Raw genomic sequence first — 65,409 nt, forward strand, 5'->3', positions numbered from 1 at the left:
GAACACAAAGATAAGATAATTTTAAGAATGAAAAAATTTATCTCGATATGTTATCTTGTGCACAGAGATATTGATACGCCATGTGGGCGCATCTTGGTCTAGTGATTCTGACTCGCCTTTCAAATTGAGGGTCATGGGTTTGAATCCTAGGCGTGGCATGCTTTCCTTCAGCAAGAAATTTATCCACACTGCTGCACTCAACCCAGGTGAGGTAAATGGGTACCGGCAGGAAATAATTCCTCAAAAAGCTGTGTGCACCTGAATCAGTAGCCTAGCTTAGCCGGGTAATAATAATAGCAGGGCCCGCTGGGAGAACAGTTTTCAGAACTGAAGTGGCTACCCTGGGTAAATATACCGTTATTATTATTTATCATACGTGATCAGTGAAAGTTACAAGAAAATTTATAGGAAAAGATATAAGAATTTTTAGAATACAGATTTTGTAGTATTACTCTTATGATACAAGAATATTTATCTTAAGGCAATTTTCAGAATACAGCCACAGAAGAGTCATCTCCACCAGTAACTGACTGAGAAACTAATAGATAGAGACCTGATATAATGCCAACATCCCGGTGGTATATATAGCATCTCACCAGATGATAGGATACATTCCTGGTAGGAAGCTTGACGGAACAACGGGAATGCATCCTCATCAACATTCTCAACATCCACCTGAACATAAACAAAGAGAACGAAAAGTTATGAGAAGGCGATATACAATCATTGTGAATTTCAAGTTTTAATGTTATTTATGAAAAGCATTATAGTAAATATCCACTCGAAAGAACTGTATTTCATATGCCCTAATACTCTACATTGCTAAAATGTTAAGGCTGAAAAACTGTGAGTAATCTCATGTACATTTTTGTATTAAGCAAGTAACAGTATAATCTTTTTTTAACAATTCCAAACATTTACTGCATACACTAATTCTTAGGTGCATCATGTGTTATCAAACATAAAAATCAACACAATAATCGCAAAACTCTATTAAATAGGACCGAGATTTATTTCTAAACAATATACACCACTTCAATTTGGTGGGAATATTATTATTGACCTCAAAATTGATAAATACCTGGTTTCACTGAATTAAAATTAATAATAATATCCCACCTGGCTAGTGTTTGATAACAATCCTTCATGTGGGTAGAGGAGACGTGTAGAATCCTTGCAGTATAATCGGACATACTTCTTACCAACCACCTGGCATCATGAAGCAAAAAAAAAATAACAGGCATTTTTACATTGAAATCAACAAGACAAGATTGATATAGTTCCATCTAATATTACACCACCTAGTTTCAATGGTTAAATGAACTATTTATGAACAAAGTACCCATTTGACAAAGAGTATTTAGAAAATACAAAAGAGAAAAGTAGATATAGAGACCAAGACTGAGAATGATATTAAGCTGGAACAGGATGGTGCAAAATCCTTATGTAGAAATTGGGCTATATCAGGGATGGAGACACTGCCTGCAACTGCGGGAGGATCAGCCCCCCACCATGCAATGCAATAGATATATGAAGTTTTTTAACCCCAAAGCCAGATCTTGTACCCTCCACTGAATGAACAGGACTTGTGCAGTGACCCGAGAAGAAGCATAGACTACTAGAAAATGGCAATTAGACAATATTGATTGATCAAAAGGGTTTAACTTTTTTGGTATAAGACTATATAAGAAGTAGACCAGCTGATTGTTGATCAAAGAGAATATAAACCCACGACACTACATCATGTAGTCATTTCCTCACCTGACATAGAAGGTTATGCTTGGGATCAAAATGAAGAGGTGAGACCGTTCCAGCTGGTCCAAACCAAGCATTGATATCAATATCCTCTTCATTCTCCTCTTCTTCTTCCTCCTCTTCCTTTGCCTCTCCCTTCTTCTCCTTTGTCTCTTCATCCTTCCCCTCTTCGTTCTCCTCCTTTGCATCTTCCTTCACTTTTGTCTCCTTTTCTTCCTTCTCAAGATCTTCCTTCATGTGATATTTTCCTTGTCCTGATACTGTCCTCTGAATGTCTTGTTCCTTCCCTCTATCATCTCCTTCCTTTCCTCCATTCTCTCCTTCATTCCTAGAGGAGGCTGGTAGATGCAAGCAGCAGTAATCTGGAATGCAGATGTCAGCTTTCAACTCTGGAATCTGTCCAAAAAAGGAGAGATCATCGTCAGCCATCAAATAGTATCAAGCAATAGATACATAAACTTAGATTTTCAATGCAAGAGTCAATTTCTCTCTTTCAAAATAATGTTTTATTAAAAACGATGAAAATTTACATTTTTGTTTACATATTGGGAGCAAATTACCCAACGCCACTAAACATATTTGTTTTCATTTTCCTATTACATGTGGGTGCGTCATGGTCTAGTGGTTCTGACTCTTGCCTTTGAAACAGAGGGTCGTGGGTTCGATTCCTAGCCAAGGGGTGTTTTCCTTCAGCAAGAAATTTATCCACACTGTGCTGCACTCGACTCAGGTGAGGTGAATGGGTACCCGGCAAGGTAATTCCTTGAATGCACTGAGCGCCGGTGATGGTAGCTTGAGCTAAAGCAGGAGTAATAATAGCAGCGCTTTGTATCCTCAGGCAAAGAGCGCTTTATAAATCAAGCTGTTATTATTACATAAGGAATGAAGTAAATTTCATGTAGCACGTTATAATTAACTCTGCCCCATGCAAAATCAAAATTTCATCTTGAAATTTGTAACTTTTTGCTTTATATAATCTAGAGGGTGCTTCACAAAGAATTAAGTCTGAATAAATTCATTCAAAAAGTGTCAATGTGCATATCAAAACACACACACTCCCATTTATCTCCTGAGCATGATTTGATTGATGCATTTATATACCACAAAAAACTGAGAATAATAATATGCAACATTTATATATATAGCGCTAAATACAAATGTCTATAAGTGCTGCATACTATTACCCGCCTTTCCTGATCGGGTGCATCAAGTATTCAAGGAATTCCTTCCTACCGGGTACCCATTTACTACACCTGGGTGAAGAGTGGCAAATGTAGATAAATGCCTTGCCAAAGGACACGACACTGAGCCAGAACACCTCCATTCATCTTTAGTTATTAGTTAGACTTACGTACCTCCCCCCCCCCCGTCCTGAAAAAATGTTTGACTCACAAAAAATGATTTACAGAAGGACAATTGTGCAGAAAGTACATGTAAGCTTAGATTTTTCACACTTCTAGCCTTCTTATTTCACTTTTGAGAGTCAGAAGAAAGGCTGTACCTGATCAAAGAGTTGATGCTGAGCTAGGTACCCCACCCTCGGGCTGAAATCAGAATCCTACGTCAAAAAAGGAGAAATGAAGAAACACTAAACAGATATTAGTTGGATATAACATTCATTTCCCGCTGGGTTATATTTTTCTCAGGGATTTATATTTGACCGAAGCACACATCGCTCGCTGAGGTACAATATTACCTCAGAGGGGAGATGAAATGTTATTCATTAAACAGACAGACCAGACGATATCTGTTATATTAATTGCATAGCCTATTGGCCTATGTACATTTGCTACTCAGAGTCTGCATTGGTTATGCTCATATGGTTTCCTGCTGCTCTGAGTTATACCTTGTGGCTCGGTCGTATTCTGAACTCAGGTTTAATCAAACTCTGGTTTAAAGTTGTGGTTTAACTATGGAAAGCCAGTTATTACATAAATCTCTAACAGTAGAGGTTCAATGTATCAGCTCATTTTACTCCCAAAACATTAACTGCCTGGGAAGTATAAGTATGACAGTTGTGTTCATCATTAAATAATTAGTGAAGAGCTCAGTAAACATGAGAAGCATTCGCTGTAAACAAAATTTTGAAACTTTTGGCTTCCCATAATTTTAGCGCAGAATTAGACCATGGTTTTAGTCAAACCCGACTTCAGAATACGGGCCTCAGAGTCTGAATTGATTATGCTCACATTATTTACTGCAGCTGCGCCTCATTTGTCTATTGTTAAATGCTATATAAAAGTGGCATAATGTTATAATTATTCTATTGAGATAGTATAATGCAATGAGATATATTCAAACATACCTTCTCAATGATGATATGGTGATTGATGAAGTCATTGAGCGTCATCAATGACTGTGACCAACTATCATCTGTATACTTGGATCCAAGCTCAATTGGTACTGTACGCTTTCCAGCAATCTGACACAGGTACGACAGGCTGTAATTTGTAATTAAAAACAATCCATGTTTCCATAATATACATTACATACAAGGGTTATTAGGTTAATATGCATTGTACATTTAAAGGTCAAGTCCACCCCAGAAAAATGTTGATTTGAATAAATAGAGAAAAATCAAACTAGCAAAACGCTGAAAATTTCATCAAAATCGGATGGAAAATAAGAAAGTTATGATAATTAATAAAATTTTGCTTATTTTTCACAAAACAGTGATATGCACAAATCAAATGAAAAACTGGATGATGTTCCTCACTCACTATTTCTTTTGTTTTTTATTGTTTGAATTATGCAATATTTCATTTTTTATAGATTTGACAATAAGGACCAACTTGACTGGACCATATAGTATTAAACAATGCTCATTCCACATGTTCAGGGAGGAATTAATCGTTGTTTCACTTGTCAATGATGAGAAAGATAGAATATTCCCTATTTAGTAATAAAATACAAAAGAAATAGTGAGTGGATGACGTCATCAGTCTCCTCATTTGCATACCCTCCACGATGTGCATATAACTGTTTGGCCAAATTAAGCACAACTTTTAAATATCATAATTCTTATTTTACATCTGAATTTGATGAAATTTTCAGTGTTGTGCTTGTTGGATTTTTCTCTTTTTATTCAAATCAACTTTTTGTTGGGGTGGGCTTGTCCTTTAAATAGGTCAATGTGGCTTTACCATTAATTCACAAATTAGCTGAGTTCAATTTCTATACCTCAAAGATAAGGGTATTGATTGATAAAAACCTGATTGATCTAAACTCATTTTGTCTACTTTCCATTTAGTCTCATCCCTAATGGGGCTAATCCTACTTCACATACAACCAGTTCACAGGCCCCCAATGTAAAAATGTAATACATTTAATTGTGAAAGGTCATGTCCTTTAACCTACAACCCCTGGTCAGGGATTTCAATTAGAAAAAAAGGTCATCATTCAAAACCCCCAAAACTGTTCTTCTTTTCCATTTTTCTTGCTTTTGAAAATTTTAGGGGGTTGAATCGAACAACCCGAAGCCCCCTGGCTTGACCTACCTCCATTGTCTATGACTCATAGCAGGCCAATGGGTCATAGCGCCCTCTATGACGACTGGTGATTCTTTCTCCATGTTATCAATCAAGAATGAATGTAGAGAAGGGGTCATCACTCTAGGTATCTCATGGTCTTCATGGATGATGGGTTCATGGTGATGAGAAACTTTCATTCGTTTCTGGTCCTGTGTGAACAAAGAATAGACCTGTTATGGTTGTTCTTTGGTGACACGACAAATGCTCCTGTGACATTTGCTCCGGTCTTAATATCTCAGAGGGTATAGGGTTAGAGTTAGTACTGCAATAGAGTTTTTAATGCTGAATAATGTAAAGATAAGGATTATCGTTCATTTTGTTTTGGAGGTTAGGTTTTTTGTCGTCGGAGCAAATGTCATGAAACCGTTTCTTTCCTGGGGACCAAGTGATCTGGGAACCTGTTTCATAAAGGACTTCAACTGTTGTAACTTTGCCTCTATGGTAACTACCATGGTAACAGCCCAGGGCCCAGTAGCCAATCACAATCAAGGATTCCATGGAAGCTGCCAGAATGGCAAAGTCACAAGAGATTGAACTTTTTATGAAACGGGCCACTGCTCAAAAGTATCTCATCAATTTATCTTAATAAACACACTGCAATGTTTGGAATACAGTTTGAATAAATTGTTATATTCAATTCAATGGTTTGATGAATGACACCTGTGTCATAGCAAAATGCTGAATAAAACATATTCACAATGGTTACTGCTACTACTATCTAACTAGTCAATCACTGTATGAAGGTACAATATCAATACTTAATACATTTTTAAGCATATCTATTAAACGAAATAATAAATGAGGATTCATAACTCAACACTTGCAAGTTCATATTTAGTATAGAACTGCCACACATTGCCACCATGAATACCAATCAAAATTAATTTTCTTCTGAACAGACCTGATGGGCGACACTGCTTCTATCATTATCATCTTCTTCTATGCATCCTCTATTCTCCCTGGAGTCTGTATCCATGGCAACCCCTCCACTGGCATGGAGACATGATGCAAGTTGTGTTAGGATTCCATTCATAATGGGAGCTCCCATCAGCAATCCTCTATCACAGGCAGACAGAGCCTCCTAATCAGAGACAAAGAATTTTGAAAAATTAAGTTTCTAAGTGACGCATTAAATTCTGAAATAGTCAAAAGACAAAGATTTCTAGTTGTGTGGCTTCTTGACTTATTCTACCATGATTTCAAAAGACAAATTTTACCTTTTATCATCTCCATCAACATCCCCATCAACATCATCATCATCGTCATCACATCATCAACATCATTACCATCACCATCATCATCATCACCATTACCATCATCATCATTACCTTCATTATCATCATCATCACCATCAATGACTTCATTATCATCATCATCATTATTATCATTTCCATCATCATCCTCACCACCATCATCATCATCATCATTATCATCAATATCTTCATTATCATCATCATGATCTCCATCACCATCATCATCATCGTCACCACCATCACCATCATCGTCATCATCATCATCATCATTACCACCATCATCATCTTCACCATCACCATCATCACCATAATCGCCATCATCATCACCATCACATCATCATTACCACCATCATCATCATCACCATCACCATCATCACCATCATTGCCATCATCATCATCACCATCATCATTACCACCATCAACATCATTGTCACCAACATTATCACCACCATTACCACCGTCATCATCACCATCATCATCATCACCTGTAAAGCAGAAATCATACAAGGTTATTCATCATTTCAGTTCAAAGAGGTGTATCATACCTGTATGACCTCTGGTGTTTGAGGTTTCTTGTTGATGAAACATAACACCTTGATTAGAGAGGCATATGAGAATATATGTCTCCATCCAATTTTTACATCTTTCCAATGACCTAGAAAATATAATATAAGAAACAAAAGTAAGAAAACTCAGGTAATAACTAAGCTATGTATATAAAGACGCTCATTATGGTTTGTTCTGTCAAAAATATCCTGAACACAAAAATATCCTTATGTGAGCTTGACAATCAAAACACATGCATTTTCATTCAAACCTTCCTCACACTTTGCTCAATATTTCAATCTTGATATCACTCAAATTCATCTAAAAGGTACAAAAGTCTGTGATCAAATTTGCATTGTTTATCAGTGTTCTAATTGCATATTGCATTACAATAACAAAGGCACTTATTGGGCATTCACATATCCATATCTTATGCCTCCATGGACCAGCACACATTGATATTTGGTAGATTTTCATTACCACAATATGGTAATAAAAAGGCTGAATTAAAAAAAAAAGAAATGGTGATAACTCTATACCTGTGTTCAGCTTCTCCCAAGTCACATCAAGCAGCTCTTCAGATTGCTGCTCGGCAAGATGCCTGTTACCATGGAAACAATGCCAAACGCAGTCTTCCAGGAGACATTTGATGGCACTGGATCCAGTAAGAGAGCTCCAGTCAATCCCGGTCTCCAGCTCCAAACATTCTGGTGATGTTGGGAGAATATCTTCCATGGAGCAAAGATGTATCTCCTATTATAACAAGGAATGGTAAAGAATGAAAATGAAAGAAAACAGTTCCAAAATATTAAAATGAATGCATGATAGATCAAGGTCTGAATAAATATTGATTAAATTTAATTCAATTTCAATGTAATTTCAATTAAATTGACATTCAATTTCAGACAAGGAAAACAAATGTAATATTTTTGGTGACAAGTTGCTTACAGGAAAAGTTCACCCTGACAATAAATTTGTTTTAATGCAAATGAAGGTGAAGTTTGATGAAAATCCATCAAACAATAGTGGAGTTATGAATTTTAAGTTTTGATTTTGTGTCGTCACCCGACGAGCAGCTCCTCCATATTGGCAAAATGCGATATTATCTCAAAAATTGAAAGTGATTTCATTTGTATGAGAAATATATCATCACACCAGGCTACATTACACACATTTTATTCTCCCTTTTAATAGGAAGATATATTTAATCATCATGTTCCATTAAGAAATAGAAATTAACAAAATTTTGATTACACAATATAAGGAAAGCTGCTCACATATGATTATGACGTCGCTAATCATTACTTTTTAAAATTCTTTTGATGGATTTTCATCAAACCTTCACCAAAATAAAGAACAGCAAGGGCAGATGACTTGTCTTTCCATTGATGTATCAAGGGTTGCAGCATCCACTACTGTACCTCAGCTGGTAGCCCGTTCCAGTCCTTCACAGTGCAAGGCAAGATTGAATGTTATTTGATGAGCTCACCTGACACATCGTACATTGGAAATGAAGAGAATAAAACTATGCAGGATATAAATAAAGTTGTAAATCGTATCAAAAATAAGATCGAAAATCGGATCGGCAGTTAAGCTTCTAAAATCGAAATCGAATCGAAAATCGAATCGGCGATGTTTAAAAACAAAGCAATACATCAAAATTTTGTTCGCGGTCGCGCGCATCTTCCTGACAAAGTCACAAAGAAGAATGCATTGGAATGGAAGTCGCCAACATGTGCGATCGTTTGGAACATTGTTTTAAAGGGGTTTTGAGGTGTTATTGCTTTAAAATAAACAGTGATTTTTATTAGAAAGATAAACGAAAGACGCATCTTTCGAGCAAAGGTGCAAAGAAAAATGAAATGAAAATATTTCTCAAAGATCACAGGTTAATGAACGATCGGCGGGATATCTTTTATAAGTATTTTTAGGTGATAGCGATTTAGAATTATTGGAATGATCTCTTGATCTCGTACGACGCATCATCTTAAAGTCGCAAGTGCAATCAAAATGTAGTAGAAGACGCAAGCACGCACGATGATTTGAAATATATTATTAAAATGTTTTGGGTAGCTAGCGTTTTCAAATCAATTTATTAATATTACTATCTTGAGAAATGAACTTTTGATATCTAAGAAGAAATATAAAAGAAGCATCTCCCGACGAAGTTGCAAAGACAAATATATCATTGAGGTTGAGAAGATGTATATCGTCATAAACGATGTAAGAGTAACGCAATGAGCTCCGTCGATAGTACGACTTTTAGAAGTTCACGGCGGGGTCCGCTATCACCACGAGGTTGAAGAGAAGATTTATATCATCCTAAACGATGTAAGAGAGTAACGCAATGAGCTCCGTCGATAGTACGACTTTTAAAAGTTCACGGCGGGGTCCGCTATCACCATGAGGTTGAAGAGAAGATTTATATGATCATAAACGATGTAAGAGAGAAGCGCAATGAGCTCCGTCATTATCACGATCTTTAAAAGTTCACGGCGGGGTCCGCTATCACCACGAGGTTGAAGAGAAGATGTCTAGCATCATAAAGAGGGTAAGAGAGTAGCGCAATGAGCTCCGTCGATAGTACGACTTTTAAAAGTTCACGGCGGGGTCCGCTATCACCACGAGGTTGAAGAGAAGATTTATATGATCATAAACGATGTAAGAGAGTAGCGCAATGAGCTCCGTCATTATCACGATCTTTAAAAGTTCACGGCGGGGTCCGCTATCACCACGAGGTTGAAGAGAAGATGTCTAGCATCATAAAGAGGGTAAGAGAGTAGCGCAGTGAGCTCCGTCGGTAATACGACCTTTCAAAGTTCACGGCGGCGTCCGCTATCACCACGAGGTTGAAAATAGACTGTATATCATCCTAAACGATGTAAGAGAGTAACGCAATGAGCTCCGTCGATAGTACGACTTTTAAAAGTTCACGGCGGGATCCGCTATCACCACGAGGTTGAAGAGAAGATATCTATCCTCTTAAACATCGTCAGAGATAATACCGCGTCTTTCTCCCTGAATAATGCGACCTCTAAATAGCTAGCACCTCAAAAACAATCTTGAAATATGTTCTGAACAATCACGCACTGTATTAACTAGATCTACGCCGATTTTTTATTTTCGATTTTTTCCTTCAAGGGGCATGATCGAAGATCGGCAAGTGATCGCCGATTGTGGTGAAATCGAATGGAATCGGTTGCCGATTGCAAAATTGGTTACAAGCTTAGATATAAATAAATGAATGAATGAACGAACAAATGAATAAATAAATGAATAAAAGAAACTAAAAGAAAGGTAAACACAATAATTTCTGGCCTTTACTCTATAGACAGGATGATCTTTGGTCACACACGACACATCACTCACGAGAGCAATAACACAAAGCCATAGCTTAGACCTACATCAATATACATATGCGGGACTGGAGTCCAGTTAGAAGCCTGAATGGTTCAGTTTGACTTTTGTCTAAAACTTCATCATTTCATCTACAATTTACGTGTTTTTTCAAACATGATAGTCTACTAAATCCTGGTATCTCGATACTTACACAATTATTATTGAGCACTACGTAGATGACAATTGATTTATCGTCAAGAATGAATCTCACTTGTGACTTTCTCAAAAATATCGGAGTGATGAAGCAGCTAGCAGAAGGCTCACATTTCGTAGTCTCCTGCAGGTGCAGCAGCAGACCGTATGCTTTTCAAGTATGCAGGATTGTACTTTTGCCCGAACGTGTAACAAACAGCTTGGAAATGCCTTTTGTGGGAGAAGTTTGACAAACAAGAAAGTTGTGATTTTTTTTTTAAATTAAGTTATGGATGTAGATTATAGCCCGCATGATCGTAAACGTAAAGGTAGAGTCCACCCCAGAAAAAAAATGTTCATTAATAAAGAAAAATCGAGCTTGAGTCTGAAAAATTCATTAAAAAATCTAATGTAAAGTAAGAAAGTTTTGCTAATTTTTCACAAAACTGTTATATGCATAACTTAGTGACATGCAAATATGAAAGTCGATGATATTATTTATTGTTCGAATTTTCAATTTTTAATGTTGTCACATTAAGGACCAATTAACTTGACTGAAACATTAAATGTAAAAACAATGGTAAAACCACACACGATAATGAGGAGAAAATTTGAATAATTCACATTTCATATGGCGAAAAAATAAGAGAAATATAGTGGATTGCGTCATCATACCTCTCAATTGCATACCGACCAGGATGTGCACACAACTGTTTTTTAATCAAGCGAAACTTAAAAAATGTTGCGGGCCATGGCCTATAACTTTTTCATTTTTACACCCGATTTTTATGAAATTTTCAGTGTTATGCTTGTTGGATATTTCTCTTTTTATTCAAATCAACGTTTTGTTGGGATGGACATGTCCTTAATGACATTGTGATGTCGGTTATAAGATATAATATTTTAAGTCAAAGTTTTGAGAAAAAAAGATATGGTCTTGAACATTTTGTTATTGAAACTGAAATATTCTACTTTTGTTGCATGCATGAGGTGAAAGCTATACGAGATAAGATACATATTAATTATTCCATGAATGATATTAGTCAGAATGTGCAATCTGCTTACTAATGTTATATTTTACTTTCTTATCCATTGTCCTGTTTTCTACAAACCTTACAATTCTTTCCTTTTGGGGTCTTATTTAATTTCTTTTATATAAATAATTTCATTTATTTTATACCAAGGTTCACTGGCGGATCCAGGGGAGGGCAAAGCCGGCCGTGCCCCCCCCCCCTTGAGAGGCAATTTGTAATGTAAAAATAACGTTCAAATAAAATTGTGCCCCTCACCCCCTTGGAAAATCATGGATCCGCCCTAGCTGCTAAGGTTTGTATTAATTCCTAGTATAAAATAGAATAATTTTTATCTCGATTGAAAGACAAGATCACACGTTGGGTTCTTACCGAAGGAGTCAACTCCTATAAAGTGGATATCACTCGGGATGTGAGGAAATACGATACAGACTCATTAAAAACTCGACACCATTATTTAGTGTTTTTTGGGGCGCTGGTATAATTACAATCGCTGAACATGCTAAATAAACTCTGAAAGGATGCATGCCATGCTTCTATCTGCTGTCGCCTCTGTACTGTTACGAAGGATACTGACCCCCCCCCCCCCCCGGCCCTGTGTCCAATAAACGGGGAAAAGTCACAAAGGGTTCCTCCAGAAGTTACATTTAGGGCTCACTCTTTCCTGAATGTACTCTACATATTTGCCACTATGCAATAATTGTAATGCAGCTGAGCCCTGATATTTGTGTGCGAGCATGCGCAGCTCTACTGGCGTATGCGTGCTTGGGGAGTAGCCCCCACCCCCCCCCCCCCAAAAAAAAAAAAGAAGTTCCTCGAATAAGAAATAGATGAAAGAGAAAGAAATGAAATGTAAAATAAATGATTTTCTAACTATGTTAAAGTATATCTCATTAGATTTTCATTGAAAAAACAAATGTTCAAATGTGCTTTATTTAAAAAAGAAGCCATACTAGTTTTTTGTTTGATAATGCTCCTTTTCCAGCATTGTTCAGGGAAGTGTTTTGTTGATACTCTTCTAAACAGTTGTCAGATATGACAACTTTTTCCTTGGTTGATCGTTTGATGAGAAACACCGTTGTCTGACTGTTACTATGTTAATGAGCAAAAATGTATATCTTGAGGGAGCCAGGCATGATATAAGACCTATGGGGGATGACTTGTAAAGACAAAACAGACGCGAGCGAGCAAAGTATAGGACGCAAAACTTTTGACCTTTTAACACTTAAATTTGCAATGTGGGATAGATTTTGACATAACATCTTGTCAAAGATATTTCACCATTTTCCTTTCCTTTTTTCCCCTCCTGTCTCCTGTTTTATTTCAGGCGGTCTAGAAACAAACATTCATTGGGGCCAAAGACCCCCCCCCCCCCTGTATGCCAGCTAGTGATTAAGCCTATAATAAATGTCAGGGGAGCGCTTCATGAAAGCAATGTCGACCGTTTGTAAGACAAATGTGGGCAGGCTGCATTATAGTTACCATGGTAACTTTGCCATGATGCAATGGTAACTTTTATGGAGTCCTTGATTCTGATTGGCTGTTGATCAGCGTAGTTACCATCGGATGGCAAAGCTACCATAATAGTACATTTTATGCAACGGGGCCATGGTCCAAAATTATTTAATCTGACAATTGCAATGGTAAATTAAAGTGCTTATCATTCACTAAAACTCAAGGAAAGCTGTCAGATCTGACTTCTTGAGACAAATGTTGATAAAAATATTCCCCTGATAAAACAGTATTTTGTCAGATAAAAACATCCAACAAGTCCTTTCTCAATAATGCTCCCCATGAAAACTGCCGGGCCCCCAGAACTGTCTCGGATTACCGCCCCTATGTCGTGTTTATCAGAATAATTTCATTATTATAACGAAATATCTCACTCACATTGATTTGTTTGTCTTGGTCATTAATTGACCAAGGAGTGGAACATGTAAAAGATAAAAGAATTTCTTTTCGATGAATCAACAGGAACGGAATTCGGGGGGAGGCGGGGTAGCCGGGTATGTAGGGAGTCAAAGTAATACTCCCAATTTATGAGAACTTTTAAAAAATCTATCCGAGTCCATGGGGACTGTTCCTTTTTATAGCTGGTAAATGCAGTTTTGTATAAATAGGGACAATGTCTACTAAGGAAAATGCTTAAGACAAGTTGCCCTTTTATTTGAATTCGTATAATTCTAAACTAAAAAAAAAAAGAATTTTATTGTCTAATTAAAGTAAAATTTTCTATTATATTTCCTCTATTCTATTCTATTTCCTCACAGATGTAATCATTATGTTCATTGAAGTAAATATCTCATCACAAGGAAGTGCTACTGGGGGCAGGGGCACCCCCCCCCCTCCCCTGTGGTATTTCATTTAGAGACAGAAGTGAACGAGAGAGAAGAGGGAAGAAAGAAGGAAAGGACATAAAACGAGACCTGGATACCTTTACCTTTATTAGGTCGTCTCGCTATCCCAATCAAAACACTCTGCCACCGCCCAATGTCTCATACAATAAAAATGGCTGATGTGACCGTGATTCTTCTATGCATGGATAGTTCAGTAATCATGGTAAAATTGTAATATGGCACTAAAATCAAAATAGTTTTACATTTTGTAAACAACTTTTTTGTCGCATAGCAGTACAGATTTGACAGATACTAAGAGATACACCTTTTTGTGCTTGTGATGTAAGGGGAATATCAAATTCGAATCATAAAGAACAAGAACCAAGAGAGCTCTTCTTGTAAATTTACTTTTTCATAATTTGTTAATGATTCTATTTTTATTCATTTTACTGAATTATTATTGTAATCTACATTTAATGCGCTTTGATATAAACCCAAATATATAATGGAAATGGTTGTATAAACCAAGATATTAACGTAGTTCTCATTAATTTCAAAATCACATTCAGGAGCAGATCTATTTGTGGTTGTCATACAAACCTTGGACCTGCTCCCTTTTTTTTTTGGGGGGGGGAGGGGGTGGCTGGGCCCTCTTCCCTTTGTAAATTCTGCATCCACCCCTGGTCATCATGAATGGTTTTCTCATAACCAAAGTTTAGTTAAACCTGGGTTAACATATACAACACTTTTATGAAGTGCCAGTTGTCAACTTATTCACCAATTAAATTTTTTTCTTATCCTGCTGCAAAAAGATTTTTTAAAATTGAGTCGTGATATTGGAAGAATGTGATAAGACCAAAATATAATGAAAATTAATCTAATTTGTAAATAATTTCCACGATACATGGAAGAAGTATTATAAGGCCAGCATTCCACAGAAACGTGGATTAAATCAAAATTCTAGTTTGGACTAGAGTTAAACCTAGGTTTTACTATCAGAATACCATCCCAGGGCCATCTTACACAAAGTTACAATTGATCCAATTAATCAAAACTATGGACGGCCAGCAACGTCAACATCTCTTATGCATGTTTGTTCAAAATATTTTCTAACTATGATATATATTCATGCATTCATTGTTTACTTGAAAATTCACTGTGCTTCTCTTTGTTTACATAAAAACATTTTGCAAATTTCCAGTACAAAAAAACATGACACTGATGGATTTCCATAGAGTTATTATTGATTGGATCAATCGTAAGTCTTTGTAAGATGGGGTCCAGAAGTTCAACTTCATAATATTTCACATAATAAAATAGCACAAAATTAATACACTTCATATGAAAATAACACAAAGACACGCAAATGTTTGATATATTTCACTCTGTACTTTTATTATCTCTGTTGCATTGTACGATTACATTGCACAGACAATACAAATCACATGACAAATCACATGATTGTTGACATGAAAGTGAACAGAAAATGAAACACAGAGAAGGAAACAATCCTACACCAGAATACTTTCATAATACTATACCACTGCATTCTCATCTTACATCAATGGACTTCTAATGCTAAATAAGGCAACTGGTTTTAAGTGTGTACAAGCAAAAATCAATACAGATTGGATTTGATATCGCATATATATGCATGGCAATTACTTGTAGTTTGATAATTAATGGCCAAAGCTTTCATCTTATTTACTCCTGAAATAGAACATATCAGGACCATAAACAGATACAATTGATGTTCACAATTGATTGTAATTTGCTTTATATGGGGTAACAGTTTTATATTTATTCTTAATTGTACAATGGTTTGTGTTTATGAAACTGGGACCATATTTGATTCAAATAAATCTAGATAGACCATGTCTACCTTAATTTGTTTGAATTACTGCAGCTATGTAAATTGACTAAAACTAACCTTTATAATACAAACTTCATTTGTATCATGATCAATATTGAAGGAGAGACTCCATTATTTACAATGGAATTTGAGCACATTTCTTTTTTTTTTTTTGGGGGGGGGGTCCATCCTCATGTTGGGCTGGTTGGATAAAAGCAATTTGGAAATGTCACTTTCTTTATATCTTAAATGTTTTTTTTAATGAAACGTTCTTTTTCCAAAGAGAATATGCACCGGGAAAGCTATTGTAAGATGATACAATATGACAGTAACCAGTTTGACAGGAAATAACAAATGAAAGTATGATATGTTCTTGATTAATAATAAACAGTATTAATTATTATAATTCTTCAAAGCTGAAAGGAAAGGATTCTCTATTTTCATAAATCAATCTGCCTTGTCAGAAACATTCTTGAAGCTTGCCTGAACTATATCTCCATTCATTTATCAACCATATGGATCACTGACATATCAAGGATGCTGGTAGTATATGTTATATCACATGGCAGACATTACCATGACCAGTCAATATAACAAAATATACCATGGGTGTTCTATTACAGGATAGAGATGAGCATATATCCAAATGACACAATATATTCTTCCTGAATCCCACATCTTTATAGAAAAACATTTGTAAGGACTGGAATTTGTAAACAACTGAATATTGAAGGTCAGCGTTAGACTGTTTTTGTCAGAGGTCGACTATGAATAATCAATATTATAATAATAAACAAATACCATGCATTGTGTATTAAAGTTAAATATTTGGTATCTCCACTAAATTAATACACTGATTTCTGTTTATCTATATGTAATCTTAAATAGTTTCCCCCAAGCAGTACAATGCATAAAGTATATCATCCACCTGAAATTATTTTAACAATGTAAAATTGTAGTCATAAATTTCATAGACAAAAAATCAGTATGTATAAATTTCTTGACTTCAAATGCCTAATTGTCCATAAGTTTACTTAACATTTTAGAAGCAGAATACTGGATAATTAGAGGGTTTTCATTTCTATTTTCCTTTAACCATTTATGCTATACATATGTTGTAATACAAAGATCAAACACTCTTAACAATTGTTATCTCTGATTCAATTAAATAATGACTTCTTAAATAGGACTATATGTATAATACAAATATTTTTCTTCTTACATTTTCCTCAAAATTTCACTTCTTAATAAAATGTCTTTTTTTATAATATGTCATGAATACACACCATAAATTATCTAATTCCAATTCTAATAGAGAATAAAATGGAAACCTTAATCACTTTATAATGTTGACATTCACATCTTTGTGCATGCACATTATATTAGCTAGAATAATCTATACTACATCAAAATACAACCCTAAGATGATTATTTTAATCAAGGACCCAAAACACATACAGCCTAACAAAGGTCAAAGGTCACATATCCTCATGACTGAATGCATTGACTATAATGTACAATCAAACATGAAAACAAAAAAATATTATCCATCATTTATCTGTGTGTACCAGAATCCTAGACTTCCAATATATGTAGCAATATCATGTGTCTCTTGTTTTCAAATATCTTAATCACTTTGTATATTGAAATAATGAAATGAAATGGCTTTGGACAAAATACAAATCAGTCGCTCATATACCCCTTCCCCATTAAAATTGAAATACGCAACATTATCGGCTGTTTGCAGAAAAGCCCAATATAAATGATATTTGAAAATTTCAATGCATTATTTCTTCCTCCATTGCACCAATAACATAACAGTCAGTCATCATAAGAACTCTGTAGAATTGAACTGTGAAATTGAACTTGATTTTAAGGAATCATCCTTTTCACCCCAAAACGGAGTAAACATATTATGAGATATTTAAAAAAAAAAGAACTTTTTCTTGAAGCATCTAAACAAGGCACGTGCATAGGGTACATTTACAAATGCATGACACCAAACAGAGTTGTACTCATATCGCTCAGTAGAAATATAAAAAATAATTTTTTTTTTGTCTCCATCACACAAATGAACTAAGTCTAATCTACAGCCCTACGCTATCATATCTATGTACTGAATATGTTCAGTTACATACCCAAGTCCAGAGCTACATGTACATAATACCAAGTGCTAAAGTACAGTGATAAATTTATATTACTCAATCTATATGACACTCTTTGTACTAAATATACGTACATGTATCTGGAGACAGCATGTTTTACATATTTGATGTTTGTAATATACAGTACGTGGATTAATAGATTAATTAGCTCTCCTGCTGAGGAATACCCATTATAAATATCATCAAAATTTTAATGAATTAAATATTTAGTTTCCAAGAATTAACCCTAGTCAATGAAGACGAATGTCCATGCCCGCATAATTTCCCTACAATGACACGGGTTTGGGGCAATTTTTTTCTCCTCAAGACATTTCCTCACCCCCCAATGGCTTTATCAAGGTTTGTTTTTACTTAGTGTACTGCAGTATTATTTTTCAATGGTTCAGATTCACATTCGAATTTTGATGACAAATTATACAAAATTCTATTTCTTCTGCAAAATAAGTGATAAATTCTAATATATTCAGTATTTTACATGTACCACAAATAAAATCCCCTTTCATCCATCTTGACTTCCGAGGATGAGACATGATTTCATTCAAAAGAGGAATTGGAGTTACGGGAGATTTCAATCATTTTATTTCAAAATTTAATGTATCCAGAGTTGGTTATAAGAGTTTCATATGTGTATATAAATATAACAAAACATCTTCTCCCACTGCTAATTCTATATCAACATCAGAAAACTATTACAGCATGCGTAGGCCATTTTTCATAGTGTGTGAATGGTTCAACATTTAAAAATGGTAAATTCCTTCAAGAGCAAACAGCTGCATAAACTATCAACTAAAATATTCAAATAAACTTCTAATACATATTGTATGCAAGGTTATTACACTCCAATAAAAAAAAAATTTGTGCCTATTCAGAAAGCTATATTGAAGAATATGATGAACTCCGTTACATGTATGCATTTGATTCATGCATAGTAGGCCTATTCTATTTATAAAAAATAAAACTTGAATAATTTGTACATTTCATATATATTTTCCATTGCGCTGCCCTTAATTGTGACATCACTCTTATGAGATTGACACAAGAGTGTATTTAACACCATGTTTCAATCACAGTATTACTCTTTTTCAATCTAAATACTAATTTTCCTGGAATAAAACTGTGATTATTTTGTACTGATTAATTCTTATTCTTCCCTGCCCTCTGGATTCATTGTTCAGTTCAACATATTTCTCAATTTCTCTATTACTATCGGCAGCATGTGCTATCTTGTGATAGGAAAAATTGATCGACCAACAAGCCTCCCATGATAATGAATGTTAGTGGCGCATGTATACACATGTATTCCACATTACCCATTCAAAAGAGCTATCTAAAATAGACAGAGGAATTTTTAGAACCTCATTATATTTTATTCCATGACAAATGTGATTTTTCCCCCTCAAATTGTCACAATAATAATAATAAATTCAAAGTGATTCAAGTGACTTTTAAACAATAAAAGGGTTAATGGAATGAAAAATAATAGCTGAAATTGGGGAATAAATACCCTGTCAAGCAACATTGGAAATAAAAAGAAACAATCAAAAGTGAGTGGATAGCTAAAACAAGTAGCAAAGTAGAGCTCACATATGAATCAATGTCCACATGTACTATACCAATACATTTCATTTATTTTTTATTTTTTGCACAAATCATACATCTTCAAGATTTAATCATTTTTGTGGCTCAATCAGAAATGTGATTTTTTTGTAAATTTTCAAATAAAGTTGCAAATACATGTACACACAAAACAAACATGTACATTTCTGACTTATGTTTGAACAAGTAGAACTACAATGTACGTGTATGCAATACATGTACATAATTAAAGTAAACATTATCAGTTTCCATCATAAGTTGACATAAATAATCATTCAGACTACACACTTGAGTTTGTTATAAATAATGATTTGGATCAAACTTTATACACCGCATTTATCAATATTTACATTACATCTAGAATATGAATGACATGCATTCTCATGTGCAGTGCAGCAGACATTATGCACAATGTACATGTAATACATACAGTACAAGATAGATAATATATCTTGTCTATTGAACAAGAGATCAAGATATACATGTACTTAAACTACACATGATTTTATGGAAGAGCTGTCTCATACGCCTTTTCATGTATGTTTTATACAAAGTACATAGTGTACATAATTATGGTGCACAGTACATTACGTACATGAAAGGGATCATATTTCTTCAAGGGTTTTGGAACTATTGATCAATAAATAACATCAATTTTCTTCAAGATTACAAAGCCATTCAAAGGAGGTTCCTTTTCAACATAAAGCTTCATAGATGGCAGTTAAAATAACAATTCTAGTTTAAATAATCATTCTAACATATATCATCTCTGCCTCTGATCGTTGTGATTGCTTTGTTCTATTTTATGTCTATAGAGGGAGCACTAGTGGCATAAGAGGTCAATTGAAAGTTTACTCTATTCTCCAAATATTTACAAAACAAACACCTTGCACAGTGATTACGATGATGAAGTGAATAAATTACAAATTAAAAAAGAGATGTTTTCAAAATATATGATTATACACAGTAGGACATGTAGACTACACTCCAAAGCCATATGTACAGACATGAAAGCATTGATTTCATTCATTTTGCACCATAAAGCACTTAAGTGTCAACATATTGTATACACGTATGTTCATGCTAAAGAGTAAAGTTGAGATAATTCTTAAATACACATGCATGTACATATTTGACACACACTGTCCCAAACACAACTCTTAATGTGTACTGTAATTATGTTGGAATTTGAATAATTAGATATATGTGCTTGCATTACAGAGGAAAATTTCATGTGAAAGCACTCCTTCATGTAATGTACATCATGTAGTATTAAAAGAGAGCTTATCAGACTAGAATGTATTTGATCAAGTTCATGACAGGTATGAAAACTAAATACAAGACAGGAGTACTGGAGCATCATACTTGTACCAAAATAAGTTCGATGTGCTAAAAGGAAAGGGATTCATTTTAAAAGATATTCCTTGGAAGAAAAAAGAAAACAGGGGAATAAATTAATCATAAATGTACATGTTTGTAGCCCATAAACAATTTAGTTTAAAAATATCAAACAATTGAGAATTTAAGGTAAAAGCGGTTTAATATTACAGTTTAACTGTAATGTTAATAACTGTAACAACTTATTATGCCCAGCCATCACTACATCTGCCATTGCTATTGTTATCAATTACATCTGAAAATTCATCTGCCGAAAAACCCAAGCCAAAAGTCAGCACAGTATACACCTCTGACAAATCGACCACAAGCAACTGATGGCAGAATCAAGTGTTGGCTTTAATAATATACAGTACCACTGCTCTATAGAACGGTACCTTCCCTTTTCTCTGTTTTTTCTTGGTATCCTATTAGTATGATTCTAGCCAATTTGAAGATTACTGGGCATATTAGGCGACATTCATGGAGCCAGGAAAAGTAGATAATTTGACATAAGAATGTACAGTATACTACAGACCCTTTTGGCTTTTGAGGAGTATAGCCCTTCAGTGTTCTACAGTACAGTACAGTTGAATGCACTATTTCTGCTGATAAAATCAACATAAGATTTCTACAAATACAGTCAAACCTGTGTAGTGGCCACCTGTCTATAGTGGTCACCTGCCTATAGTGACCACTAAAACTGATTCCCATGGAGGCAGATTGTGTGTATAAGAACCTGTCTATAGCAGCCACCTGCCTATAGTGACCACTAAAACTGATTCCCATGGAGGCAGATTGTGTGTATAAGAACCTGTCTATAGCAGCCACCTGTCTATAAAGGCCACATTTTGTGTTCCCATTGGGTGGTCACTATAGACAGGTTTCACTGTACATGTATTAGTAGGAATTACTACTGTATTCTACATGTATAATTCTATACCATGTCTGCATTATTAAAATGCAACAACTCATTATTCAGAAAATCATGTACATATTTTTGCACATTCATAACAGCATCATATGTGGAAACAGACTACCATCGAACAAGGTGGAGACAGACAATTAAAGAATAATTATCATCCTCTTGGGCTTGTGCTTCTAATATTACAAGGTAATGAGTCCTTGACTGTCACCGTGACTACAATATTGTTCTTCAATTTGCTGATTGATATTGAGGAAAAATAAATTTGATATATTGACTCATTTCTGACTACAAAACACTTTCAATTTGTTAATTGAAATATATGTACATGCAGAAGGGATTTTTTTTAAGGATACTATTGTACGTGATTCTATGATTCCCATATACTTTGTACAGGGAGTCAGGGACCATCCGATTCCAATACATAGTGACGATAGAGATACAGTTGTACATACGCAACACATTTGCATTCTTTATGTACACCATTCATTACATACCACGTATTCTGGAATAGATTTTATAGAGACGAGTACTGATTTAAAACAATATGGTAAAATGTGAAATGCCATATTAAAGTTAATAACTGAACATATGATAGCGTCATGACCTTAGAGAATTTTAGGCTTCAACTATCATCACTCATTATTGACTTTCGGCAATCTTGTGTAAATTACAATGCAGGTTGCATTCCAATCGTTGTATTACAAGTACTTGTCTCTGTCATTTGAAAAAGATATCCATAAATTATCCGATTTTGTAATATCAAATTTCAGATTCTTTTACAAAGAATAGCAAGATTGTATTAAATCATGCAGTTAAGAGTATTTTGATAAGAATAAATAAACTCCTATCAATTTATTCATGATTCAAGGTTTTTGCACAGCAAGCTAACCTAGCCTAGATAACATAATAAATCTACTCTGCATGCCAACTCCCTTGCATCACAACTTTTTTTTGCGTTCCAACATCAAACATATATATTAGCCTGTGAAAAATATCAAAGTGTACTGAAAGAACTATTTTTTCATTTTCCATTTTCTTACAAAAGAATTCACCATCATTAATCCGTACCAATCTTGCTTATCTTCTGCCATACTTTATGCCTGAACGCAAACAACGTTGCAACATCAGCGATGACCAGGATAGAAATATAAAACATAGCCTCTAAGAATGAAGGATCAGTGAGGGTCGAGTACTCATCCCGTCGATGAAGGAAGTCTAAATGAGCAGCTTTCATTTGATAGTACATGACAAAGGCCATAGCAACGTGAAATATTTGATGACTATGTCCCAGGATGTCGTACTTACCGGGGTGAAACTTCTGAGGGTACGGCATGGCAAAGAAGAAGACACTCGGGTAGATGAAGCTTACCTGGATGAAATGAAAGAAGAGGGCGCTGTCTAGGGGTTGATTTGAGAAGAAGCAGCCAAGAAGGCGGTGGTAGATGGGCGCTATGATGAGCACGTAACCCGCCCCAACGGAGCCCAACTGCCACAGCTTGCGTGCAAAGGGGTAAGGACGCTTGTAGCGGTACTTCGCATAGCTGCAACAGAAGCAGACACCGTAGCTCAGGACAACCATCATGGGCATGAAGAACCAGCTGACGGAGCGGACGAAAGAGGGAAGCGCCGAGAAGTAGAAGTGGGCGAGGGAGCCCCCGAAGCCGTAAATGCTCATTCCGAGGTAGTCGATGAACCAACAGGTGTAGTGCGTCAGCTCGCTGTGCGAATGGAAGAGATGAGCGAGGGCGCTCATCAGGGGAAGCACGCAGCAACATCCACAGAAGATGACAAAGATCAGGGCGTAGGGATCACCATAGATATCCAGGGGAGCACAGAACTTGAAGGATTGGTAGAATAGGATTGAGAAGGCAGCAGCATGTGTCCATACGTTGAGACTCTCATTGTGAAGCTCAAGGAAACTCTTAGCGTAGTAGGTTAGACTATGATGGGGCTCTCTGTATCCATACTGTAATCATCAAAACACAAGGCATCATCATCATTTTAATAAGTATCACAATAAAGTCAACTGTCCATAGCAAAATAATTATTCAAATCTGATTCTTATCAATAATTCTCTGTTACTCTTAATATTGAAACTGATTTTCCATGTTGTTATTTTAAATAAATAAGCATCCATAATCTATTTTTCTTCTCTTCTTTTTAAGCATATGAAATCGATTTCATTTCATTTTTGTTCATACTGTATGTACATTGTAGATCCATGGATACATGTACATGCAATCAACCCCCCCTTGTTGTTTCAAATGACTAAAGGTATACAAAATTGATAATGAATTATAAAATTTTGATTTTAAACATAGAGAATACATGTACTTCTTTGAGCACAATTGGTTCTAAAATGGCTAAACGTATACATCAGACTTGTGTGTGTGTGGGGGGGGGGTATCATACAAAAAGACATTAATGTTCAGAACCAATGACATTTCAGTTAAAGGTGATTGAATACACGTGTTTGCAATGCAGGAAGCTGCCAGCAGAAATGATGAAAGTGTTGCTGAAAATGATCATTTACAATTTCTTTTTCAATACGGCTCAACGTTTCAGCCTGTATAGGCAGACGCACATATGACAAGCCGTTTTATCATCTTACCATATTTTGTCAATAATGGATTAGTTGACAAAAAGAAATAATTTCTTGATATCAAGAAATATGTAGGATTAAATGGTGGCTTGCCATACACGAGTTGCCTTACGGTGGCTATAACAAGGGGCTGATCCAGGATTTTCTAAAGGTGGGGGGGCACAATTTCCCTAAGGAAAATTTGACCCCCCCAAAAAAAGAGCCTCATTTGCGTATGAATGACATATTGACTATGACTCTCATGGGGGTGGGGGCAAGGGACAGAAATGCCCCCACCCCCTCCCCCTATATCCGCCACTTGCTATGACATCCCGGTGTGAGTTCCTTTTAAACCTGAAACCAAGTACCAGTACAGAGATATAGCATTTCATCACTTGGAAGCCTCAGTACATGTAATACAAGTTTGACCTTGATATACTTACTGTACTCCATAGCTAATGGAAGACAAATCCTTTATCTATGAAAAAACCTTTTTTCAATGTTCAAGAGAGTGGAAAACATTACTGCCAAAATACTGATTCAAATTATAACGATTTTGCTAAAGAAAAGTCACCAGATAAGACTTCATAAAAATTTGACTTGCGGAGATCAGATTTCAATTTCGACTAAAAGCTGACAGGAATCAAAGTGATTTAAAACCTGATTAGTGGTTTAATACCCAGTCATGCGTGAAGTCATTTATAGACTTTTGAACTGCGTTAAGACACACCAACAATGGTTCCATAACACAAAGACATGATTTCCACGATTAATTGTACATTAAATATGGCATTGTCCTACAATTGGTTGCAAAGCTTTAAGCGTGTTTCTACAGAAATTATTGAACAGTATTAGCCACGTAAGTATCCAGAATTCTGTAGAAACAGACGCAATGCAGTTTATCAATAAACCGCATTACGCTAAATATTAACGGTTTCTCATATCCACCTCCGGGGAGGTAGTTATTGCCGTGCTAATCTGTTTATTTGCGACGCAGAATGTGCGTTAATCGAATTATTTGCTATGTAAAAACAGGTTGGTTATACGGGCAATACGTTTTTTCGATTCTGGAAAAGATGAACCGTTTTTTAATGATTCTCTGTAGAAACATGCCATTTGCGCTATGGGCCCTAGGACCATGTTGCATCGCAATTTATATAAAATCATTGGTTTTTATTGGCTGCCAAGTATTGTTTCCATGGTAGTTAACATTGAATAGCAAAGTTTAAAATTAATCTAACAGGTCCTGGATCCCGTAACACAAAAGTTGACTAATCATACACTTGATTTTCATGATTGATTCTACATTGTAGTCTATGCAATCAATCATGATCATACGATCATTGCAAAGCTTTGTGTTACGCGCCCTTTGTGTGTACTTACTTTGACAAATGGTTCCTGGAATATTACAGGTACTTCATCAACGTCTCTCGTGTTGAAATTCGCTGAGCCTTGGTAGCCATTTTTAGATGCTCCTCCAAGGAGACGACGGAAGTTCACGTTTTCCCACATGATAGAGGGCGCCTTCTCAAATCACCTGTTAAAACCTGAAAAAGTAAAAAAAAGGATGTTATCATCCAATAGTATGCCATGAAGTTCACAAAGTCCAATATTATTACTAAAAATCAATAGATTCTGGAAGGGTAACTTTAGCACATTGAAAAGCAAGAACAGGAAAAAGTTATGCAAATAGACAACAAAAAGATGGCTTTTTAGCAAAAAAAGAGAAATATATAGCACAGAAATACTGATTGGCAAAAGAAAATGAAAGAATCAGACAAGCCAAAAACAAAAAACTAAAGAAAACTGAATTTAAGGAAACATATTTCTTTTGCATACAGTTTCAAAGGATGTAACGCGTATTGTACAACAGAAAACTGATCTGGTATAACTCGGTTGAACTTGAAAAAGAATAAAAAATTAAACAAAAAACATAGGGTTTTCTTTTATATTTGCATACCTACATGTAACACCCTGACACTGGCATCTAAAGTTAATATATAACGAATGAAACTGAACTTGCACATGTACCAGTGTTAATAGCTGATCACTAATTACTAATACTAACACACATATCAACAAATATATGAAGCTGATCTATTTGACTTTGAGGACTTGAAGGACAGGTGGAAAACAAATGGAACCCCTATGGTTTTGTCAAAATGATGTTCTCACCATGTACATGAACCTCTACAAGAGTCTGTCTTTTTTTTAAGTACAATTGAGATAATATAAAATTTCATAATGATGTTTCAATTTTGAATTTGTGTACCTTTTCACAAACATGTCAAAACCAACTGCAATACCAATCCTGATATTCTGATATTATAACATCACCTACATGTATTATGGTTGGGTGATAATGCTGTAGGATGAGTGTGGATTGAGGAAACAATTTTATGAAAATTAATAGAGAACAGGAAATGTTTGTTGTAAGAACCTATTTCTGTGTTGTTATACTTGATACTTAGAGAAGAATTAACAATGCCTCCCTATTACATGTACATGATAAGGACAAAAATGAAATCAATGAAAGAAACAGAACAAGGTTTCTTTGATGTACATGTACACGTAGGGTGAACTTTACATGTAATTTTAATATGACTCTCATTTTCACCGATTCAAAACATGTTTAATTTCTTCATCATTTCCATTTAAATGCTGATTATAAACACTTTATGAATTCTTAACATACTGTAATATTTCCAATTTGAATGAAGTTGCAATAAAACAACAAAATATTTTGTATAGAAATAAATGCACCCTACTTGACCTCCCCACCAGGTCAGTGAGTATCGGTAGTCTGCGAGCACAGACCCTTGCTATTCACATAGTATATAATGCAGAGTCTGAATTAGTGAGACTAGATTCACGATGTACTGTGGCTGGTTTTACATGTACCTAGTCTGCTCTGCAAACCCTTCACTCGAGTTTAGGGTCTGAATGTGCAGCCTACTCATGCCTTGTGTATTGAAGTCCCTGTCGCTCAGGCAATCTTTTGTATGTTCTAGTCTTTGCGTGGAGACACACTTGTTGATCAAAGTTTCAATCAGGGTCTGTGCCTGCAGACTAGGTTCTACCAGACAGAATCTTTAGAGTCTAGTCTTCACTCCAAACCCATTATAGGGGATAAAGTGTCAAATATATTACAGTCTGTGCCTGCAGACTAGTCAATGGGTGCAGTGTACATGTAGCTTTGCAATAAAGTACATAACAAGTGCCTCAGCATAAAAATACAGTTCCCAGTGGAAGTGCAACGGTGTAACATGAGCATTTCAGAATACTTATTCTACCTTTAAAAAGGAAATGAAAATGCACCCTTCTCTGGGTAGTCCAAGTCCAAGGTTTTCTTTATTCTTTGTAAACAGATAGGAATCTGAGAGAACTAATAAAACGCTAAAACCATAAAGTCATGAATGAATGCCCAACCTAAACCCACAAAGTCCAAAGTCCCCCATTGACGTCAATGATATCATCCACAGTTACCAGACTTTATTCAGGAAACTATCTCTAAAATGTTTGCCAAAGAATAAAATTCTTTGCTTTCATTCTTTACTCATTCATGTATGAAAAAAAAAATCACTCAAGAAGAATATGAAGTGTATATGTCTACTCACATGAAAGGATTATGACAAGTTTAAAAAAAAAATCTAAATACACAGTAATACAAGTGGGACTAGGTGGGCAAGTACATGTAGTGTGTATAATTATTAACCACAATCTACGTGCACATTTCTTGTAGCAATACATGTATGCCCACCCCTAGACACAAGTACACTGTACATGTGACAATGTGGTGCAAGCTGATCTTGAGACAACTATTCATACACACTCAAAGCCATAAAGCTTTGAATAAGGGTCAATTAATGTGAATTATACTCAACTAACATTCCAATATTTAAAAAATAGAGACGCCATAATCAATGTTTTCAAGTAGTTGAATTCTTTGCAAAAATGTAATTTTTTTTTAAATCTAGCATCCTCTAGTGTAGTACGTTTCACGGTACACCATGTATCTTTCTTGGGCAAATGTTGGTCCTGAAAAGGACCACCCAATCTCGACGTTTCGACAAGTGTGTTCTTGTCGTCCTCAGGAGAATTTCTAGCATCCTCTCTTCTCCATTTTAAAAAGATGTTTGGAGCACTTATCTTACAAAAAAAGTCTCACTAGAAGTAAAGCTGCAAAAATCACATTATAACATTATCAACCCATTCTATGATTGAAAAGTTTATATATCAGAACTAAGGAAAAAATATGCAGTAAATTCTTAATTTACAGATACCTGATCAAAATAATTTTTCATCATCATTTTGCTAAATTCATCCTCTTTAACACACTTTCATTTGATTTCCTTCAGATCATTTAGGCCTACAAAGGATATTGGAATGATGTGTGCCATTTGTGAGATTTTTCCAAAGTCCAAAACCATTGATGCTCAAGAAGTCAAGAACAATAAAAAAAAACACTAATCTGAAAATATATTGTGTCTCTGACATGAACTAATCAAAGCAAATGGAGGGATAGAAATTACATGTAGACAAAATCTATTCTGGAAATCTCCTCATCTACATGTACATGTAAATCCTGATGCCATTTTCAGGTTTGGGCTTCATTGCTAAGCACAGTGAGTGAAGTACAAATCAACAAAAGTCACTATTATCTATTAGCAAATCAATAATACAAGTGACCCATGAAGGCATCTCAAAAGACAGTGTCTAACATCTGAAAAGATTCAGTCAATATATTGAAGCAAACCTCCAAAACACACCTTGGCAACTCCACAAAACCCCAGGAACACACCCTATTGTGTTGGACATGCTTCACTGACGTCAGTTCACCAAGTGTTTGATACACTGTCTGTTTACAGGCAGAGGCTCAGAAAGCATGAATGGATTGGATGAAAGGGTCTTTGCAAGCAAGGACTGTGTGTGTATTTGAGTTTTTATCAGATCTGTATCAATCAGATATGATTTACATCTCGGACCAAACTTTAATGTCACCATCCGAAAGATGTGACCAGGGCTCGAACCTCTGCATCAATTTGTAACTTCCCCACATAGCTTGGATTAAAGGCGCACGCCACAACGCCCAGTTTTATCTTTCTTTCATTGATTTATTATGATACATGTATTTTTAACAAATCATTTTAGAATTGCAGGCCTCATTTTTTAATCCATTAAAGTGCACATAAACATTGTCGGGGGACATACAATATGCGTACATAAAAATTGATCTAAAAATGAGCTTTGTCATGTTTCTTAGATCGAGTTGTCCATGTAGAATCTCATGAATACATAATATCATTACATGTAGTTCAGCATACATTATAAGATTCAACCAATGAACCATGGAACTACAACAGTAACAACTATTACATGTACATGGAATTTATTACAATTATGCCTTGACTGACTGTTATAAATGTAAGCACAATATTTTGCTTGAAACTTGCTGACAAAACATGATTTTATAAAACATCTGACTGGGAACTCCTTTCTTTATATTTCTGCATTTGAAAATTTCCAGCAGGTCTTGAAAATTCCTGAAAGTTGCCAAAATTTATAAAAATTCCCACAAAACTGCTGTTTATTCCCACGTACGATTTGTGCGAGGTGTGGGAGGTGGGGCCGTACAAAACCCAATGATGTTGTAGGGTTTGTCTCCAATAGAACCCTACTTGTTATTGGTAAGGGCTGGGTTTCACACGCCAATAGAATCTAGTTAGATCTACTTCATGTATGGTGGGGTGACCATATTTTGCGCACATTTTAGAAATTATCATGAAGTTGATTTTCAATCAAAAATTTTTCACAGTTCACACAAAATTAATTAAAATGATACCAGATGGAAGGCAAGATCCCAAAGTCAAATTCACTTGACGGAATTATGAAGTACATGTAGGTCAAGCAGAGCTACCAAGTCTCGCGCATTATGCGTGAGACTCAAGCATTTTTTACTCTTGTTCATCCCCTCAAATCTCTGTCTCACGCAACTATCACAGCCTATCCCCATATATATTTTACACAATGTCTGTGATCTCACTCAGATTCACAGAAAATCTCACGCATAGCTGGTCTTTGAACTTGGCGTCTCTGGTCAAGGGTTTCGCTGGTAGCGCGATCTCAAATTCCACAGCAATCGACTAATGCGCGCTCGGCTAAAAAAGTGTCCTAAAAAAGTGTGACCTTAATTTGCGCATGATCGTTTTGCAAAGCTTCAGAAAAGAAATCAATCAGACAAAGTTAAGATAATTATATCAGGAGGTTGAAATGCCATGATTCATTGTGGATTCATTTGAATAAATCATTGAATTGATTGACATCATCATCAAAATCGATCATGACCGACGGCGACAATCGAGCGGCGCGATTAGCATGATTTTTCAATCCCAGACCCAGTGAAAGATTTTTTAAAATTATGGCTCAGTTGAAAATCTGTACAGCACTACAGCCAGGCTGTACCCGTACAGATTTTCAACTGAGCCATAAAAAATCAAACTGTCTTTACTTTGGCCACCAAAGAAAAAAATATAGACAGGCAGACGGCTACGCATCATCGCCATAATCCATATAAACTCTGATCTAATACCGCATTACCGGTACCATACTCGAGCTCGAGCAGTTGGTGTGAAGTCCAGTCCCCGTGAGCTGTGCAGGACCAATTTCACACTGGCGCGCACACGTTACTGCGAGTGTTTCTATTCAATTGCAATGATCGCTAATTGATCAAAACGAAAAGGAATTTTTAATATCAAACCATTTATTCTAATGAATTCGGTCATGGTATTCATGAAATTGAAATAATAATAACGACAATCCTCTGTACAACTCCACTTACAGATACTACGTTTCTTCACAAATCAGCTCGGAAAAGTCGTCGACATCTGGAATTTCGGCCCGTAACTAGGTAAACTGGGAGCGGCTCACGTACGTCCGATGATGTAGCACAGTGCAGTATACCGGCATAGCTAGCAATGCAATGCTGTGCTGTATAGTGTGTACGGTATAACGCTAGACGTTCATCAGTACGCATTTCTGTTCCTGTTCAAATTAGTTGCAGAAAATGCGTTTATTTATTTCAAAAAAATATCCGTTTATGTTGTGAATAATTATAAATGATAATAAAAACAACAAAAGTACAATTTCGATTGAAAATTTACAAATTAAGATCAACTTTTATCTTTGATAAATTTCCAATAAATTACAACGGCTGGTAATTATATACATCAAATTCCATTGATCACTCCTTCTCGAGTGTTTAATAAAAAACAAAAATAAAATGTATAATCCAAATGATTCGAGCAGTATTACAAGGATAATCGATATTAGTCGACAGCCTAGCTGTAATAAGGTACAGGCAGTTTAGACAGCTATGGTGGGGCACAGGTGGGATCCCTGGGGCCCGCAAAACTGGCCCGCTATCAAGAAACCGGCCGGCAACAAAATTAAGAGAAGAAAAAAAATAAAGAAATAGAGGAAAGGGTGAAATGTGAATGTAGCATTTTCATTGTTGATTTTATTTCAGTATCACCCGTGCAATAACAAAACCTTAGTTTCTGCAAAAGTCATCCGGTCCTCCACAAAAACAAGAATGCAAATATATAGCAAGTTAACTTCTGATGACACCCAAAACAGGACCGAATCATAAATGCAATTCCCAAAAGTAGGCACATATCATGGGAAAGCACACCACACAAAATAATTCATTCTCGCCCAGCTAATTTATACAATATCATCTAAACATGAATGAAAATGCAAAATTTTAATGATTACAATATCAAAATTGGAACGTCCTTAATGGATAACCTATAGGCCTATAATCTGCGTCTATACCCTTGTAAAAAAGTACATACAGTATATACTGAAGGGCTTTCTCCTTAATCTGAAAAAGAAAAATAATAATTCAAGCATTGCCACCCCATCCCCCCCCCCCCCCCGAAAAAATAGCCTAAATAAAATAGATATATTTGTCGTTGTTTGGTTCATATTTCCCCAAAATTTGAATCGTGTATGACTGGTACTATAATAGTGGGATTTTATTATTTCAAACTACAAATTAATTATTGATGGGATTCATTGATTTTTTTTTTTTTGGGGGGGGGGTCTCTGCTTTCGCTCTCGCAATTTTGCCCGCAATTACAATTACAATGTCCAATTTTACGGCTCTACATGCTCTATTTACCTTCTGCCATACCTATGGCACTTAGGCGCCTTATGAACTCTGTAGAACTAAAGCTTTAAAATATAGCTGCTCGTATATGACGTCACAAAACAAAAATTATGATAATTTTCTAAATCTATTATTTATTTTCCTCAATCCTTCACCATGATATTCATTTTTTTTTTCTGCCATCGGAAATTTAAGCTTGAGTTTTATTTTCAACATGAAAATGTTTCTCACACACTGACAGATGGCGCTAGACATTTTATAATTTTGTAATGGATCAATATTAACTTTCGGTTATCTCGTAAAGATAATGGAATATTAGACCCGGTATGAGTTTTATGAAGGAAATTAAATTCATTTTTTTGCAGTTTTATGACGAAGTCATTGATACATCCCTCCATAGACATACCATAACTTCATAACTTGGATCTAGATTTGATTTCTCGCTTCAGATCTCTTTGTACTAGGTTTACGGAGAATAACCTAATTACTGCGATGTTAATCAAAGCTCTAAAAATGATTTTAAATTATGCTAAGCCACCAACAAAATGTCATAGGTCATCACCATAAAGAAGATATCGTCGGCCTTATGCCAAAAGGGCCTTAACCCGATTTTAGGGGTTCTGAATATTTTATAATAAATTTAACACATTTCATGTAAAACTTAATAACTTAACACGTTTATCGAAATTGGCTTCAAAAGCAAAAAAACGACCACAAACTTTTGATTATTAGAGAGGCCAAAACCTTTATAAACGCCATTATCTCGGAATGGCCAAAAGCAGTTAAGGCCCTTTTGGCATAAGGCCGACGATATTCTCCTCGCCAGAGGGGAGAGGCAATTAATTAAATGACCTTTAACTTTTTTTACTGGGGGCTTAGCAGAATTTAATGAGCCCCCATGGTCAATCTTTTATTTGAATTATTGTTTCACATTCCACAGAAACACTTTCTTTAGCAAAGGAGAATATGACAATTAAATTCCCTCTTTTTTACAAAGTAATATCGCGTGGAATATTAGGAACCTATCTTTGATCTGACACCTGCACTACGTGCCTGTGTCAATTTAGCCTAAAACTAATTTTTACTAATGAAACGATCAGAAATCAATATTTCAGATCTAAGTTACATAGTTAAAAGGAGACTGGATGGGAAGACAACCTTAGAGGGGGTATTTAGGGGAAGGGACTGGGACGCGGCATATGGGAAATAGGGCGACTGGCGATTTCGCCCTTATGAAAGCACAAATGGCCCGAAAATTCCACAAAAATGCATGTTTTGGGGCGACCATTCTTTCGTCATTCGCCCAAGATCTGCCACAAACAGTATTCAAGGTTTAAAATAAATATCTCATTAGGCATATGGCAAATTAATTTTTAAAAATACAATTGCTTTTACTGCATAATTGTTTGTTATCCCTAAAAAGAAGCCCCCCAAATTTCTGCACACGCCTCAATATTAATGTTGGAAAAAAGATAGACCCTAAATGATAACAATTATTTCCTACCATATATTACGGACCATACCCCTACAACCCCTAAACATCGAGCCCTAGCCCCAATCCCAACCCCAACCTCTCTTTTAAAGTGCATTTTTTATGTGATGAATGTGATTTTTTTCCCCATATGACGATAAAAAACGGAATATTCTAAGATTTTTTAAATTATGAACATGATGCGTATCTATAACGTAAACAATGAATGCAAGCGCTATAAGCGCTAGCTCAAAATTATTGTTTTTCAGACCCGAAAAAAGGACCCTTTTTATGAAATAATAATTGATATAATTGAGACCTGCAATCAGGACAAGTAATTTCACCATGCGTACCTAACTTAGCAATTAATCCAAATCGGATGGGTAAGCTGAAATATTTGATATTTTTACCTAAAAAGGGAAAATTTTTAGAAATATTTGTAGGAATTCATTAAAATGATACGTATCTCTTTGGCGTAATGATAGCGCGAAATATGTCTTCATCTAAAGTGGGTCATAAAGAGGATTTGTATCTCCTTATCAAATCAGCGCGTGATGAAAAGCTGTAACAATTAAATCCAGAAAAAAAAAACATTCGAAAATTAAAGGGGAATGAAACCTTTGGAACAAATAGGCTTGTGTTGAAACAGAAAAATCAAAGAATAAGAATAAAGAAAGTTTGAGAAAAATCGGACAAATAATGAGAAAGTTATGAGCATTTGAATATTGCGATCACTATTGCTATGGAGATAGCAAATTGGCAATGTGACAAAGATGTGTGATGTCACTGATGAACAACTCTCCCCATTACTTTAGTATATATTTCACTTGAATTGCCTCTTTTATCACATCTATATCTATCCATAGATCATGTATTCTTTCTACATGAGGGCATGTAATACATATTTTTTAAGAATACATAATGGATAAAGAGTTTGTATCATCGTAAGAAAAAGCAAAAAGAGACATTTTGAGGGTATTTTATAGTCCACCAAAGGGAAAGTTGTTCATCAGTGACATCACACATCCTTGTCGCATTGCCAATGGGAGGATCTCCATAGCATTAGTGATTGCAATATTCAAATGCTCATAACTTTCTCATTATTTGTCCGATTTTTCTCAAACTTTTGTTGATCTGTTTCTTTGATTTTTTTGTTTTCACACAAGCTATCTTGTTCCAAAGGTTTCATTCTCCTTTAAATCTTCTATAACACATATAAGGAGTTTTGTTGGAATTCTTGAAGAGGATAAGTTTTTTTTACTAAGAAATAGTTCGCACGAATATTACCAAGATTCATTTTCTAAATGTGTTGGGAACTGCATTACCATGTTAATAACATGGGACTTGGGTATAGTGGTATTCCATTTCTACGCCGTTATTCCTTTGCCTTTCCTCTTCGCTTTTCAGTGTTTTACTTTTCTTTATATGCTCCCCCTCTCTCCTCTTTTGCACCCCTTAGAAGGTGGCGCTCTGGGCACGTGCCCCCTTGCTCCCCGCCCGCTAGATACTTCACTGCCCTAACCCTCCTTTAATGTATGAAATGACTACTAATAAAACTATTATTGTATACTACTATGCTTATTTTTTTATCTTTGGAGTTTTTATTCGACACATAAACAATCAAAGTATACAAAACGTATCGTTGCACTTAAATTAAACAGAACATTGATACAAACTGTGCAAGTACTTAAAAATGTCCTAAATAAATTGCTCTGTACTCAGAATAATTTAACTTGTACCCTAGTCCTGCCGACACGACGATCCATTAACCGAAAAAAGGGGGTACGGTATTACCCGTCGGTCCACAGTCGTCCTGGCAGCATCGCTGGGGTATAGCGTATAACCCCCAAAATATGACATTTCCATGTATTTACTTGACCGAACGTGTAACGGAAAAACCCACCACTACAACATGAACAGAAGACAAAATAAACTCACAATGAAAGACGATTAAAAAATACTAATGCAGTGGTTACAAGCAATAGAAAAATATTCATTTTTTACTACAATACTTATACTACTCCTACTTCTAACTATACTACTACTACTACTACTACTACTACTACTACTACTACTACTACTACTACTACTACTACTACTACTACTACTACTACTACTACTACTACTACTACTACTTCTACTACTACTACAACTACTACTACTACTACTACTACTACTACTACTACTACTACTACTACTACTACTACTACTACTACTACAACTACTACTACTACTACTACTACTACTACTACTACTACTACTACTACTACTACTACTACTACTACTACTACTACTACTACTACTACTACTACTACTACTACTACTACTTCACACAAAATAAAGACTCGTCGCAAGCACCACAAACGCATTTAGTTTCCAGACAGACGTTGATCGATTAAATCGAACTCAATTCATTTAAAGTAATAGAAGGGGTGGTTGTTGAGCTCAAGCACCTCCTACAATATTGTTATGGACTAAAAAAATGTGTTTTTCATTATCATGATTATATGAAGATGAAGGGAATATTCCTCTGGTATTTCAACACTTTTGTGATAAACAAAATAGAAAAAGAAAGAGAGACAGGGGGAGAATGGGGATCAGAGAGATTTTCTGATTACAACAACTTAAAAAATGTAAATTCAAGCATACTCAGGAAGAGAAGATTTCTTTCATAACTTCCAGGCATATAAATTTTTACTGATTGAATCACTGTTTTGTAGCCTGGAAATAAAATGAAATACGTTTTTATCAAGCTGTTGTTGCAATCACTCGTTGAAACTGTGACATTTATCAAGAAACTATGAAAAAATGATGCTCATTTCACCAGGTAACAATATGTGGGATGTGAATGTATCATCTGTTCAATTATTAAGGGCGCCATCTCTTATTGTTTCATCACAGGGCCGAGATTTGTTTTCAGTCGTGGCGTATATTTATTTATTCCTTCATTCATTTATTTATTCATCTATCTATCTGTCTATTCATCCATCCATCCATCGATTCATTCATTCATTCATTCATTTATTTATTTATCTATTTATTTATTTTATTTATTTATTTATTTATTTATTCATATTCCACAAATCATCAAAGTACATTTCGTAATAAATCATGTTTACAATGAAAAGATGCATAATACATGCAGGATTGAAACGTACCAATGAAGTGGAAAAAAGTGGAGGGGCCTACTAAAAAAGCAAAGCTTGTAAAATGTAGACAGCTAATCAAAAATTCATACAAGCATAATATGATATAAGTAGAGTAAGATAATATTTGGGATATTGGCCCACCTGGGAAACTTTTTTTGTAATTAGAAAGTGGGAAGGGCGGGGAGGAGGGGGGGTCTCCCAGGACTCTGTCCTCCTCTGTCCCCTGCCTTCCCAGTTACCCTTTGTGATCATATTGTTGCACCCCGTCCCCGGGTTTCCCCCCTTCTGTTGGTAGCTTCACTGAATGGAATGGAATGAAAAATTCAATATTTTTCTGTTTATTTTCGGCAGTGTTTGAGTGAATACTTAGTATGAATATGCACATAAGAGAAGATAGAAGTTTTGGGGAGTTGATCCTGGAACAGTGTGAACTTTCACCCCGAGTACTCCCATTTTTTAACAAAGCAAAAAAACTTCTTATACGATTGCCATGATTATTATTCGATCATAATTAATCTCCTTTCTTTTCTACAAATATTTTCCCTTTTTTGCAATCAATCCGTGCTTCCCAAGTCACAGAGGAGCATTTACTGCAGCGGTGTATCAAGAAGATCATCTGAACCTTGAATTCTTAGGGAGCGTTGACATTCGGGGAGGGGTGGTTCATTCCTGTCAACCCTGAAAACAATGAGAGCGGGACAAATGGGAAGACAGGGGCTGAAAACACATTAGTAAAACAATGGGGTAATGAGACAAAATAATTGAAGAGGCAAGACATGGTTTATGGGATGAAATAACTTAGAACTTTCAACAGTTCAAGCGAGCGGAGCAAGCGAGGAAAAAAGGATAATTTGATACTGTGATTGAGTTTGACATACCAATTTTCCGAAAGTAATATTATATTTCACCCCCTTTTTTTCTTGGTCTTGAAACTTTTGGGCTCCCAATTGTCCATGGTGGCACCAGGTTTTTTAAACTATGGGGGGGGGGGGGGGGGTTAAGGAGCAAAGCCGGCCGGACACAATTTTTTGCCTGTTTCATAAAATCGTGTGCGAAGTGCGATCTAAAATTTTTAATGCAGGCCATTCTGACTTGAAAAGGGGACATGTTAAGGATTGTTTGCAGTGGGTCATGAAGATGATATCCCACCAAATAAATAATGTGAGCGCGAAGTGCGAGCTATTTTTTTCAATATCCTGAGATGATAACTGGATGTCATAAACACTTTTTATTTTAAATCATGAACAAGAAAGGTATCTAACTAAATTAAAGAAATTGATGCGAGCGTGAGTTGGAAATTTTTGATGTATTTCAATTAGGCAGGATGTGTATGTCGCTAAAACGAATAATGCAAAGTCTTATTCCGAGAAGCATATTGACCTGAACACTGGGTTTTTAAGGCCCATTTTATCCTATTGAACAGGGTTAAAAAAAACTCAGTCATCAGCCAATGCGAGAAAAATTTTGAATTTTATATAACGACCTGAAGGATTTATGCTAGTGACTACTGACTTATATTGTTGGGAGCGAACAGTGAATGGATGAGAAAAGTTCAAAATTTGAAGAGTGAAAATTTTGTCATGGAGCCCATTTACCGCTATAGGTAGGATGCTTATGCTTTACATTTGTGTTCTTCAGTTTTTAAAATTTCGGGGGGGGGGGCGAATGCCCTCGTTCCCCTTTCACTTTCACCAAATATTTGGAATATCTCTTGGAACAGTCGATATGGTTGTCGGGTTTCTGCATGAGAGAGGGAAAAATATTTTTTGAAAATATAAATTATCGTCAGAGGACGAGGACTGACTGATCACCGTCAAAGGTCTCCACATCACTTCACACCACCACCACGTCCACCACCATCACAATCACCCCACTACTACCACCACCACCATCATCATCACCACCACCACCACTACCACCATCATCACCACCACCACCATCACCACCACCACCATCATCACGACCACCACCATGACCCACAACCACCACTACCATCCACCGACCATCTCAACCACACCACCACCACTACCACCAACCCCACCACCACCCCACCCACCGCCAAACACCACCGCCAACACCACCACCATCCCAACCACACCACCACCACAAAGTCCACCACCGCCAACACCACCACCATCCCAACCACACCACCACCACAAAGTCCACCACCGCCAACACCACCACCATCCCAACCACACCACCACCACAAAGTCCACCACCGCCACCATCACCACCACCACCACCACCAACCCCATCACCACCCCACCCATCGCCAACACCACCGCCAACGCCACCACCATCCCAACCACACCACCACCACTACCAACCTCTGCCACTAGTACACCCCCACCACCCCACCCATCGCCAACACCACCGCCAACGCCACCACCATCCCAACCACACCACCACCACCACTACCACCCCCACCACCACCCATCACTATCCAATAACGACTCTACCACCCTTCCTCCAGTCTCATGATTAGGCACTCACCCACTTATATACACCATGCACAGGTGCATCACCACCATGTCTCCCTTTCAAATTCCCCTATAGATCCCGCCTGGGTGCATAAAGACATTTGCAAACTTTAGAAAACTTTTATCGCGCGCTCAGCTCAGTTGACTTCTGTCGGTGATGCTTGACGGTTGTGCATAAGCCAGGTTCAGCTTGCGAGCTCGGGCTTGTGCGAAGTCAAAGAGCCGCATCTTGGATTTTTCCTCTTGAATTTCACCGATATTTGGTCTCCCTATAGAGCTCTAGGAACAGGAATTCTTTCTCGGGTTCTACTGTAACTGCCACGAAATCGGATCATCATGGAATTTAAGCATCTACCCTCGTTTGTGCTTTTGGCTCTCGTGGCTGTTTGCTTACCCATGCTTGTGTCGGCGACCTGCCCAAGCCGCTGCCTGTGTTTTCGGACCACCGTTCGGTGTATGCATCTGGATATGCGCCGAATTCCGACAACAGTCCCGACTAACACTCAGATCTTGTAAGTTCTAACAAAATAATTTCTGCAATAAGTTTGCATTGACAATCTATGTTTGGTAGAAGTGAGGAATCTCATCTGTTATAATGTTGAAGGAATTTTAGTTTGAAAGACTTTAAATGAATGTCATTATAAGTTTACATATTGTAACACTTTCTGTGACCTTTTTTTTTACTCCAAAATAGTTTTTTCTCAAGATTTTATGTCATTAATTCTTAAACTACTCATACTCTAACAGATAATCAATTCAATCTGTGCACAATTAGGCCCTACATACAAAGGTAGAAAATATTTTGCAATTTATTTACATTAAAAGAAAAACTCTAAAATTTGAAAAGCAGCTAACAAAAAGTGAATAACATGTATGATGTAGTCTACAGATGTGGACCTTTGAAATGCATGGAAGAGAAAAGAAAAAGTTGTATTGGGGGTAATTCACACTGTAAATGAAGGAATGGACTACCTTCTGGTTTTATGGTTTTAATGGACAATGTTACCTTTTAGGGCCCCGTCGTACAAAGAGTTACGATTGATGCGATCAATCGTGCTTTACTTAGTGGGGCCTTTAATAATAGGTCCTACATGTATTTACTATAGATCTGCCATTGACATGACAAAGAAACCCGACAAGTGTAAAGTTAAGAATCTGCTCATGCAAGTAACCTACACGTTTCACAATATGAAGTCATTGTGTACATTGGAAGCATCAGAAATAATTTCAATTCAATTCAATTGTTTTTTTTTAATTTTCCACTTTCAGTTTTTTATATTTACAATTATTATAATTGACATACATGTAGTATTAAACATATAATCACATTTGAATATACAAAAATGAATACATAATGTTACAATAGACAATTATATTGAAATGTAAATAGTTGAAAGGGAGGGAGGGCCAACTTAAAAGCAGAGCTTGTATAATAAATTCAATGTATAAGAAATTCAACAATGCGGGGGTGATGCAGAACGATTGTGATAGCTCAGATTTGAATGGCTGGCCTTTTTTCAATAGACACAGGAAGTCTAATAGAATGAGTTCAGACAATGTAACCATAATGGGAGAGTTGTGATTTTTGTGGATCAGTGGATAAGTCTGTGCGCTGTGAACCATGAGGCTTGAGGTTCAAAACCCAATCCAGCAAGTCCTTTGGCAAGATATTCACTTTTGATCGACAGTGTAAGTTTAGTGTAAACTATAGTTTAGTTTAGTGTAAACTATAGTTTAGTTTTGTTCAACTGCACCAAATATCATGTGTTTTTGTGATTGCGATCTCAGTCAAGTACATGTACGACTATACTCAGTAAACTGTAAAGAGGACTGTACTTAACAAGAAGAAGAAGTTTACCATTTTCCCTCAAAATAGCTGAACTATTGAGTAATTTACATGTAGTCTTGGTATTTTCAGACTATTGACTAGTCTACAGTTTCTTAATCCTTGACTGTCCTTAATACCCATACTAGGGGAAAATAGATTGGGGCTAAGGGCGACCCCCCAAAAAGATACTCAAAGAGCCATGACAAAAATTTTTTTTTGAAAATTTCCATTCACTGAAATGATACGAACATCCTTCTTATTCTTTCAATTCCAGGCTTCACATCACACACACTACTCTGGTAAGATTAAAATGTAGACCACTTTATAGGCAGTGCTGCACCATCCCGAGTTTGCTCAATCTTGAGATTCAAGAAACCCCATCTCCACCATTGCAAAAAGAGCGATCCCTGCTCGAGCGAGGCATCGATGCATTTAATATGGTCTGACGCCGTGAATAAATAATCCCAAGTGTGTCTGCACCAATGTATTAGCGTGATAATTCGTAAAATAGCGCAATATTTTGCAAGTAATCCCAAGTTGACTTGGGATTGCAATCTCGAGATCAATCCTACTAACTAGCGCGATAATTGTCTCTCCATTGCAAATAATCTCGAGATTGTTCAGATTGGGATAATTTGCCGGATCAGAAATAGTGCGCTAATTTGAAAACTTGGGATGGTGCAGACGGCCCTTATGAGAGCTTGCCTTGAGCCTGGGCATAGTTAGTGGGTTTTGCGCTGTTGTTTGTTCTATTTGTTTATTATTTATAGCCCTTCTGTTGTAGATACATGTATTTTAGCTACATGTACATGTGCAGGCCCTACATGTATTCCAAGGCTCCACACTAACTTTTTTCTTGTTGGCCCAAATGGTCCACCAAAATTATCAATTTCACATTCTTGGTGGCCCGAAAAAATAGAAATAATTTCTGTTCACATTGGGGAAAAATAGCGATAAACGCTCGCCTTGCTCGTGAGCTGGGGCTATTAAGGTGAGAATGCGGTATTCCTTTCCTTCTACCGAAATAGGTCAACATGTTCAACATGTAAAAAACATATTCTTCCACATTAGCTTTTATTGTGATTTTTCCAAATCCTTGAGTTGGTCAATAAAAAAAACAATCACCCTTGGAGAGGTGTGAAGCATGAATTTGAGAATTGTAAAAATAACAGATTAATGTCAATCCACTGATAGTATCTCATGACAAGTGGGAATAAATTGTGTTTGTTTGACCAAAATACATTGAAAGGAGACAGATCATATCAATGTCTAGACTTAACTCCAGACTGACCACCCCTTTATATGCATTAGTGAAAGCTGTGTTCATACAATTTTGTTCCGCCACAAAACACAAAATTTACGGTAGATCTACTCATATTTTTTTTGTATAAGTTTGTTCTTGTGTTCCACCACTTCCCAGTATAAAAAAAACTTTGCTTGAACATATTTGCATATAAGTTTCTAATTCTTCCTAATGGTGGTTCTTGGGATGGGGGGGGGGGTTCAGGGAAAAAATACATGGGGGCTCAGGGGGGTATTCCCCTAATGCTCAAAAGAGTCATGGGAAATAACAAAAGGGCCCCCGAAATGCCCCTTTGTCGCATTGTTAAAGGTTATACATGTACAATGTTAAAGATTTAGACAATACATGTAAGTTGTGAAAAGTAGTCCAAGGAAAGTTATTTTTTGTTTGAGGATTTGCTTGAATGTACACAATTCACAGTCTCTGATTGAAAGAGGGATTAAAATAATAGCAAGTTTGACCATGGACTCGTAGGATCTATGGTTGACCAAAAGGTCTTGGCCTATCCATCCGTGAGGTGACAGATAATCAGTAAGATAGTTTCGATATACCAGCTGTCTGACGATGCGTTTATGCTTCTACTATGAACGTTTTGAAACAATTATTTTAATCACACTTCAATCAAGTACTGTTTATGCTTTTTGTTGGAGATTGATTCAGCATTATGGGCTTAAGTCTATAGTAAAGTAATTCAGTCTCCGACACGATAGGTGGTTTCAGACCGCCTCGAAGTTCGCCAGTTCCAGGTATTCTCTGATCGGGAAATTTACCCCGATCAGAAAATACCAGGTATTTTGGTAATGTGAAAGCAAACTACGCGTAATTTCCCCGAAAGAAAATACCCGCTAAATAGTAGGTACTTGGCGAAATTACGAGAACTTTCGTGGGGATTTTTCCAAGGTCGCAGGTATTTTGGCAATGTGAAAGCAAATTACAGGAACTTTTATCCCAGCGTGTCGTTGGGCGCGGCGGCGTGGGTGGCTGCTGGGCTAGTGATTTTGAATCTCCCGCCTTGCCTGCTTATCAGACCACACTGCGCATGCTCGTAACTTTGGGAACTTATCCCGTAGGATGTGTTTCGGGGCTGTGTGAATGCAGGAATAATTAACGGGTATTTTTTAGCCTTAAAAAAATTCTCGTAATTTAACGGGGATTCTTGTGATTGAGGCGGTTTGAAACCGCCTATTAAAGGCAAAATGAGGCCAGCTGGTCTCTTTTTCTGTTCACATGGGAAGAAAGATCAAGAATGGAAGCCCCCTTTTCAAAAAGAGTAAATTGCGTATTTGTTGTTAGCTTGACAAAACCAGAAATGTGTGCTGTCATTTTATGCCATTTTCTTTTTTCTTTTAAAACCAACTTATTATAAAAATGCAAAGGAGCGTTTCATTTTATGAAAGGACTGTCAGATGTCTTATCCGACAAGTCTTGTTTTATCTGACAGTTATCATAGTAACCTTGCCTCTCAGCCAGTAGTCCAAATGGAGGAAAGTTGTCAGATCTGACATCTTGTCCGAGGGAAATTTTGATGAATTATACCTGTTTGATATTGCGCTTTTCACCGGCGAAGTTCGCCAGCCAAGGGGAAAGTGTCCAGTATGAAAAGCAAACCGGAGAACTTCTTCTCTTTAATGACGACAGAGGTCCATTTTTTTCTCTCCCGAAGTCCCTTGTACCGAGATCCCGTGCGCGATAATTGCAAACTCAGCTGAATGCTATGGCCAAGTAGATACCCTCAAACATAATTTGTTAATATTAATTTAAAAGCACTTTTTACATGTATAAAATGCGCTAAAATATAAAAACAAAGTGATATTTGTTTTTCTCATAATACTTCCAAAAATATGTTGTAATTAATTTTTTTATACCTTTTTGTAATAGGTATTAAGCAATGTTTACTATTTTCTTTCGTTTGTTCTGCATGTGCCGAGCACTGACTAAATCAAGGGAATACTGACACTGTTTACTATAGATCTACCGGTAGCCGTCATCTTGACAACTTTACGAACAAGTTAGATCTCCACAATTAAAGGAAATAAATAATCGTGGTGCCACGGAAATGCCGAATGAGGCCAATCACCTGTTGACTTTCGCCGGAGAAGAAATGTCAGTGCAAAGTGTACATTTTTTTTCTTTGCTGGGGAAGTGAGGAATGCGAGGCAGAGAAGTTTGCCGGTGAAAAATGAAGAGGGCAGTATGAAAGGGGTATGGAATGGCTACCCACACCTTTTTGTATGGAAGTTGTCAGCATTTATGAACGGTGTTTAAATGAACGTTTTGAGAAAGGATGAAACTGTTTTGAACTAAAACATGAATGAAAAACCTGATTTTTGGTCTACATCTATGAATGGAAAGCATGAACACACTCTTAGCCAGACAATGGTATAACATGAGGATCATAAAATGGTTGAATTATACTTAGTTTTGAAAGATGATGGCTATTGTCTGCTTGGAATCATCCATCCATCCCTTCAGTCCCTGAGGGTCGTAAACTAATATGCTTTTCACACTGCACTTTTTCCCCTTAACCCCGGGAAATTGGTGGGGTTAGGGGGGGGTCTTAGCCCCACCAATTTCCCGGGGTTAAGCTTAGCCCACTTTGTTTTCACACTACGTTTTAGCAAAGTGGGCTAGCATGGTAAATAGTACGGTTCTATAACTATCTGGAACTGCGAAAAAGCAGCGTTAGCCGGCTTATTGTGGTGCTAAGAGATGGATGCAGTGTGAAACGAAACAGGGCTAAGGAAAAGTGGGGCTAAGCATGATTAGCCTATCACAGAAGTCCAAATTGCATGTTAATCACGCTCTGTAGGCTATGGTAAAATCATCAATATTCATGAGCTGTGTGATTTGCCGGGGTTATTAACCCCGGCTAAGCAAATAGTATGGGGTTGAGAAAGACAGTGGCTGCGTTTATGCGACCTCGACCCAGAATCATGATTTGAATCACCATTTGAATCATGATTCAAAACAGCAGCATGAATCACGATCCGACAGAATCAGCGTTTATACGACCATCTTTCTAACGCTGTTTCTCCCTGAATTCGGGCCGATCCAGTGCGCATCACAGTGCGCAGTTTGACCCAGGAAGTATATAATAGGTCAACATTTTCGCACGTGTTTCTAACTTCACGTCAGCTGCTAGATTTTTGCTGCCTCCGGAGCTAACGCGCGATCGTTTGTGCAAGTGCAACGCTTACTCGGCTTCCGAAAAATAAATCTTTTACTTCCAGAATTCCGTGTATTGTACCTCGTATTGTTTTTGATCGGGAACCAGAAGGGGTCATCATCCTCCCTCCCACCTCCCGATCGATTTTTCTTGTCTATGATGGTCCTGTACTGGGCATGAATTCTGTTAATTTTGTCTCGACAGGCGGTGCCACATCTCCGTTGAAATCCCTCCCTCGCAAGCGCCGCTGAAAGGGATCGTCTTATTTCTGTGAATCCCGGTAAGGGATGCTTGTGCTTCAGGCTGAGCCCAAAGCACAAGCAGAGCCCTGAGTTCATCGTCAGTCCAATTTGTGCCTTTGGAACTTGAAGAAATGATGGATGAAAACAATGAAATATACAAATGACGCTACAGTACAACCCCGGGGGTACAATACACAGAATGATAATTCCTAAATGCTGGCAATACTGCTACACGAAAATTAACCTGCACGAAACACAGCGCGCGCCTTTGAGTCGAACCCGGAAGAAGCACGACACAATGACGTCATAGAATCATGATTCAAATCACGATATCGTTCATACGACCTTTTTCGTTCGTGATTCTACAGAAACGTCTTTCCAAACGCCCCTTTTTTCGTGTTTCATGTTTGTGATTCTAATCATGATTATATTCAATTTTGACTAAACACAATCGTGATTCTGCAGAATCGTGATTTGAATCATGATTCTAATCATGATTCTAGGGTAAAAAAGTGTCGAATAAACGCACCCAGTGTGAATCGAAAAAAAGATAGTATGGGGTTAATGATAGTCAGGGTTTATGGATAGTATGGGGTTAAGGATAGTATGGGGTTAAGGAAATGCAGTGTGAAAAGCATGTAAAAAACAAACAATATCAAGGGAAGTATTTCTTTGAATGTCCACATTAAAGGATGGTAATAGTTCACAACAGGATGTATGATTGGGAAGCTTATTCATTATGTTTTCCTTTGAGTCCATGGTCCAAGGTTTTGTTGTCATGTTAGATTTTTTTGTATGAAAACCTCAAAGTTCGCTTTGCCAGAAAATCTATTTTCAGTGATTTCAGTGAAGCAGTTTCAGTGATGTACATGTATAAGCATATGTGGTGGTACTCAGTTTCACAAAAAATTATGTGCAGTTGGTCACTAGGCCTATTTGGTGCATGTGGTGTTGTGGAATGTTTGATTCTCCCAAAAGAAGAAGTTTGACCCAACTTCAAGCTCGGACAGGGGTTCTTGCTGTTCCGTTCTGATCCAAGCTGTGCAAAGGACAATGAACAAAGACTTTTTACCCTGCCTTAACATGACTCATGCCCACAGGAAAAGGAGAAAAGTCAGACAATGGTATAAGTCGGTCTGGTTAACCTCAAATCAAGCAAAACTGTATGTACCTCAAATCAACCAAACATGTTTGTACCTCAAAATAAAACCCATTCCAAATTGGACTGACTTTAATCCACAGTTGTTTACATGTTAGTTGTCACTCTTTGTTAGAGTTCAAAAGGTAAGAAATTGCCACTTGGTCAGCACCTACTCTGTCTACTTTGTTTGGTCTCACCCCCACTTGGTCTATTACATCCAGTTGGTCTAATCATTTTGTCTAATCATGGAGCTTCAACATGGTCTAATTGCCATTTAGTCCAATGACCACTCTGTCTCAATTCCAGGCAGTTAGGCTACATGTCTACTTGTACCCAATAATCCATTCAGTCCTACACCAGTAGGTTTAGCCATGATGGTGTGAGGATCACATTTGGCAAGACGATCTGCTTTTTGTACTTTGTAAACTTTGAGGATACAAAATGATAATTTATGATTCATGGTGTCTTTAATCTTGTAACCACCTTGGTGCCACCAAGTTTATCTAGTGAAGTGATCATCAATAAACAGTACTCTAGTAAACATCATTATTGTATCATCTTTGTTAATCCAATTTTTAGAAAGGGCATCTACTGTCTGGGAGATGATGACTCCTTTGGCTTACAAATTTATCTAAAGGAATTATTTTGCTGACTGTATAGGCCTACAACTTTACTTTTGACCAACTGCCTTCATGTACTGTATTTGCATCATCATGATGGTACCTAGAACTTCCTCGCGGTCCATGCAGATAGTTGTGAGGACACTCCCTGGTCCACGTTTGACAGACTACATGTATGACGTGTGATCGCTGATCCGCTCAGTTGTCAGAAGGGTAATTAATTTCACAGTATGTGACCCATCTGTTTATGATTGGGTTTTGAATGGTGACGCCAGGAAAAAGGAAAGGTTTCTAAAATAAGGAGGAGCTTCAAACAGATTTACTGTGTTGGCCTGATAACTTTTTGTTTATTATATTTAAGACAAAATTAAACATCACATTGATTATAGATGCAAGTTTGCCTGTATGCTATGGCCATGGAGCTATAAAACAGTAGCTCCATTGTATGACTAGCTAGTTCACAAGAAAATCCAGATCCTAACAAATCTTGAGAAAGTCCCTGTAGGGACAGTGATTTTCCGTTTCAAAAAATTGCCTTTTCCGTTTCAGAAAATCTCAAATTCTGTTTCAGCATGTCAGAAAACGGAAATTCTGTTTCCCCATAGACTTTGTACACACGCACTGGTCAAAATTATATCTGCTACTGTACCAACAACACAATAGAATCTGTTCTAATCGGATCTATGCGGGTATATATGATATTTTTACAAAGAAATTTAGCATGCACACATCCTCACCTTTCACATTATTAGCATTATTTCACGGTGAAATGATATTTCATCGATAATTTTTGGGGATTTTTGACATCGTTATCATCAGTCAACAGCGTTTGCAAATCCGCCATCTTGGATTTTAAGACCACGATATCGTACTGTTACATCTTCAAACGTAGAGGGCAGCAACACACGACCGTGTAGTTGAACGATACGATATGTGTATACAGTGCAGTGAAGCCCAACCCGGCCGGCCGGCCGGGTACAGTACGGGCGCGGGGTACAATCGAGTGTGCTGATGTCGAGTGCAGTCACGATGTGTGATTTGTCATGATTGTAGCGAAGTGAGATCGTGTTTTCTGGGGTTTTGTGGCCATTTAATATTCTCATTTTGTTGTGATTTTGGAATAATTTGTGTTGCTATTCCGTGTATTCTGAGGGAAAATACGTTTTCCGTGATTTTCCGTTTGAAATGCCACTTTCCGTTTCAAAAGACCCTTTCTGTGAATTCCATCCGTTTTCCGCGATCGCGGAAAATCACTGTCCCTATCCCTGGATGAATCGGGCCTAGACTGTATTTCCCATTTTTGTATAAACATTTTATACTCAAAATCAACTGAGGCAATTAATATGAACTTTTGACATGTGGAGCTACAATAAGAAGAAAGGATTGATGAATCACCCGGTAACAAATAGATTTGTGGTTTTATTATCTATTCATAAAGTGCGATAGGATCACATGTGCATGTCTTTTGATAATTGTTATGCCAAAAAAGAGTGGTGCCTTTGAACAAAGTTAAATGAACCTTGGTTCGACAGGTATTACGCATGATTTTATCTTTCAAGTTCTAATACCACAAAACCAAAATGATACACCTTTTTGTTTCTTAATCTCTGCCTGTGACACCAATCAGAGATAAAATCAATTTTAAGCTACCGCAATTGATAGGCACAACTTTAAAAACTATCTTATCAAAAGAAATGATTACTTGTGTCATGTTTCCCCGAGTCAGTATTCAGTCTGATGTCTTCTGGAGAGTCCTTTGTGCTCTTTGGATGTTGACTCAGTCATGCCCTGAAATGAAAGTATCATGGGTTTATTATGGGTTACAATGCCCTGTAACTTCCTTTGTACTCTGTTGGAACTTATTAATAATCAGCCAGTGACAAACAACATCTATCTTGACATTCTTTTCAAATGAATTTGTCTCAGCAGATTTTCTTATCTGCCCAGTTCTCTTGATAAATAATAACTTTGTCTACCCGCACTTAGTCTACTTTCCATTTGGTCTTATTCCACTTGGTCCTATCCTACATTTTGTCTTTTTACCATTTGGTCTAATTGCCAGATAGCCCATTTGTCTCATTTCAAATTAATCCTTAAAAGGCTTTATACCCAATTATACCCTTGGGCTATTTTCGCTTCTAGTCTAATATGATAAAAGATGAATTCTTTATGAACCAAGTTTTCATTTTTGGCATACATTGTAGTTCGAAACCTAAAGAACTAGTAGATGAACTGATCTGATGACATGAATGTAAAAAAAAAAAAAAACTTGGGAATTGGACTAAAATATAGAATTAGATGAAAAGAGTATTACATGTAGACCTATTGTTGGTTGGATGAAACGGTAATTATATGAAAATTACACTGGCCAAGGGATTTTAGCCATGATGGTATTGTATGATCTGAGAATTCAACTAGATAAGTTGTGTTGAGAAGTTTTACAAACCCTTCAGTTCTCACATAAATTGTTGCGCAGCTGGCAGAAAGGCTGTTAACGTACGGGAGCCCTTTGAAAGTACCCTTTAACAATGTGTGATAACGCCATTATTACGTCATTGTAGGTAATTACAGTCATAATACCAAATAAAAGAGCTATTAAAACTACGTCATACAGCACTGAAAACCGAAAAATGATTTTCGGTAGAAAATCAAGCTAATGCCCTTCTGCCAGACTTCGAGCTAATGCCCTTTTGCCAGCCGTGCAGCGAATTCTATTGGGGCGTTGCAAGAAACTTGCGATCAGATGCAAGTGTATTTTCATTCCCGAAATCAAGCATAAGCTGTGCAATTAATCGCAAATTTGGGATTGATTGCTAATGTGCTCCATGAAACAAGGAGTGTAATCTGATTTGCTATACATGTAGTTAAAAGTGATCAATCAATTGTAAAATTGCAACAGAATATGTGTGATTGATTGCAAATACTTTCTTGCAACACCCCCTATGTGTTTTCTGTCCGATTCTTCTGACAATGCTACATCCATATGTCTTCTGACAGAGAGATGTTGACTCACTTGACTGCAGGGAGTTGGGTTCATTAAATGCTAATTTTTATCCCAGATACTGTCTGAGGAATCATGAAACAGATTCTTGCAGATGACAAACATTCTTTTTCTGAGTTATTATACCCTTTTCATAAACCTATCCTCCAATTAGCCGCCTAAGAGTAATGCGGATAATTCAATGAAAAAAAAAATTCATAAACTCCAAAAATAATACGCACTATTTTTACGAGCGCCCGTGCTGAAAAAGGAGGATAATCGTCATGGCAACCGCACACGCCCCCTCCGATGCGTTGTGTTGGAAAAGGGTGACCTTGTGACCGCACCATGGCAATTATCCGCATTATTTGGAATAAAGTCAAAATCTGGTCCCGATGCTGCTATTATGCGGATAATAGCAGCATCAAAATAATGCGGATAACTCTGGTCCTCCTCTGATTTTACGACTAAATTATGCTGGTATTAGCCGCATAATTGGGTTTATGAAAGGGGTATTAGTGTTCCTCGATTCATGAGTGGCATGAATGGCATTAATTCTCTGACAAGATTGATGCTGAGTGGAATAATTGAAACAAACAATTGAATCCAAATATGTACTTGTAGTTCTACCATTAATCATAAACAATAAAAATTGAAAGGGCCCATTAAAATCACAAAATGTCACAATTATTCCTTCAAATATTCAAAGCCATGATTTGAAATCTACATGTACAATGTATGAATACCAACTAATTTTGGATAGTGATTCACCTCAATACAAATTCTGGCCAGTGGACTTTGTTTTCACAAAGCGGACAGTTGTGCTCGCAAACTCAAATTAAGTTTATGCACGTTTTGAAAGCATACTGTATGTGTCTATTGTTCATGTACTTGTATTGGAAGAAAATCTTAAGCTCCATGTAGCTAGCATACACATGTTTTCTGAAAAAAAGATGGAAAAGTAAAGTAGAGTTAGACCAGAAAAGTTAGACTTCAAGGTTTGGAATGCTTATTTAGCTGAAAGTTGTTTCCTTTGAAAGGAAATGGAAAGCTAACATGTTGTTGGAAGGACTTCCAAAGTGGGACAGGGTCTTCCTATTCAATCTTGAGAGAAAAGAACAATCAGAGAGAAAAATATCAGAAGGGGGATCTGGGCAAATTTGCCCTTTATATACCCCTGACAGATTGGGAAAACTTTAAGAAGAGCCCCTAAAATTGTCATTGGGTCCAATGTAGGTCCAAACCGTCCAATGTGCATGAACTGACCAATTCATTATTTAGCCTATTGTGACTTTGTGAAACACCCCCAATCTTTTGATCATTCATTACTTTGAGTAGTGGAAAACTTGTATAGGGCCTACATAACTTGTATAGGGCCTACATGAAGTACAAGCACTCATCAAGGAAGTGTGAACAGACAACTCTTCTTTTCATTGATTGCAGGTGTTTCAAATCTCAAGTGCATTTCATTGTACACCTGTAAGATGTTGCACCTGTGTCCAGCAGCTTCAGCCTATTACTAGCTGCTTTAAAATAAATTCTACCTCCATGCTTTAATGTATGCTCAGGTGCATTACACAGGTTGGAAGAATGGGAATGTTTGTCTAAGAATTCTATTGTCTTAGCATTTCTTTATTTCTTGGATAATTTTATGATGATGACTAATGATGAATAGTTGAAGATTACTTCACACCCCTTTCCTCAAACCACTTCAATTCTTATGCAAGAACCTTTTCAATGATTCCCTGGTCCTATCTCGAAGTTTTCAAGACGTATCTGTCAGGAAGTTGCTGCTCAAGACTAGCGGGTGACAAAGAGTTAATGAGACCTGTCATCCAATAATGTAAATCCTTGTTTGATTCCCCATGAAAAAAAGTAAAATCATTATTTTTTATAGGACAAGGAGGTAGAGATTCTTTTGAGTATCAAGATAAAATTTAGAATGAAGACCAATTTTCATCTTTTATCTTCAATTCCATTTCTTTTCCATGTACCTTCTGTTGATCCTTGGCTGCCACTCCACTTTTGCAACCTCTCCTTTGATCATTGACTACCATTTCTTTGGCTACCATGTTGGCAACTACGTTGGCTACCACCTTGGCAACCACTCCTTTGTTGTCTGCAACTACATTGGCAATCACTCCTTTGATCCTTGGCCACCACTCCTTTAATGGGAATCTATAACAGGTAAGTGATGAATAGGTCTTTGAATCATATTCTGTTCTTGAATAGTGCGTATCACATTGTCATCTCTGCACTACCAAAGGCCTATGGGATGTTACATCCTATTCCTGGCCAATGCCCATCAAGCCTTTTTAAGAGCCCATGAAGCATTTAATGGAACAGGTTCCTATACTGGCAAATGTGCATTAAATTCTTGCCTAAGGATCTCGGTGCTACAGCAGGGATATATTTGATTGTTTTTATTGTTTGTTTGGATTCAACCTTTAGATTTAGCCTGTGATTGTCTTATAGAGGAACGGTTTTGTTTCTTCTACTTCCATCTTTTAAACTTTCCATTCAAAACAATCATAATACATCAAATATATTTCATAGAGCAACAACAAAGGACACCCCATCAAATTCTGATGAAAATCGAATCCACTACTAGTAAACACCTTAATATTCTGTCCTGAATATACACCCATAGTGTTATTTCCATCTGAGATCGACCTTTCTATTCAACTCAGTTCCCTTTGTAAAACTACGCATGCAAAACAAAACAAAATGCAAAGGCATAGCATGTTTATTAGGAAGAGCGACGGCACAGAAAAACCTATATAAATCCTGAAATAAAACTTGAATTCTTTTTGTAAAACATCATAAAAAGTTACGCCCTGAATCATACAATTCCCTTTTTTTTCATTTTAATACTTGATAAGTCATTTTGATTGTCTGCTCTTTTCCCTTTTCCCATTTTTAAGTTTGCTGTAATTTTCCAGACAATAAAAAGCAAAACGATGCATAACAATTTTATTATAGGAAGAACAGCAATGGTAACCTGCATGTGTATATTTCAGATAAAACTTGAATTTAGGTCATAAAAACACAGGTAAGGTGTTTTGATGATGGAACTACTGTTTTATTACAGTTTTCAAACCTTTTGAAGGTTAAATCCAACTTTTTATGTAGGATTGTCTGATCTCATTGACATTGGTTTACCCCACCAAGACTGACTGTAACATTCCTAACTTTGACCTTTTGACCTCTTGTATCTTCTCTAAGATCAGTTCAAGAACTCCAATGGTTGCTAGGCAACAGTATCAACAGGTGCCCCTCGGAATTCTGACAAGTGCTTATGATTGAAATGTCTCTATTTAGGATGTTTGTTTTCTTTTTCCATTGTTATGAAATGGAACTTCAGGAAGTCTCCATGAGCATTTCATGAAAGAAATAAGGTGGTTTCAGACCGCTTCAAAGTTTATCAGTCCCAGGTATTTTCTGATCGGGGAAATTTTACCTGATCAGAACATACCAGGTAATTGGCTGTGTGAAAGCAAATTTATGTGTAACATTCCTGAAAGAAAGTACCTGCTAACTAGTAGGTTCTTCACAAACTTACAAGAACTTTTGCAGGGATTTTCAAAGGTTGCAGGATTTTTGGCAGTGTGAAGCAAAATACGGTAACTTTCTTAGCTCAGCATGTAGTTGGGCGCAGGTGCCATGGATGGCTGCTGAGCTAGTGATTTTGAATCTCATGCCTTGCCTGCTTACCAGACCATACTGCGCATGCTTGTAACTTCGGAAACTTATCCAGAAGGGTATGTTTCTGGAAGGCATGAATGCAGGTATTTTTGAGGCTGAAAGGTTCTTGTAATTTAACAGGGATATTTGTGATCGAGCCGGTGTAAAACTATTTAGTGAATTCCACTGACTGTTCTAAGAAGCTACTGCAAATCCTGTCATCTGATTGGCTGTAGACAACTTAGTCAGTGGAAATAATTGATGAAACTTTCACGAAGTTACTCCAGATCATTTGCCAACTTTGACCATGTAAAAGATTTCTTCTTTTGTACAATTGATAAGATTTTATAATCTGTGGCAAAACCTACAAAACTCGAAATTTACTGCCAATTGTATGATTGTATTGCTCTGTGTGAATACAGGGCACAGATTTGTTCTAGAATTTGTCATGGACCGGGCCATTATCGGATAGTTGGATGGTGCAGGGCTGATTAATGTCCGATCTCATTGTTTCTCTTTTCTCATGCTGACAAGTTCAGACTGGGAAACCAATTCTAACTCCACTGTCTCCTCATCGCGAGGTGAGAAATACTTGCTTATATTTGTGTTTGTGGGCAGCTAGAAAACTCTACAGATGAACACCAATAATGACATGACATGTTTTCATCTGCCCCACCTGAATAGAGAAAACATAAATTGAGCCATTCCAAGATAGATACACTAATATTTATACAAGTGCACTTCGTAGTTTTACTCAAAAGGTAAAAAGGAGAGTGGTACACCTGACATACTGTAGAGAACTATATACACCTGTCATGTGCAGCACTCCTGAAGTGCTCTCTCTTCTTTGATGGAGGTTAATATTGTCTTGCTACTTGAGAAGGTTCTCTGATGGCTATCAAGTGTTGGCGAAACCCTTGAATCTCAAGTGCTAAGGTTCTCTCTGATTTGTAGAGCACTGGGTCATAGGGCATGACAGAATTACAATGGTAGTGGACACAGGGAATTGTTCGCAAGTTAGTGATGAGTGCTCAACTACAGGCCTTGAATTAAATTTCGATATTTTTTGGTGCACAGCCACTTTTTATCGGGCACATTCCTACATGGAAACCCTGGAATTAACCTGCTAATTCCATCTTCATAATCTTGAGCTTGTTCTTCTTACCAAGATAGTTGGTTAACGGTAATCAGACTGCACAGGATGATTTAGAATGTTTTGTAGAAGGCTTCTGAGTGAAACCTGGTAATGGTAAGGCCTATTAATAATTCTTGCAGTATTTAGTTTTGTACTTTTATAGGATAAACAAAGTAGGCCTACTCCGTGTACCAGGTAAATTATGCCTTTGATCTGCGGATGTATGCAGTGGTTAAACTAATTGGTAGAGCCCAGGGGTCCAATCTATGCTATTTCCTCTGACAACCTAATATAGTTTATCCGATAGTACAACCTTAACGTCTGGCTGCTATGATGGAACTGTGAACTTTATTTAGTTCTTGAGCAATATATAGGTCTGCCATTCAGTCTACAATGTTACATGTAGCTTTACTCCTGTGATAGTTTGTTTTGAAAATGACTCGGGCTGTGTTTATGCAAACTCAAGCCAGAATCATGAATTGAATCATGAACATGAATCAAAATACCACAGAATAAGCATTTAGACGACCTTATTCCAATGCTGTTGTCTATTTGGATTCTGGCCGATCCAGTGTGCATTATAGTGTGCAGTTTGACAGAGGAAGATAAACTTTTTCACGTGTTTCAGCTCTCGAAAAGTCCATCTTTTGCTTCCAGAATTCAGTCTATTATATCTCATTTAGTTTACTTCTATGCATCTTGTCGGATTATCAAAATGGTGTTCGGAAGTGAATTTCAGCGTTGATCCAACTGAAGAAAAACAGATAATTGTCTGTCCAGTTCATTACTAGAACTTGAAGTTGAAGACATGACACCTTATCCAACTGAAAAGAGAGGGGACTGATGTAAGGGTTTCCAAACAAATAATTACTATAAATGTCCAGATCTACATGTAGACTATTACATATGGCATTAGTTTTATGTTTATTCAGTGATCAAATGAAGAAGAAAATTATTGTCCTTATGTTCTTATGGAGAGTTATGATTGATTTTTCTTTCCATCTAAATTTTAAGATTTTGTGCAAAATATCCTTGGATTGTTTGAGTGGAATTTCAAGTGAGACAATGCCGGCGGCCTAGGGCCTATAGACTAGTTTTGATGATGATGATCCAGTTAATTGCCAATTATTCCCTGCCCAATATGTTCAGGCATATATACATGTAGGCCTTTATACCACTACTTGTCATGGGCATTTAGAGGTCTACATGTATGTACATTGCTCCTGTGTTTTCAAGGAGCTTTTTGAGACTGCTAAGGGTGGTCACCTTGCCCCCCTTTTCTTTCACGAAAAGTGGCTCTTGAATTCATTGTCAATTGTGCAGTTAATTTCCCAAGAGATGAGAGCTTGGTCAATTGCTATTCAAGGGGATAATAAGGAGGTCGTGATTTGGGCGACCTGCTCTCCATAATGCTTTATTTTCAAAGCTGTTTAGTCTGTGTCAGAGGGATGATTGATACACAGTTTAATAAGGTCAATATTTGATGTGTTCCTCAAACCAGCGACTATGGCTAATAAATATATTCAAACTATGAAAAATTAAAGTAGGACGCAACATTAGTTATGAAAATTGAATGACGATTGCTTTATTAATTCTAATAAAAAAATCCTATTTTAATTTTATTTTGGAAAAGTGATTTTTGTGTTTTCAATGTGTTGCCAATTTGAAGTAAGCTGTAAAGTAGGTAATTTGTTGACCTGCTTTTAATAATGGTTAATTGTACATTCTGTTTAGTCTGTGATGAGATGATTGATCGATCTTTAAAAGGAGATCATTGACAAGAGGGTAATATATTTTTTTATTTTCAACATTTGGAATTTTTCCTCGAATTGTTTAGGCCCTAGATTGTGTCTGAATAAACAATCCTTTCCCTGGTCTGTGTATACATACAATTGTGGCATACATTGTATGATGGACAAGTATAGAAATTGAACCACGAGTGACAGAAGCTCTATGTCTTGTACGGCATCTCTTTCTCCTAAATTTTGATTGATGCAGAATGTATTAAGGTGCTGACTTAATGCCCTGGCGTCACCCCCCCAAAAAAAAACATGAAAAAGGTGTCGGACCTTCTCATTTGTGTTGTCTCAATAGGGTCGAGGTACTATACATTACAGAGGCAAAGCATTGACTAAAGAGTCCATTTTAAATGACTTTGCTGTATTCATCCTGATCTTGAAATTTCGTTACAAAGGTTTAAAGATGATGTAAATTTCATAAACGACAAACGACTTATAACAATTATGGTAACTTTGCCATTTACAAAAACTATCTAGGTAACAGCTCAACTGCTTTATAGCGGCCTATCACAATCTAGTACCCTTTTCATAAACCCATCCTCCAATTAGCCGCCTAAGAGTAATGCGGATAATTCAATAAAAATTGCGTTCACAAACTCCGAAAATAAGCCGCATTATTTTTATGAGCGCCCGTCCTGAAAAAGGCGGATAATCGTCATGACAACTGATCACGCCCCTTCCGATGCGGTTGTGTTGGAAAAGGGTGACCTTGTGACCGCACCATGGCAATTATCCGCATTATTTGGAAATGCGTTCATAAACTCAAAATCTTGTCCCGATGCTGCTATTATGCGGATAATAGCAGCATCAAAATAATGCGGACAACTCTGGTCCTCCTCCTATTAGCCGCATAATTGGGTTTATGAAAGGGGTATAGGTTTCCTGATGTAGTTAGGCCGCCTAATGATGGCAAAGTTTAATACCATGTATGCGTAGGCCTACATTTGTAAACATTTATGAAGGTGCCCCTGATATGACTGGTGTACCTCTTAGATGTTGCTTTGGTTTATGGAATACTCTACTTGAGGCATGCATGCATGGAAACTATCCAGAATGACTTGCTAGTTTTAATAGAGTCATACCAGAGTGCAAGATTACCGATCAAGTTCAAGGACTGACGAGGGACTCTGCCCTTCAATGTTTAGGTGTTAATCACAAAACTTAGCAATTGATCTAGAACAGCTACGGTAGTTACCAAGCATATATCATTCTAATATGGAACTCCACAACACAAAACTCAGCAATCATTGTACATTTTTTGCGATTGATTGCATAATTTATTGCATAGTCTTCAAAATCATGTGTATGATCGATTGCAAACCTTTGTGTTCCAGGATCCAGACCTTGGAGTGATGTGACTCACTGTAGATTTGAAAAGAATCACAATAGGTTACACTGTGCAATTTATCATGTTTAGGGAGGAAACAAACCTCGTTTCCTATATCAAGGAAAAATTAAACAATTTTTTAAATTTTCATATTAAAAAAAACTAAATGGATACATATTCTTGTAGTGGGTGGATGAAAGCAGTAAAATTAAAAAAAAGTATAAGGCCTTAAATGAAACCTTAAAAATTCATTATATTTGCATCACATTACAGCATTATAGTTGTACTTGTTTGATATTTCTCTCTCCATTCAAATCATGGACCTATAACATATTTGGTAGGGATGATGGCATGGACTTCCCTTTAAATGTGATTTTTTGTTCAATAAGTTATTACTTGGCTATATTGGTGTTCATGTGGATGCCTTCTTGCATTGTGTCTCCATCAGAGACTCAAGACTGAGCGTGTTCCTTCTGCGTTTTTTCTGACATATCTCCTTTGTATCAAGTAGTCACCATCGACTAGTTTGTCACTAATTTTGAATATTCTGATCTTAATGGCCTTGCTATATGCTAGAAAAGGAGGAATTTTTTAAAATTCATTATTCAGTGGGTTAAAGTCTGTACAGACTAGTGACAACAAATGGAATGATGTCGAGCACTGACCTCAATATTTGAAAAGCTCAACAATTAGTTCCAAGGATTTCTGCTTAAATCATCTCCTTTTATTGAGAAAACATTCTTAATTTACAACCTTCAAATGGGCATTATGGAGGATTTGAGATCAAGGACTGATGATTATTGATTAGGATTTCCATTTCCAATCTAGGCCACTAATTATTCGAACACTTTGGCAACATCACTAACTTGAAAAGAACAAGATTTTATTAATTGGTGCTTACCATCCTATAACCCCTTCTAGAATTGGTTTTATTATCAGACCCTTAATCAGATTGGAGACCTATCAACCTTATGATTGCTATCAAAAGAGCCATAAAACCTCAGCTTTTGTAAATAATCCAGCTCCTTTTGAAAAGGTCAAGGGATGAGTAGATAATAGGGGTTTAGAATAACAAAACATCCAATTAGATCCCTATAAACTGGTTAATGGATTATCTTCTTAAATACCTGTAGTACTTAGAATTGGTTCTTGGGTATGAAGGGTTTTTCAAGGTTGACTGGAGGATCCATATTGATGGGAGATTTAGGCCGTGTTTATGCTTCCACTTTTCAGGCCAGAATCAGCGTTTCGAAACGTGATTAGTCCAAAACACGGTTGCGTCCATGCTTACTTTCATTTAAATGCTGTTTCAAAACGCCGATCGTAAACTCACAACTCACGTTTGTAAATGTCGTTTGACCAGAATCAGGCTTTCTGGGGAAGTATAAACAGAACCACGATCGTAAACGTGTTTAAATGACGTCATTTGGTACATGCTTCCGGTGAGATGAAAATCCGCGGGCAAATAGAGTCGTATTGCTCCATGTAATCTCCACGTAATAACAACAATCGGAAAAAAAAACTTTCGAAGAAAGGCGTGCCCAATTTGACCTCGTTTTACTATGCGAAGCCAGCTGGAGATCATGATTCGCTCTAAAAAGTTAAAGCCTGTGTATAGCTTTGGTAAAGGGTCAATAATGTGATTTATAATCGAATATCATCTAATATGACAGTCTTACTGAAGCGTAGAGACCGTTAGATATTTTTCTAACTGCACTTCTCTGAGAAAATTTCAAATATTCAAATCTTGGATATATAGCACCCTCTCTCGGCGATGCTTGTTTTGAATTAATAAAATGGGCATTCAAGTCCTTATCTTATAAATTTAGTGATTACATATCCAAAAGTTACAGACCAAGAACATATCTTGAAAGTTTCAGCCCATTCCATGATTTGGAATAGGATTTAATTGAAAGACAAAAACACACAGATATTTTAATTTGATCGGGTGACCCGATCAAGTTAAATTTCCATGTAAAATCGCAAAATTTATCCTGTAAAACACATTTTCATTTCATATCCTCCACATCATAACTGTTATAGGGCATATCCATTCATATTAGCTAGCAATGAATTGGAATAGTGATAGGTGCATTTTGGTGGATTTACCCAAACTATACACAAGCTTTAAGCATAAACAGCACTCCCAGAACCACGTTTACCATCGGCGTTTTTGAATCGACGTTTGAAATCGCTGATTCTGTCCTCGCAATGGAAGCATAAACACACCCTTTTGTCTGATAAAGGTGTCCTCATGGGAGAGATGATGGGTAAAAGAAAAAAGGATGGGGAAGTATTATATTGATTAGGTCTGATTGAATTAGATGATTGAAAATTGCATACATGTACATTTTAACATCAACACAAATTACCTTCAAGATTTTCAATAAGCTAAAATTTATCTGTCTAAATAGCTCAGCTATAAGGATCTGAGCTATCAGACATGTAATGAGCTTATTTTCTGTCTATTTTTACCCCCTTTCTGTAAAATAATCACTTTAAAGCAGTATTTAGAAAATTATACAACGTATTGTACATAGATTTGTTGGATGAGGTGTGTGTGTTGCGGGATGGGGGGGGGGGGGGTAGGGTGGACGAGGTGATTTGACTTGGATATCTGTTCCTTGTTTTCTCCAAAAAGTGATTACAATATCAAAGAAACAATACAGTGCATTTATTGGAATTGGAAAATCAATATTTTCAAGGTTTTTGTGTCAAAATACTCACCCCCATGTCGACTGGTTATCTTGGTAGGAATTGTTTTTTTTTACTGTCAAGTCTGGTAACGTTCCTGTCGTTTACCACACCTTGGTGATATTTCCGTCTTAAAACAATGGTCATTCACCTATTGAAGTCAGAGGCCTGTTAGTAGGTTTGTATTTCAAGTGGTATACTAGCAGATTATCTAATTTTCAGTTTGTCTAAAAGACACCATCATGTCTAAACCTAGTCTGCTGGGCAAACCCTTCACACGAGATAAGGGTCTGAATGTGCAGCCTACTCATGCCTTGTGTACTGAAGCCTCTCTCGCTTTGTATGTGCTAGTCTTTGCATGGAGGCACACTTGTTGATCAAAGTTTCAATCAGGGTCTGTGCCTGCAGACTAGTCTAAACCCACATGGTCCACTACTGTAATACCCTTTTTACACAGGCTAAAATTTCCTTAACCCCGTACTATAGGTGGGGCTAAATTGCCATTTAGCCCCACCTATAGTACGGGGTTAAGCTTAGCCCACTTTCCTTTTACACAGCATTTTTGCAAAGTGGGCTAACCCCACCTTTAGTATGGGATTATTTGGCCCTGCAAAAAAGCAGGGTTATCCCAGCAATTGCGGTGCTAAGAGCGATAGTACGGGGTTAAGATCGCTAGTGTAAAACGAAAGTGGGCTAAGCTTAACCCTGTACTATAGGTGGGGCTAAATAGCAATTTAGCCCCACCTATATAGTACGGGGTTAAGGAAATTTTAGCGTGTGTAAAAAGTGTACGAGTGAAGTACTTGTACTACGAATGATCGACAAAACCACTAGTCCGGGGTTAGCGAGTTTCGTGTGTAAAAAGCAAGCATTCCTTATCCGGGGTTAGCAATAACAATTTGGCATGTGTGAAAAGGAAAAAAATAGTACGGGGTTAAGGATAGTACGGGGTTAGCGATAGTCTTGGGTTAAGAAAATCCTGTGTAAAAAGGGTAAATGATAGCAAATTAGCACTATATTGCAACAACAACAACAACACTTCATTTCTGAAAACTGTCCTCCCAGCAGGCCCTGTTTAACATTAGGATCGTTTTGAAATGTTCTTTTATAAGTCTATTTTTTGTCTATGAATGTCATACCTGTTGTTTCAACCAGAATGTTGTCGCAATTCGATGATTATTATTTTCTATACCTATTTTTCCAAATCCACCAAATTTAATGTTTCCAGTAAAATTAAATCAAGGAAACAAACATTTCCGTCAAACAGCATAACCCATAAAACAGTTTGATATCCGAGTAATAGTTCTGTCAACCTGTATCTGGCATATAATGTGAATTTGGCAATGGGAACAGTCCTTTTCAGCGGAAGGCAGTGTTCCTTCCCATTTACATTACACTAATCCTTCCATCAAATGTTATTGGCTGACATTTGCAGGATTACAGAATGATAAAAGAAGATATAAAGATTATATGGTCCGGATTCACAGAAGAGGTTTAAAACAGGAGGGGGTATAACAACATTTTGTCTAAAAATCAGTAGGTGGTTTCAGACCTCCTCAAAGTTCGTCAGTTCCAGGTATTCTCTGATCGGGAAATTTACCCCGATCAGAAAATACCAGGTATTTTGGTAATGTGAAAGCAAACTACGCGTAATCTCCCCGAAAGAAAATACCCGCTAAATAGTAGGTACTTGGCGAAATTACGAGAACTTTCGCGGGGATTTTTCCAAGGTCGCAGGTATTTTGGCGATGTGAAAGCAAATTACGGGAACTTTTAGCCCAGCGGGAGCTGTGGGTGGCTGCTGGGCTTGTGATTTTGAATCTCGCGCCTTGCCTGCTCATCAGACCATACTATGCGCATGCTCGTAACTTCAGGAACTTATCCCGAAGGGTATGTTTCGGGGCGGTGTGAATGCAGGAATAATTAATGGGTATTTTTTAGCCGAAAACAGTTCCCGTAATTTAACGGGGATTCTTGTGATCGAGGCGGTTTGAAACCACCTAGTGGCACAGAGATACATGTAGGTCTAATAATAGTGCACTTTTTGCAATGGGTGTGAGATTAAATTATTATGAATTAAATTAGTAAAGTTAAATTGTACATTCAAATCTGCATAGACCAGGGAATTATGTAACTCTTGGTTTACAGTTTAAACCCTTTTTGTGAATTTTGGCGTAATCATAATCTTCATCGTTAACAAGCATAAAAAAAATATTCATTTATTCAATATATATACTAGTAAAAGTTGGTTAGGTTTATACATGTATAGCACAAGAAAGGGTCACCATTGAAACTTTATGAACATCGGTTAAAGGTCAAGTCCACCTCAGAAAAATGTTGATTTGAATCAATAGGGAAAAATCAGACAGGCACAATGCTTAAAATTTCATCAGAATCGGATGTAAAATAAGAAAATTATGACATTTCAAAGTTTCGCTTATTTTTAACAAAATAGTTACATGAACGAGCCAGTTACATCGAAATGAGAGAGTCGATGATGTCACTCACTATTTCTTTTGTTTTTTATTGTTTGAATTATACAATATTTCAATTTTTATGAATTTGACGATTAGGACCTCCTTGCCTGAAGCACAAAATGTTAAAATATGGAATTCCACATATTCAGGGAGGAATGAAATTTCATTTCACATGACGATGACTAGAAAATCAAAATATTTCATATTTTATGTAATAAAATACAAAAGAAATAGTGAGTGAGTGATGTCATCAGTTCCTCATTTGCATACCGACCAACATGTGCATATAACTGTTTTGTGAAATGAAGCGAAACTTTAAAATGCCATAACTTTCTTATTTTACATCTGATTTTGATGAAATTTTCAGTGTTATGCTTGTTGAATTTTTCTCTTTTTACTCAAATCAAGTTTTTGTTGGGGTGGACTTGTCCTTTAAGAAATGTTCCCCTGGATCTTCTAAAGTATCAAACAGTGGAAATGATAACTTCCACTTTGAATTGTCTTTGACATCTGTCGGCACGCTTGACAGATTCTTGTCAGAATAACAGGATGCATTTGATAAAACCAGAATTTATAGGAACTTCTGATTGAAGGGGTCAAATGTGTTTGTAGTACTTCCTGTTTGGGGTCAAATGTGTTTTGTAGTACTTCCTGTGTGGGGTCATTTCTTGAGATGATATTGTGATAACTTTCAAGAGTTTTTTTTGTCTTGATATTTCTTCCTCTCGGATACATGTTATTGATTATTAAGATCATAAAACTTCTTTTATTTCTACACTTGAGCCCTTATATTTGTTAGAAAAATGTTACACGTTAGCCTGTTTTTCTCAAAATACATGTCAATCGTATCATAATAATAATAATATGTTCATTTATATAGCACAGTTACTATGTGAATATACTCAACTGCGCTTTGATACTTGGTATCATATTATTACCCCGGCTGTAGCTGAGCCGCCATATTAATAGGCGCTAAAGCATTCAAGGAAAAATCCTACCTGGTACCCATTCACCTCACCTGGGTTGAGTGCAGCACAAAGTGGATAAATTTCTTGCAGAAGGAAATTACGCCATGGCTGGGATTTGAACCCACGACCCTCTGTTTCAAAGTCCGGAGACTAATCCACTGGGCAACAACGCTCCACGTACAAAACCATGGATTGTAAAGATTTGTGTATATATGTGATTACACTTATTCACTACCAGAAAAATCCCATTAAATGGATGCATTTGGCAAAAGGCATTAAAATAGAAGCATGATATTA

At 36.7% G+C, this 65,409-nt stretch overlaps 2 protein-coding genes across 2 annotated transcripts; both read right to left on the reverse strand.

The window, feature by feature from the left end:
• Window positions 1-299: 299 nt before the first annotated feature.
• On the reverse strand, window positions 300-10,737 carry LOC121431320 (lysine-specific demethylase 8-like). The gene is made up of 10 exons (XM_041628835.1): window positions 10,635-10,737; window positions 7,624-7,837; window positions 7,084-7,193; window positions 6,187-6,366; window positions 5,253-5,434; window positions 4,061-4,196; window positions 3,257-3,313; window positions 1,762-2,151; window positions 1,120-1,209; window positions 300-675 (listed from the first exon to the last, which is right to left on the reverse strand). The coding sequence occupies exons 2-10, from the start codon at window positions 7,817-7,819 to the stop codon at window positions 511-513; spliced, it is 1,506 nt and encodes a 501-aa protein (XP_041484769.1). The 5' UTR covers window positions 7,820-7,837; window positions 10,635-10,737; the 3' UTR covers window positions 300-510.
• An 11,515-nt stretch (window positions 10,738-22,252) lies between these two features.
• LOC121431030 (membrane progestin receptor beta-like) lies at window positions 22,253-31,436 on the reverse strand. Its single transcript, XM_041628492.1, has 3 exons — window positions 31,317-31,436; window positions 25,862-26,025; window positions 22,253-23,863 (listed from the first exon to the last, which is right to left on the reverse strand). The coding sequence occupies exons 2-3, from the start codon at window positions 25,988-25,990 to the stop codon at window positions 22,955-22,957; spliced, it is 1,038 nt and encodes a 345-aa protein (XP_041484426.1). The 5' UTR covers window positions 25,991-26,025; window positions 31,317-31,436; the 3' UTR covers window positions 22,253-22,954.
• Window positions 31,437-65,409: the final 33,973 nt, after the last annotated feature.

This window comes from Lytechinus variegatus, chromosome 17 (assembly GCF_018143015.1).
Source record: "Lytechinus variegatus isolate NC3 chromosome 17, Lvar_3.0, whole genome shotgun sequence".
NCBI classification, from domain to species: domain Eukaryota; kingdom Metazoa; phylum Echinodermata; class Echinoidea; order Temnopleuroida; family Toxopneustidae; genus Lytechinus; species Lytechinus variegatus.

What these genes read in the sequence shown, in the direction of transcription:
- LOC121431030 (XM_041628492.1), bottom strand. Translation starts at nt 25,990, where the DNA reads ATGTGGGAAAACGTGAACTTCCGTCGTCTCCTTGGAGGAGCATCTAAA. An exon ending in TCCAGGAACCATTTGTCAAA is followed by an intron (nt 23,864 to 25,861) that starts GTAAGTACACAC and finishes TGATGATTACAG; the next exon opens with TATGGATACAGAGAGCCCCA.
- LOC121431320 (XM_041628835.1), bottom strand. Translation starts at nt 7,819, where the DNA reads ATGGAAGATATTCTCCCAACATCACCAGAATGTTTGGAGCTGGAGACC. An exon ending in TTGGGAGAAGCTGAACACAG is followed by an intron (nt 7,194 to 7,623) that starts GTATAGAGTTAT and finishes TATATTTTCTAG; the next exon opens with GTCATTGGAAAGATGTAAAA. An exon ending in AGCATCAACTCTTTGATCAG is followed by an intron (nt 2,152 to 3,256) that starts GTACAGCCTTTC and finishes TTTTTTGGACAG; the next exon opens with ATTCCAGAGTTGAAAGCTGA.